This window comes from Balaenoptera musculus, chromosome 15, assembly GCF_009873245.2.
Source record: "Balaenoptera musculus isolate JJ_BM4_2016_0621 chromosome 15, mBalMus1.pri.v3, whole genome shotgun sequence".
NCBI classification, from domain to species: domain Eukaryota; kingdom Metazoa; phylum Chordata; class Mammalia; order Artiodactyla; family Balaenopteridae; genus Balaenoptera; species Balaenoptera musculus.
In genome coordinates this window covers 4581121-4649324 of record NC_045799.1, presented here as the reverse complement: position 1 = coordinate 4649324, position 68204 = coordinate 4581121, and the positions used below count along the sequence as shown (strand labels likewise).

The 68204-nt window shown below is 49.6% G+C and overlaps 1 protein-coding gene across 1 annotated transcript; it reads right to left on the bottom strand.

Annotated features, from left to right (window-relative positions):
- Nucleotides 1-11942: 11942 nt before the first annotated feature.
- APCDD1L (APC down-regulated 1 like) lies at nucleotides 11943-63520 on the bottom strand. The gene is made up of 4 exons (XM_036826360.1): nucleotides 63269-63520; nucleotides 21911-22049; nucleotides 18590-19142; nucleotides 11943-14153 (listed from the first exon to the last, which is right to left on the bottom strand). Exons 1-4 carry the CDS (start codon nucleotides 63501-63503, stop codon nucleotides 13398-13400), a joined length of 1683 nt encoding a protein of 560 aa, XP_036682255.1. The 5' UTR covers nucleotides 63504-63520; the 3' UTR covers nucleotides 11943-13397.
- Between the last annotated feature and the right edge of the window lie 4684 nt (nucleotides 63521-68204).

The following is a 68204-nucleotide window of genomic DNA, read 5'->3' as shown; positions in this document are numbered from 1 at the left end:
GTTGCAGAGCACGGGCTCTAGGCGTGTGGGCTTCAATAGTTAATGGCTCGTGGGCTCAGTAGTTGTGGCGCAGGGGTTTAGTTGCTCCGCGGCACGTGGGATCTTCCCGGACCAGGGCTCGAACCCGTGTCCCCTGCATTGGCAGGCAGATTCTTAACCACTGTGCCACCAGGGAAGTCCCAAGCATGCACATTTTGGGTGTCTTTTCTGGAAAATGAGAGTAAGGCAGGTAGATGGATGTGCGGTCCTGCCCCGTGGTCTGTTCTGTCCTGAGAGGGTGAGAGTCAAGTCACTGGAATAAACTGGCTTAGAGCGAGCCAGGCTGAAGCTGGTTAGGGTGCTGGCCGGGAAGGGGGCCTGGGCGGGCACAGTCAGGCTGCCCCGGTGCCTGCTGCCCTGGTGACTGGCTCACGGCACCTCGGAGAATGGTGCCCTTGTTTTAGAAATACCCGCCACCGGGCTCGCAGATACGGGAGAGATGCAAGCAGTAACAGAGTCCTGTAAATTTTTATTGATTGAATTTAAAAATTGATAATTTAAGCTCCCTCGGCAGCTTACAAAATACCTGAAAGACCAGCAGACTATGTTATTTGTAGGTATGAGGACCCGGCTTTAATTTTTTTTCTCCTCCTAGTTTGCATGTTTTCCTTCTCTAGTCTTCTAAACTGCTGGCTGGCACCAGGGCTAATAAATACTGATAAAATCAAAATTGATTTTTACCAGTGGACAGTTTATGCCTAGAGAGACGGCTTATACCTACATAACACAGAAGGGGGAGAAATGAAGAACCTCCAGTGATCCGTGAAAACCTAAAAGCTTTCAAACAAATCCCAGGAACAGAATTGCTATCGGAAGATATCAGCACTGGACTTGCAGGCTGTGTTGAGTCAGATGTAACTGAATGAGGTGATAGCTCTGAGCTAAATAGCCGTTCAAATTAATTTGAGAACAAGCTGTGTGTGTGTGTGTGTATATATAGCATATGTACCATATGTAAGTAGCTTAACATTTTTCAAATGGTGCCTATATTTTTTGCACACAAAAATCTTTATATTTGCAAACTCAGAATCCATGCCAAAATAGAATGCCTTTTGTCATTTTCAGTTCCTTCTCCAAAGAACTGGCCCAATTACAAGTTTCTAGTTGTGGGTTGTTTGTGAAATTCTTGATTAAAAGAAAAGAAAAAAAAAAAAAAGAGCGAGGTGGGACTTGGGCTTGGAAGCCACCTTGAACACTCGAGTGACATTTAACCTCCGAGACCTTGGCGGGTGGAGAGGCCGCTGCTCCCCTGCTGACGATGGCAGTTCACTGACTCGTGTCTCGCTGGGGCCCTGGGGCGGGAGCGGCCTCTTCCTGTTGAGACGGTCGGGCTAGAGGAGGAGGAGCTTTAAATAATACATGGGATTATCAGAGTTCCCACTCTGAGGAGGCCTGGCTCCGTGAAGCTTGGGCCGAGGCTGCTGCTGCCGACAGATGAGCGGGAATGGGGTTGTATTTAGAAGGTCCCCTGCGCGGTAGACGGAGGACTCCAGCTCAGGACACGTGGATCCGATGAGACCCGAAAGGGCAGCCTGGGACCACGTGTGCCCCACGAGAAGCGGGGTCCCTCAGGGTTCCTGGCCCGATTGGGTTTGGAGAAAACTTAGTAGTCTTTTTAAAAGCCTTCCTCAGCCAGAGCTGCTTTGACAGTAACCTCTCAGAGAAAGTCGCTGTTGTTAGGACGCCCTCCCACCCCGTGCCGAGCGTCCGATAGGTTCACTCACTGACTTAATGCTCACGACGACTGTGATGGGGGTGGGGGGCATGAGGGCTCTGGTTCTGCACATGAGGAAATGAAGCCTCCAGGAGGTTAAACTGGGCAGCTTTTTAGAACCTCTCATTTGGAATGAAGTCAGTCTCTGGGAAGCCTGCTGCGAGGGCCTAAATCGCCAAGACGCTGTTTCAACCACAAAAACCGCTCAGAGGAGCAGCGAGAAAGGCCTCGGTGAATTAACGGGGGCTGATCTCAGCAGCGCTGACCTTCGTACACCTTTCAGGTGTTTGCCTTCATCCCTTCTGCGGTTACTTTAAAGATAAAGTAGACAGAATCAGGACTCTCCTTCAGATGCTGTTTATTTTGCATTTTGAAACTGAACACACTTCAGACAGTGAAGCAATGTGTGTTTTCCATTTTCTCACTGCCTGAAGATCTCTGCGTGATGCTCCTGGGCAATGAATTTGGGAGCTTGAGAAAGAAAATTACTAGCTTGTCTCAGCGAGGTGATGATGAGAAGGCTTTCTAGGGAGGCTTTACAAAACTTGTATATTAAATGGGAAGCGAAGGCAGTTCATTAAAATTGGTATCACAGAAGTGGCCTGCTGAGGTTTACAGCAGCTGAGCCGCTGGTCTCAGACCTCTCCCCGAGTTAGCGCTGTGCTTCTCCGGGAAATCGCCGGAGGGAACCAGTAATAGCGGACCCCGGTGAGGAGCCATCAGCGGACAGGCAGGCTGGGCATGCTGTGAAAATGGATCTCCAGCGAGGTTCACGGACCCTTTTCCTCCCGCGCCCGAATCTCACCAGCCGCGTACCTAGCACACGAGGCTTGGCCTCCAGGAACAGGAGTTGGGGTGCACAAGGCCCTACACCCCCGTGCTGACGGACACGGACCCCACTCTGTTAGCTACGGCCCCGCCACTGAAAAGCGAGGTGTCCTTTTTTATTGTCATTACAGAGGTATTCTGAAAAATTTAGAAGGCGTGAGCACACACAAACAGTTGTGTGTAAGAGTTAAAAGTGAAACCAGTAGAGGTGGATGAGAGGTTGTCTCAATATAATTACTTCAGGTTTTCTTCTTAGTGGAAATAATTCATTAGAAAATGTCTGCATCCGATCAGTAGGAAAGGAAGAAAGAACTAGCAACAAAAACATAGCTGTTATCTAACATGCCATATACATTTGCAATTAGGATACCTTGGAATGTTGCCACAATACGGATCGCTGTGATTAAAAGATGTCAGTTGAATAAAACAGTACCGTGGGATAATAGTTTTCTGCTGCTAAGTAAGTGCTCATGTTTGTTTTTAAACCAGGAAACGTTGATCCTGCGACAATACCCTATTAGAGTTACTATCTTACACCGCAGGGTTGATGTGTATTTAACCATCTGGCTCAGGGAGGGTGGGTGCAGGACTGATGCTCGCTCCTTGTCCTGCTCACTTCTGCGTCCTGAGCGGCAGGAGATCCGCACAGCTCCCTCCGGGAGGTGCAGCTGCCGTCCCGCAGGGTTTCGTTTCGCTGGTACCCAGCGCCCAGTCTGGCCGAAACAGAACAGGTTACTTTTTGTTTGTTTGTTTCCTTCAGCAACTGCCAGCTAGGGGAGACAAATCAGATATCTTAACCCGATTTCATGAAGGCTTAGTGCTAACAAGAATGCATAGCTTTTTGTGATTTAGGATGATAAATTAGCGTGCATGTTTCTCACATCGACTCGACGGTTTTCCATGGAATACGAAGAGGTCTGGTTCTTTTTATGAACTGGCTTGCCTGCATTCCCATCTGTCTTTTGTATTTTAGAAGTAACTTAAATTCAGCTGTTAACCTCTAGTGCAGCATTCATTTAAAAATACTTTTTTCCCCTTGACAATTTTCTTTGGATTCAAAGGTCAGAGTTTACTGTCTGTCCTACTGAGACCATGTGTACAAGAACTGCTTCTTGCTTTTCAGCACTCGCTCATTCAGCAAACGTTGATCGATTTACCTTCTCTGTGTCTGATCCTGAATGAGATGCTGAGAAATTACTCAGTGGGAAAGATTGTGTTTTTGTGTTTTTCATTCGTAAGCAGCCTCAGTAAGGTGACTCACGCTGCTGCATAGAAAAACGCAAAATACATTTGGTTCTCTTTCTTTTGCTAGTGTTTCGTTTTTTTTAAAGACAATTTATAAACTGCTGCCATTTGGAACTTCTTATAGAGACTCAAAATGATCTATTTTTATTTAAATGTTCCCTTCACCTCCTCTCAACTTTTTTGAGTAAAGAAGTAGTTTCAGTCACACGTGCTGTTCTTTCCATGCTTTGTATCTCACTCTCTGTCCTGAAAAAAGATCTCTGTGGCTTGTGATCGGGGATTTTATTCTGACTTCAGTATATGTTAACATTTTGGGAATTGAGTATTTTAAGAGATGTCTTAGAATGCTTTCGTTTTCATAATTTTTCTTTTATATATTTTAAGTTGTATGCCCTGTTTTGACATGGAATTCATTTAAAAAGTTGGTGTAGGAAAGGACTCTTTACCATCGTACGTGTTGGTTATCTGATATGTAATAAATTCACGGTTTTATGGCTACCTTTCTGTTTCCCGGAGGGAAGGAGGTGTATTTCTGCAGTGTCCAGCTCGAAGGAGCCGTTCACAGCATGTTCTCACATGTTCCGTGTCAGCCTGACGAAACCTGCCCTGCTGAGGCATGAACTTTTGTACTAGCCATCTCCATATCATGTTCAATAAATTCTGTGCCCTGAATATGTTTAAAGGATGCTTCAGTGTACAATTATTTTGAATGGATGGCCTATGAGCAATTTAGCTGTGCTTTAGAGAAGACAGTACAGCCCTCTCTCACCACTTCTTAGGAACATGAAATTGGTTTAAGTGAACAATCAGGTATTTTGTGCCCAAAAACAGACTTATGGGATGACTTAGGTCAAGCTTCTCATTTTACTGATGAGGAAACTTTTGCCCAGAGAGCTTCAGCATGGGGGCCACGCCTGCATCCCCGTGTTTTCCTGTTGAGGGAGGCGTTTGTCATGGATTTACTGATTGCTCACTGGTGTTAAGTTGCCTCCAAGCCTGCAAGGTGGGGTGGTGCTGGTCTTTAAGCCGTGGCTGATAGGCTCCATCTTCTGATGTTATCTTGTTAAAACGTTACTGAAAACATTTTAACCTCTTTGGGGAAAGCTACACATGTAAACAGTAAGACTTCATACAAGACCAAAGGATAGACAGCTCCAAGTCAGTGCCCCCCAGGCCCAAGCCCGCTCCCCTCTCCAGGGGCTCCTGTGCCCCATTCTTGTTGGACTTTCTCCAGAGAGCCTCTCCCTGTGTGCCTGTGTACACAGAGCCCTCGTGTTTTCTTGCACACAAGCGGCAGCACACACGCCCTGCCCCATCCTGAGTGCTGCTTGTGGACTTTGTGATGCATCTTGGAGATCATTTCATGGCCACAACACATCTGAATGGTTCTGTAGTTCTCCTCTGGGTGATGTGCCCATCATTTCCTTAACCAGCCCTCTATGAGGTGCACTTAAGTCATTTCTAGTCTCGCTGCTGCAAACACAGCTACAGCAGACTCCCCTGTAAATGAGACAGTTCCTGGAAGAGAAACAGGAAAGGGCGCCTGCACGTAAAATTGGTCATGTGACTCCACCTCGTCTTCCGGAGGACGTGGCAGCACGTGGTCCCAGCACCGCCTCCTTCCCTGTTCCTTCACCAGCATGTTGCATCGTCCACCTTTTTGATCTTTGCTCATCTGAAAAGCGCACTTGGTTTCCCAGCTTTAATTTGTGGTTTCTTTACGTGAGGCTGAGCAGCTTCTCATACGGTAAAGGATCTGCAGGGACATTAAAAGGCCACACAAAGGGCTGATGACAGAACAGCAGAAATGAAGATTCTGAGGACACACATTTATGAATGTGCAAATAGGAATCTATACATGATTTTACTAATAGGAAAATCACATGCAGCAAAGGGTATAGAAGTGGATTGGGCAGGGGGAGGAAATCACCCTTTGTGGCCAACAAATTGAGCTTGGACTGTTGACCTGCATTAGCAGCCTCACTACTGCACCAGTCCAAACATCTCATGTCACATTCCTGGGGTCCTTTGACTATGGAGTCCACAGAGGATGCGAATGAGGTGGGATGTTTCAGCCTCCCAGTCCCTAGGGAGCTTCTGTAAGAGGGACTGAAAATGGTGGTAATCCTTAAAGGGTTAAAATCCAAGCTGTGAAATAGAGGCCTTTTTAACCACAAAAGGTGCCATTCTGAGGAAATAACCACACCAGTTTGCCATGAGCTTTCGTTAGTGCATTAGAAGACAAATCTCCCTGAGAATCTGCCAGGGTCCTGTAACGGGAGTGGCATGCCCCGTCAGAAACTGAGAATACCCTCGGAAATTGTACTCGGAGTCTAGACTTCCTTTTTTTTTTCAAGTAGAACTTCTGTTTCTTAGCAACGTTTAACTGCTAAGGTCACGTCAAAGAAGCAGAGAAATAGCAAAACTTTGGAGAAATACAAAATTAGTGTTATGGACTTTTGGAAAAATGTACTTTTATGCTATTTAAGAAAATGTTAGGAAAATGTGTATGCAAGGCAGGACTCTTTAAAGTCAAACCAAGACCTACTGTTATATTTTAAGCCCCTCCTTGCAGTCACGTTGGCAGTCCTAAACGTGATTCCAAAACATAGGAGTATCGTCCATTAGTAAAGATAAAACCATCAAAGAATAGCTATCCAGTCCCTGTGGCCCTGTCATACTTTGGGTATTTCCCTTCAGTATCAGACATTGAGGATAAGCCCACTTTGCAGACTGAAGATGTTATCTTCTCTCATCATCTGTCACTGCCTGCTCTACGGCACCCTCCCTCCCTACCCCACCACCCCTGCCCCCCCCAACTCTCTGTCCCTTTACTGGATTAAGAGCAATTTGAAGGGATGTTCTAGGTTTTGTCATTGGATTTGGTCGTGTGGTATTTTTAATTTTGTTTTTTAACCGAAGCATTTTGTGTACATGGTGTAAAAAGCCAAATCGTTGTAATAGGCTCATAATGAATACCAGCACACCCCCATCACTCCCAGCTTCCATCGCCTAGAGGCAGCCGTTTTAGCACTAATTTCTTCTGGGTATCAACCTCTATATTTCTGAATAATGTGCCTGTATTACTTTTTCTTGATTTTTCATGTCTAGATACTATCTATTGATTTCCTTCTCAGGAAGATAAGGATTTAGCTCCATTAACCTTTCTCTCCATCCCTGTCTGAAGCAGAGCCTCCTTCCCTGTCCCTCTCAGAGTGTTATGTCATCATTTCTGGCTGTGTCGGTATCCTTTTGCATGATTAAGACTACTTAAAATATTGTTCACAGCTCTGCCTTGTATGTTCTATGATTATATTTCCCTTTTATCCACAGTCCTTTCCCCCCTGGAGTAACTAAATCTCAGTGCTTTGTTTGCTTAGTTTCTATGATAACTTCAGCCCCAGACTCTGGCAGAAGTATAACTCTCTTTGGTACATTTGCACATCGGGTAGTCTGTGATGTTTTTCTTAGAAAGGTCCCTCCTTGGAGCTCTGCATTCTCTTGCTACTCTCTGGGCTGACGGCTTCCTAGGCTGGCTCCACAGCTCTCATCCCAGGAGGGCTCTTCCCTCTCTTTCATCTTGGGAACTCCCTTTGTTCTCTTCTGGCTTGGATTTCTTGTTTTCTGGATCTCTAGCTTTCTCTTCTTTTACTACCTCCTTTTGGTGGAGCACATCCTTTAGCAGGTTTCTGACGGAGAAGTACGTGGGAGATCATTTTTCTGAGAACTTTGCATTTCTGGAAGTGTTCCATTCTGCCCTCCCACTTGGTTGATAGCTGTACTGGGTATAAAAATCAAGGTTGGCAATCATGCAGAGGATTTTGAAGCATTGTTCACTGATTGCCAGTTTCCAGTGTTGCCCATAAGAAGTCTAAGGCCATTTTAATTCCTGATCCTTTTTCTATTTCTGGGGAAATTCTTCAACTTTAATTTCCAACTTTCTTTTGATTTTTTTTTTCTGCTAACGTATTTATCATTTTCAAGAATTCTTTCTTTTCCACTTACTATTATTTGTTTATAGCACCCTGCTCTTGCTAGATATATATATAATTTTCTTTTCACTGCGGATATTATCATTCTTTTGTTGTTCTAGAAGCTTTCATTTTGATGTTCTATATGAGGGACTAAAAAATGGTTGTGGTCTTTAAAAGGTTAACATTCTTTTCACCGAGGAAAGTATAGTTTTTGTTGTTCTGTCTCCTGCATTATCTACTACTTACTACTCACTTTGGACTATGTTTGTGTCTCTGTCATTTTGGAGGTTTTCTCAAATGCCTGGTTATCCTTGACCATCCTTAGGTATTTATTAGTGAAGCACTAAAAAGCTGATGGGAAGCTGCATGGGGGAAGGTGGGATTTGTTGAATGGTGGGTTTCTATGAAAGCTAACTGGGTAGGGACCTAACAGACACCTTTTTGGGGAATGTCTAGCTGTCAGTATCTGTAGTTGGTTTACCTTGGGCTCATTTCTCTAAAGAGGAATCTTACAGTCTCCTTCCTGGCAGCATTAGTCCGGCCATCATCTCTTAAGAAGGAAGAGACTGTACAACCTCACTGTTTCATGTGTAGAGTTGTCTTTACTACCTCTATTTTCAGCTTCATACCTGACCTTGCCCTGGGTGGTCTCCACGTACCAAGATCCCCTGATTAAACTGCTGGTTGTTAGAGGGGTTAGGGAGAGAATCTGGGGGCAAAACTCCTTTTATAGACTTGCAAGTGGTCCTCCTGTTTTCAGCCCCACTGCTCTCCCGCCTCTGAGGTGCCTTGGGCCACCAATTCCTAAGCCTTCAGAGCATGAGTAGACATGCTTCTGAGCTCTACCCCTCTGACCAACCTGCCAGCCCTTTTCTTTTGCTTTCTGTAGCCTGCTGTCCATGATAAGTGGCCCATCAGCTTTCCAGATGCCAGAATTTTGCTGACATCTCTTGTTGGCTGTTTCGTCTTTTCCTTTTTTTGTTTATCTGTGTGATTTTGTGACTTTTAATTCTTTTCCTGTAATTTATTGAGACTTCAGAAGGAATTGGAGTTTTGAAAAGCATGTGTTCTACCTGACCACTTTAGCCAGAAGTTTGGAAGACCGTCCTTCCAAGGCACCCAGTATAGTCTTTGGCTCATGGTAGGTGCTAAGTCAATATATGTAGGTCTTATTAAACTGACATGGCTGATTTTAACAGAAGCAATAACCACCTAAGTTTTGTGTTAACTTTTTTTCTCCTGAAGGATTAAAAAAATACCAAATGTAAGCGGAAGAGTAGTAAGTTGTTAATTAATAGCCCTTAGGAAATAAATATGACATCACTGAGAAAAAACCCATCCTCACTGAGAGTTTCCTGGTTTAAAGCCATTTCTCCTAGAATATATATCATTGATTCCTCTGGATTCACTTGCCAGCTATGGGCTTTCTGGGTGTTGAGGCTGGGTGGCTCCAGGAATTACCAGGTTTCAACTCATTTTGCTGGTGGGGAAACTGAAGCAGCGAGAAGGAGAGTCTTAGGTGTGTCTGTGAGGCTGAGGGGCCCCAGTCTCCCTGACCTCTGTTAAGTATGAGAAACCTGAGGTGGACTCTCGGGGGACCCCGTGTCAGGCCGTGTTTCCCCCTATGCTGGGACAGCAGCCCCTAATGTCCTTCCTAGAGAGAGCCTGGCTAGCAGAAAACAGGTATCCTCAAGATCACGGAGGTGTGCTCTGCCCATCTTATTAAAAAAAAAAAAAATCAAAATTCCAAGCTGCTATTTAAAGTATGTGGCTATCATCTTGATGCTTGAATTCAGAGTACTTCCAGCCAGGTCTCAGAGCATTTCTTCAAGTAATCGGTGTTTATTGAGCCCCTACTCTGTGCCAGGCTCCGTTCCACACACGGGGGCCCACCGGGGATCCAGGCAGACAAGGGCTGGCTGTCGAGGAACTCGTGCTGTAGATGAGGGAGGCTGACCGGAAAGAAGGAAACCAACAAATAGGGTATTAGACACCCTGAAAATTGCTGTGGCGGAATTAAAAGGGTGCCCTGGTGGGCAGAGCACTCCAGGGAGAGGAGGGAGCCGAGGCAACGAGCCTGAGGGGGACCGAGTTCCAGAGAGCAGGGAGGCCACCTGGTTGGGGCTGAGGGAGGATGGAGGTGGCAAAAGGGGGATCCGGGGAATCCGGGGGTCGCAGGAGGGTTGGCCTGGAAGCTGAGAAGGTGAGTCCTCAGGAGTATTGGCAGGTAATTGACTCCATGCTCACATCCGTCTGATGGGGGTTATGGGTGACAAGGAACTGGCTGGCTGTCACTTAAGGCCATCAGGGGCAGACTGGGGGTCACATGCTGCTGCCCAGGTCCACCCCCTCCCCCCCCTGGGCCACGGCCCCTCCTGCAGCAGGAAGCGCCGCCCCTCCCGGCTCCCGCCTGAGTCACTGGCCCCAGGGACCAGGGCAGTGTGGCATAGCCCGCGTCACCGTGAGCCGTCGATCAGGCCAGCAGCACCACTGGGAGATGAAACACATTCGCTTACAGAAAGCAAAGAAATAACTTCTTTTGATAACCAGCATCTGTTAATGGGCCTCTGAGAGCTGTATACAATTTAAACTTTTTATTAAAAAAAACAAAAACAACAAAAAATACTCATTTACCCTCCTGGGAGCCTGTGCTATGAAATTACAAACTGCATGGCTTTGTTTTTGTTTTTGTTTTCCTTTTAAACGTGACTGAACATACAATGGAGAACATTTGTTTTGTTTTGAACTAGAACTGTGGGTTTTACTTTCCCCTCTTCTGCTTAAAGCTATCTTGGGTTCTATGTGGAGGGTCCAGACTTAACAATAAGGTGGGTCCCCATCCCTGGGAGAGTCCCCTCAGCCCTCGGACCCCAAACCCACCCCTCCCTGGAGCCTAGAGTCTGGGAAGCATGGCTTCTTGCCCAGGAGAAAAGAGCCTGGGATTTTCTGTCAGCACCAAACGCTCCAGAACCGAGAAGCCGGGGATGGGAGGGTGCCTCAGTCCAGTCCGTGGGGCCAGGAACCTTCTCTCTTCCTGAGCACGGGCCTCCTAATTAGGGGAGGCTCAGCCAGTCCCACAAAGCAGCTCTGGACTGCTTTCCCCAAATACAGTCACGAATCCCACCCCTGCCAGGGACCAGAGCCCCAGAGGGACACCCCGAGATGGAGGCTCAGCTCTCAGGCTCTGGGGCCTGGCTTCGGAGGCCTCGGGCTGGTCCCTGTCTGCTCCGAGCCTGCATTCTCTCTGCAAGTTGCAGAGTCACACCCTGCGCTGGGGGGCATCCTGTGAGGGAGGTATGCCGGGCATGTGGCAGCGACTTCTTCGCCGGCAAGGGTTAACCAGGATCACCAACGACCTGGTTTAGCCAACTGTATTCACTGAAGTTCTGCCGTGGGCCAGGTACAGCTGAAGCTGCTGGAAAAGATCCCAGTGACTGACTCAGTCCTTCCCTTGAGGCAGAGAATAAGCATGAATAAATCAGACACTGATCAGTAAGCACTATAAAGAACATAAAGCAGAGTGATGGGATGGATAGATAGGACAGCCGGCAAAAGGAGGCTGCTTTTCGGGGTGGGGGTGCGGGGATGCTCATGGTGGCTTCCCTGAGGAGGTGACATGTGGTCTGAGACTTGAATGAGAGGAGCTGAGCCTCTGCAGATCTGGGGGGAGAGGTGCTGGGCAGCGGCCGTGGCACATGCAGAGGTCCTGAGGCAGGAAACAGCTTGGTGTGATCAAGAAACAGAAGGAACCCCAGTGCAGCCAGGGCGAGGGGAGGTTATCGCTAGACCTGGGATTTTATTCTGTGTGCACTGGAAGCCCCCAGAGAGCTTTAATTAGGACAGGGCAGTGGCGTGAAGTGAAGGTGCATAACAGAGAGAGCTGGGGTTTACCTCCACTTGTTTTATTCTCTTTCACACGTTCTCTCAAGACACTTCACTTCCTTTCTTTAGAACCATAATCCCCTTGGTTGACTTTAATAACCAGCAGGAACATTTTTCAGGCTGTTTAATTTTATTAAAAGATTCAAATTTGATGATAAATGGTGGTATGACTGCCTCAAGCCTTGGGTACAAGACTTGCTCAGCCGTGGACATGTTCCCACCACCCACCCGCATCCCCGCCAGGAACACTGCCACACCGCCCACCCCGATGCAGTCTGAGACTGTAAATAATCTAATTATTTCTTGTACTTTGGTAAATATGCCACGAACACTCATAGCTCTCTGAGACCTACAGAGAATATTAACTCGGTGGGTTCTTTGTTTTGTTTTGTTTTGTTTTAAGAAGGCTGTGTAGATAAGTTAGGGCAATTTCAGCGGGCTGATTGAACCCCACACAGCCGAACAGAGGACAAGGGCTTCCCTCTGAAAGCACCATTAGCTTCACAGACAATTGTTGTTCAACATCTGTGATAAGAGCCAGAGACAGGGTTCGGGCAGAGGAAGGAGGGCGTGAACCGTCGGCACAGCATCCCAGAAACCCTTGAGCCCACCAGGATGCCAGGTAATTTCACAGTGTACAGACAAGGCCCTGGGAACACAGGCAGGGTCCCTGGAGAGGCACAGCCTGTCCCCACCTTGGTGACAGCCCCCTCTGAGCAGGGAACGTCAGCACATCAGCACTGCAGCGAGCCGGCTGGGTGAGGTGTGGCCCTCTTCTCCCTCCTCCTCCACATGTGGCCGGGTAGCCCGCTGACCCTAGGATGGTCCCAAAGACGCGTCGGAGGTTTCTCTCCCTCCTTGTCAGCCAAGCACAGGGAATCTTGACAACAGAGGACGCCTGTGCAGGGCTAATTACAGAGCACATTAGTGTCACCGCTGTCATTAGTATTAATTACTTTCCAAAGGCTGGAAACGCTGCTTTCCTCCAAAGACCTGACCCCGGCCGCCAGCCCCACACGCTGGGGTTTGGTGTGGATGGGGCCGCCTTTATTTGCTTGCTGGCCCCGGGAGGGCTGGATTTACCCGCTCGCGGTGTTGACAGCTCGAGGCCTGACTCACAGGAGCATAGGCAGGCGCAGACAAAACGCCAGCAGTCACGACTCAAGAAAGCCGAGTTGCCCCCAAAGAGACGAGCCCCCTGCCAGCTAGCTGAGACGTGCTGAAAGCCCGAAGCAGCATCTTTAATTCATGGCTCGGGTTTCAGTTTGTATTGCTAAATCCGAATTAATAATCTTTAAACAACAACCCACAGACTCAGCAGAGCAGTGGCAGCCCGCGCGTGCAGAACCGTGTTTCCATTTCACTGAATCTCAGGGGCTCAGGGAGGGAACTGGGGTGCCGTCGGGCAGGGAGACGGGTGAGGTCCACTCCCCGGCGCCGGCCCGCGCGCTGCCCAGGAGAGTCGGGAGCGAGCACTTAGGAACTCGGAGCCGTTGACGTTGCTGCGATGCCCGAGTTTGTGGTCATGATTTGAGTTGCTGGCCACGGTGTAGACTCTGCAGGTGCTGTTGAAACTCAGGTGCTGAGCCACTTAGGACGCAGGCCGGGCTGTGTAACTGTCCAGGGCAGTCACGGGTGGAGGGGTCTGTGCCAGCAGGGAGTCCACGGGGTCGGACGGGTGTCCTGAGGCACTGTCTGGAAGTCAGAGACCAATTTCATAGCCACTGGAGGAAGTCCAGCCCAAGAACCAGGAGCAGGAAGGGGAGAGGGGCCGCTGGGGGACCCAGCCCCCCACCGCCGACGGGCGTCTGCAGCAGAGGCCTGGAGAAGCCCCAGGCCACCCTGTCACAGAGCACCAGGGGTGCTTGGTAGGACGTGGGCCTCTTCTCCGGGGTGTCGGGACTGGAGCCGTCAGTGGGCCTCTGTCCGATGAAGAGCAGGCTTTGCCCGAGGGGGTCCTGCTCCATCCTGAAGAGCTCGTACTCCACGTGGGGCAGCCTGATGCCCAGCGGCAGGCACCCATTGGTGGCCGTGACGTCCCGCTCGGCTCCCAGGTACCAGGCCCCCGGGCCGCCACAGCTGCTCGGCTCGGAGAAGTTGAGCATGGCCGTGGTGACCCGGTCCATGGGGGTGACGCGGGCTCGCGTGACCTGGAACACCAGCTCGGTGCCGCCACGAACCTTGGCCGACGGCGTGCCCTTGGTGTAGCGGCCGGCGGCGTAAACGGTGAAGGTGGGCTGCCGGCAGGTGGGGTCTGAGAAGTGGTGGTAATACCCTTCCCAGGAGCGGTTGTGCGCGTGGAAGGTGAAGAACCTGGTGAGGAAGAGCACGGCGGGGCGCACCTCGCACCCGGGGCTGACCCAGCGGCCGCCCAGGCGCAGGGGCAGGGCCGCCTGGCGGGGCAGCACGGGCGGGTGGTGCTCGTCGGAGCGGGCGATGAGGCTGCAGGCCGGGCAGGGGCGGGCGTGGTGCTGGCAGAGACAAAGGGAAGGCGGTGACGTCCGAGGCGGGGAAGCCGGGGTGCACCTGCGGCGGGCTGGCTCGGGGTCCCGCCCCCGGCCGCCCGTCACCCCTTCACTCCCCCCCTCCAGCCCGGACGGCCACTTCACTCTTCGTGGACCTCAGGCGGCTCCTCCATCCTCTGGGCCTTTGCACCTGCAGCTGCTTCTACCTGGAACTCCCCCCGGCACGTAACCGGGCTGTCTCCTTCCCGGCCTCTCAGTCTCAGCTCAGAGGCCTTAGAGAGACCTTTCCCGACCACCCCTTGTGCGGTTGGGCCTCAGCCCCTTCTAGTGCTCGGGGACGTGTCATTCCCTATTTCCTCTGCGCTCCACTCCTCCCCCTTCATTGGAGAGTAAGCTCCAGGAAGCCCAGGCTGTCTCTCTGTGACTGCACCATCCCCAGGGCCTAGCACAGTACCTGCTCGCAGCAGGTGTATTGGGCAAACGAAGGAAGGAGAGATGGAACTTGTGTCCTGGGATTTGAAAGAAGTTGTCCTTTCCCACACCCGGCCTGCTTGGTCCCAAAATTCGACCGTTAATGTTTACTGTCTTTCTCCTGCCTGTTGTTACTTCCCCCACCCCCAACTCATTCTTTTTTAGGTGCTTCGTAAGGGCCAGGAGCCGCGCTGAGCACTTTTCATGCACTGTTGCCTTACAGCCACTAAAATTCTCATGCCCTTGGCACCCCCTTGCTGAGCGTCTGTGCTGAGGCGTGGCTGAAAAGTTGCAAAGAGATTTGGCACAAAGATGTTCATGCTTGTGTTATTTATAATTGGAAACCCAGCCCCCTCTGCATTGTCAGGTGCGGGCACAGTCCTCAGTTGCCCGAGGCTGTTTTCCTCTCGCTTTGGCCTTATTTACAGTTGCCCCTGTCTTATAAATTCTCATGAGCTGGGTTTACAGTAAAACACGTCAACAGGAAGCAGATGCTAAACCAAACTGCGTGGGAGTAGTCAGTCTGCATTTTGGAGTGAAAAAGCTCAGTCCAGGCCAAAAAGAAACCAGATACAGACTTTTTTTTTTTTAAGGGAGCTGCTGCCCAGAATTTAGTTCAGAGCATCATTCTGAGAGGTAAATGTCCTGGAACAGCCACTTGTCAAAGCAGGCATCCCCAGCGTTTGCAGTTCCAGAAGGACACCCAGGGCCACAGGTGCACACAGGACAAGGAAGGGGAAAGGCATCTTGCTTGAAGCCCCAGCTGGGAAAACAGCTCCAACTTTTTTTGTTCAAAAAACAAAAGATTTCCACAGATTGCTGCTGGATGAGTTTCTTGCCAAACAAGGGGGCATTTGGGAGTTCTAGTTTAGAAAGAAAATATTGGACGATTCAGAACAGACTTTTTTTTTTTTTTTCTATTTTGGATTGCTACATTATAAGCTCTTCTTATTTATTTCTATGATGAACCTAAAGTTGCCTTTTTTTCCATAATACAGAAAACGATATTATTTTTGGTTGGGGGATTTTGACCCAGAGCACTAGAAGGCACTTGGAAATGCTAATAAATGGCTACAGAAAGGTTTGTGACGGAAAGAAGCAAGAAAGCTGGGTAGTTAGCTGGAGTGCAGGTAATTGGAATGTTGGCTGGTAAGAGTCTCCTCTAATTTAGGCATTTTAACCCACATTCCAACTGTTGTTACACTAATGTGTATTGACAGGACATAGTGCATTACATCACAGTAATCTCAGGGCTGCCTTTCTCCCTCAAAAGAGATGTCTTTTGCAGACAGGACATCTGGGGATGCTGGTTGGTAATTTGGGGCAAGCAGTTTTCTGCATGGCAGAAACAAATGGAGAACTAGCAAGACTTGAAGGTGAGAGAGGGAGAGAGAAAGCATTTCCTTCTCTGATGCTCTGGAAGGGGATGGAAGAAAGTATCTGTCTCTATCAAACACCTTCCAGGCATCGTTGTGCACAGGTCTGGAGTTGCACGTGTTAATAAACAAGGCCCCAGCCAGCAGAATTCACACTTGTGTGCAAGCCAAACTCTTACTGGTTTAAGCCTGTTATATAAAGTTATATCAACAGCACATACAGTTTCTAATGAACCCCCAGAGGTGACACCAGGCTTAGATGATTTTGGTCGAGCGTTGGCTGATTGATTAGGATTCTATATCCAGGCAATGAATTTGGGGATCAAATTGGTTTTAAATTAATTAACTTCTTAAAATGTTCATGTTTACCATCTGGTTTGGGTTGTGGGCAAGGCTTGGGCTCCGGAGAGCATAAGGTAATGACTAATTCGTTACTTGGGGGGTTTATCTGCAGCGTATCCTTCTGTGAAATTATCTTCCTTTTTCTTTTTTTCATGTGGAGGGGGGCAGTTGGTGAGTGAACATTTAATTTAACATCCGTACATCTGGCCCTGCTGGTCCTGTATGTTCTGCTTGGCAATTGCACTGCAGTTTGCATGGGCCACCCTGGCTGGTCAGGCAGCAGGAGGGCAGGAGTCTGCAGCCCCAGAGCCTGGCCTGGGGACACATGACATTTTCATCCTCCGTGCCCTGGGGTCCGTTCTCTCTGCATTCAGAGCAGTTTGCCCTCCTAATGAGGTGGTGGGTGCCGGTAATCACCCCACCACCAGTGCCTTCTCTGCTCTAAGAAGGATGGACGTCAGACCAGCCTAGAACATTGGCTGCCAAAAGGGGAATCGTTTCGAGGTCATGAAGAGAACTCAGGCTGATGTTCTGATCATGAGAGCTTCATGTTGTGCTTCTTCTCTGCTACCCAGATCTTGGGTTGGGAGGAGGGAGGTGGGAGAAGGAGAGAAAGCAGATGGGCTCAAACCTGGTGCCCCTTTCCCCCCCACACACACTGGGGATGCTTTGACAAGAAGCTGCTCTCAGGGGTGAGATGTTGCCCCATCTGGTTTAATTCCTTAAGTGTCTAGTATACAGCAGGCGCTCAGTACATGCTGAACATGTGAGGGTTGCCTGTGGGCTCAAAGAGCACTTGATAGGGATGCCTGAACTCATCCATTCCCCCATCCATCCATCCATTCTCACTTTTGAAAAATATCCCTTGGGTATTTCCTACAGACATTCTTAACCCAGAGTCCTAACCTCGACTTCATTTTTACAAACCTCAACCTAAAATCAAAAGTTTCTTCTCATTGTGAATGTGGGCAACAAACCCCTGTAGCTTCAGTGGAACCTTCTGCTTTGTGGCCGATCTCATATTAACAGTGTTGCAGATACTAGAAACACTGTTTACACTCATTGCTACTTTGAAATAGGGAGAATAAAGAATTCCCATTCATAGTATTCCCACCTCAGAGTGTTTTAAGACTTGGGTAACTCTTTTAATAGAATTGGTTTCTGTTTAAATCCCATGTCTTTTATTTTATGCTTTTACAAATATTTTTCTGAGGAGGGGTCCTGGGGTTTCACCAGACTCACTGGAGTGGTCACGAGGCCCTAGTCTTGCCCACCAGGCTCTGTGCTATGTGCCAGGAGAACTTTACACACATGAAGTTCAGTTTCTTTTTGCCTGTGTGCTCATCGGACAAAAAAGGGCTATTAGATCTTCCCCAAATCAGGACAGCATGTTTGTGATGTCTTTAAGTTAAAGTCTAGGTTAATTGACTTACGTGAAATTGACTCTGGGGTTGGCACATCTCAAAGAGAGGGCATCTCCCTTTAGACTGCAGCCTCCTGCCCAGAGGGTGGTCCATGGACCACCTGGGAGCTTGTTAGAAATGCAAAATCCCAGGCCAGACCGTGAACTTGACTGTGCTTTCTAAGAAGATGCCCAGGTGCCGGCATCTTGAGAACAGTCGGAGTCTGAGAAAGCGCTGCTCCGCCTGATGTTAGTATGATGGGGAGCACCCAGTGCCGCCGGCTCCAGGGTAACAGTGGGTCCACAGGGAGCTTTCGAGAGGGGCCTTCTGAGGGCTGTGCGGCCGCCTGGCAGAGCTCTGGAGGAGCTGCCCCCCTAGTTCATTCACCAACATTTATGGGCCCAGCCCATGTGCCAGCCCCTGGGCCAGGTGTGGGGACACGGAGGGGCACAGGGCCTCCCCCCACCACGGGTGCTATTGGGAGAAGGCGGTCAGCCAGTAAACAAACAGTGCAGCCCAGAGTGTGCCAAGTGCTGGAACCCGTGCAGAGTGGGGATGGGAGGGAACATCTGAGCTGGGAACTGAGGGAGGGGGGACCGGCCCGTGCATAGCAGGGGCAGGAAGGGACCCTGCCGGGTCCATGAGGAGGATGTCAGGAGGACCACACTCCAGAAGACTCCCCAGTAGTTCCTTCTGTCCAGACCTGAGAAAAGATGTCTCGAGTGGAGGGAAGAGCATGTGCAAAGGTCCTGAGGCAAGCAGACCAGTGCGGGTCAGGGCGGGGAGGGCCCTAGGCAGGGACAGATCCCACAGGCTCTCAGAGCTCGCCCTCCTGGGGCCCCAGACTCACCAGGGCGCTCTGCAGCGGGCGCTGGTAGCCGGTGGGCCGGTAGTGCCGCCGCTCGGCCCGGTCGGTGTGGATGTCCCCCAGGTAGAGCTCCTCCACCAGCCGGGGCGCGGCCTGGGGCTCGGGCTGCAGGCGGCGCTGCACGCGGACCAGGCTGAGCTCGTGCATGGTGAAGCCCAGGGCGGCCGCGCAGTCCCGCTCAGCCCCGGCGCCCAGCAGCTCGTACAGGGCCCCCGGCAGCCAGGCCCGGGCGGCGGGCAGGCGGCGCGCGCAGGCCCGGCCGGCCGGGCTCTGGTCCAGGCGCCCGGCCACGTCGAGCAGGGCGCGGCGGCTGTGGAAGACGACGCCCACCTTGTGCAGGTAGTAGTCGGCCTCGGTGGCGCCCCGGGTGACCCAGGAGGCGCGGCGCAGGCGCACCTTGCCCTTGATGAGCAGTGAGTGGGCGGGCTCCCGGCACGAGGGGTCCCTGTAGTAGAAGTGGTAGGCGCGGAAGAGGCGGTTGGGGTAGAAGGTGTAGGAGCGGGTGAGGAACTCGGGTCCCGGGCGCACCTCGCAGCTGCGGGGCAGAGGGGGGTTGGGCAGAGCAGTGAGTCCCCCAGCCTTGCCCCGGGATCCCCCTCCTATAGCCTCTGTTTCAGGCCTCAGCTCAGGGCTGGGAGCCTGCAGCCTCAGTTTCCCCAACTGATCTCAGCCCCACTTTGGGGGCTGGGGGCCTTCCACACTTGCCTTGTGGCCTCAGCAGAAGCTTTCCTTCCATGCCATCCCAAATGCCTTTTTCAGCGGACATCCCCCCTCCTGGCCCGGCTCCCCGTGGGTCCCATGGATCCCCCTTGGCCCAAGAAACACACAGGCTTTGCAGCCAGAGGACCCGGGTTCAAATCCCATTTCCGTCCCTCCTGAGGAATGTGAGCCTGGATAACGCCTGGCTCCTTCCTCTGGGACTCGGAGGCCCAGGATCCACAGTCAGGGTTTCCGGGAAGCAGCCAGCACAGTGGTGGCACCTGGGAGGAGCTTAAGAAACGGGGGCTCCTTCGCACCATTTGGGGGGCCCTGTGCTCTGAGCTCCCGGGGGCAGGGTCCTGCCTGTTCTCTCCCCGTTGGATTCCTGGCACCTGGTCCAGGGCCTGGCACACACTGGACCCCCCAACCCTGCTCCTCGCTGAGTGAATCGTGAATGATGGGTGCTTACATTGTCTCCCCCCTGGCAAAGCTGACGGGCCCCCTGCCACCACATTTCACCCACATCTGTGACAGGCTTGTTGATCTAAACCAGTGAACTTCTCCAGTGAAGGGTCAGATAATAAGTATTTCTGTCTTTGTGGCAGTTACTCAAGATCGTGGTTCTGGAGCTAAAGTAGCCAGAGACAGTATGTACCTGGTGGGCGTGGTTGTGTGCCAATAAAACTTTATTTGCAAAGCCAGGCGTCAGGCTGGCCCTGACCCCCCAGGCCCTATTCTGCTGGTGATGAAACCTTGACTCCTAGACCCCCAGTCACACCCTGGGCTGGGGGGCAGGAAGCCTCTGGGACTCTCCCATCGGGGCTCCGCTGGGGTGGGTGGTTGACAAGCTCCCGGGGAAGAAGAGCAGGCAGGCACCCCCTGCACAATGTTATGCTAACCAAGGAAATGTTTCATACCAGCGCTGCTGGAGCAGGAGAAATATGTTCTCGCTCACCCTTTTCTTTCAGTCTTTCTGGTTATATTAAGGAGACAGTCTCGGTTGGAGTTCATGTGTCTTTAACACCAATCTCCCTTTTCTCCCAAAGTGAACAGACTCAGGGCCTTAGGCAGGCAGCGAATCAGGTGAAAATTTAATGATGTTGTTTTGCTTTCATTGACTTTCTTTTTATGGTTACCTCCTATTTATGGCAAGTGGCTCAGCTCCCCATAGCCATAGTGATGTTACACTTCCTTTAAAAATAATCATAGTGCTGTAAATGTGTACCGTATGCCAATTATCCCCCAATAAAGCTGTAAAAATGCGTGAATATATTTACACCAACAAAAGCAAGTTGGTTTAAAGAAAAATCGTAAGGAAATACCAGTACAGACAGTAGTTAAAAATGGAGAGAGGTGACTCACATGCCCGAGGGCGGGAAGGTTTGCCCAAAGGAACGCAGCAGGTCACACCAGACAGCTCGGTGGTTCCCAGACTCTGGGTCTTTCCCTGCACTACTCCCAGAAAACAGCAAAGCCTGTCTGAAGGGTACAATGGGGGACTTTCTAGGAAGAAAATATTAGAAGTTTCTAGAACTATCTGGAATGCTGTTGTCTTGGGGCAGGAACAGCCTGCAGCCAGTCCCCATCCTCCCCATGTCTCAGTTCTGTCTCAGAGTGACCCCGGCCAGTGGTGCATGAACCCCACCTGGCCTGTGGAGTCGAGGAGGGGGCAGAGCCTGGGAATGTACCCAGAGCATCTTTGCAGAACTCAAGTCCCCTTCCTCCCCCAGTGCGCTAGCAGATGTTTGGCAGTTGGATTTCTCCCTGACCTCGGGAGGTGCGTGGAGGACATGGAAAGTCCAGCTCCTGACCCCAGAATGGGACTGGCCCAAGGGGCCGGCCGGGGAGGAGGGGATGTACTGGGTGTGGAGGAGGACACTGCCTTCCTTCTCCCTGACCCTGGGAGGGAGGACCCAGCTGGCTGCCCCGCAGATGAGGGCAGAGCACAACGCCTATCGCCCCAGAGCAGCACTGGGGCCTCTGAAACGTCAGGTGAGCCTGTCAGGTTAGAAGGAGAATTCGATGGGCAGGCAGGACCCCTGGGCCCTCTCTGGCCTACTCCTTCCGGCCTCAGGACCTTTGCGCCAGCTGCTGCCTCTGCCTGGCTCTGCCCCTGGCTCCCCGGATGGCTGACTCCTTCCTCCTTTCAGATCTCGACTGAATGTCACCACCTCCGAGAAGCCTTCTGTGACCGCCCTCGAAAGAGCCCTCCCAGGCCACTCACTCTCACATCCTCCATTTTATGTCTGTCACCATCTCAAGTTTATGTCACTTATTTCTGTGTTTAGGGCTTGTCTCCACCGCAGCTCCCCCTGCACCCAGCTCAGAGTAGCTCCTCAATAAGTGTTTGCACAGCAGGTGCTCAATGCGTGGAACAAGTACATTTCATCCAGTTGCTGTCTGTGGCTGGGGCAGGATGCCCGACACAGTCCCGACCCGCCAGGCTCACTCTGGGGAGGGCGACAAGCAAGCACGTGCTTGGCAGGCCTCTGGACAGTTGGACGAATTGTGCCCATTTCACAGATATGGGACACTGAGGCTCAGGGTGGGTGAAGCCTCCAAGCCCAGGGGCCTGTGGTCAGCGTGACCTCAGCAGGGTCTTACCCAGTGGAGATCCAGGGCCCGTCCAGGCGTGGGGGCAGCAGTGCGGTGACGGGCGCTCTGTTGGGCAGGAGCTGCTGGCAGTGTGGTCCCCAGCGCAGGCGGCTACCCCCTGCCATCCCGGCTGCCTCTGCAGAGTGGGCTGCAAAGCAGACGGACCCGGGTCAGCGATCCCAGCACACCCTGGTTCTTCACCTGCCCGGCCAGCAACGGGCTCCCCAGATCGGGGCGCCTCGAGTCAGCCTCGGGACTCATCTGCCTTCTGTGCGCCTGCCTGCCGTGGCCAAGTGCCGCCGGGCCCTGCACCCGGGACGGGAGGCAGCCTGGACTCAGAGGAGCCGGACGGTGGGACTTGCACCCCCTCCCAGCAGGAGCCCAGGCTCTGCTTGACCTCTGCCCCTGGAGCAGCCAGACCTGCACCCGCCGCTCGTGGCCACTCCCTTCATGGTCCCCCCGTGGTGCCAGGCCCGGGTGTCGTCCATCCCCACAAGTGGGACCTGGCCGGCGCCGGCTCACCGTGGTGCTCGCTCGGGAGGCGTGTGGTGGGGTCAGGCAGAGGCGTGAGGCCAGCAGCGGGGCCGGGGAGGGCTCGGAGGCCTCGGGGAGGAGGCTGTGAGCGGTGGGGCAGGCCCGGGGTCCCCGCCCCCACCAGCTGGGCTCGTCTCGTGGAGACAAGCCAGGCCTGGCCGTGGCATCTTCACTTCTAGGAGCGGCTCAGAGGTGAGACCACCAGGGCCTTCAGCTGCTAAAGAGCAGCGGTTCCCCTAGAAACTGTCATCCCCGCTCAGCGAGTCGGGCCTGATGCAGCCCAGATGGCGGGACGTATGGGAAGCTCGGTGAACGCGAGCAGCATCCAAATGTTACGGCAACAGGCTGCGCCCAGGGGCGGCCGCCTCGACCCGCCGGCCCCGCTCCTGCAACAGGCCTTCCCAGGGCGCTTCTTCCCACCACGCCTGTGGCTGACGTGGGTCGGGGGGCGCGGGGGCCTGGCGGAGATGGCGGGCAGCTGGAGAGGCCGGCCGGGCCGGTCCAGGAGGCCCAGGAGGGCGTGTGGGCTGAGTGAGGAGTGAACGAATAATGCCCCCTGCCGCCCCCCCCCAGCACACAGTCACGTGGTCCTGTCCGGGTCAGGAAGGGCAGTTCGGCCAGGGAGGCTGGGGTCCCCGCCCTGCCCCTTGGAAGCCGTCTGATGGGGCCCGTGGCCCCCAAACTCTCTGCCCACCTCGGCCTCTCACAGTGGATTCCTCACTTTCCTGGAGGTCTGGGGTCTCACCGGGAGACTCTCGGGGTCCCCAGGGCCCAGCTGCGAAAACTGGAGTGACACCGACGGGGACCACGATGCGGCATCAGTGGCTCCTGTTCACTCAGGACCGGCTCCGTGCACTTTTATTATATTATCTGAGATTTGTATACGTTAGCTCACCGTTGCAATGACCCCAGGAGATGGTGTTAGCATCCGCTGCCTCTGACGGGTAGAGCCACGGGCTGGGCGAGCCGGGCTTAGCTGGCCTGGGGCCCAGGCTGCCCCCGGTGACAGAGCCGGGCTTCCAGCCAGGCCATCGGCTCTGGCCTGACGGCTTAGCCACGGCTCCTTTTGCACTGCAGGCAGGGGAAGGGGCTGAATGAAGGAATGAGTAAAAATCCTGTGTAGCACTGGGTCCCTGTATATTCCTGCTGTATCCTACACCTGATTTATAGGCTTTAAATAGCCAAATAAGAGAGATGAAAATAAACAACCAATGTACCAGGGCTGTGGTGTCCCCACGGACAGCGGGCACTTGGGCTGCCCCAGGGGCTCTCAGGGCCATTCTGCAGTGAGACCACGCCAAGGGGAGGCTTGAAAGAGTGGTTCTGTGTTAACTCGGGCACATCTAGCCTTTTGGGGACCAGAACCAGGATGTTGGGGTGGACAAGTGGGCATCCACGTTGGGCCAAATGCCCAGCATGGCCCCGTCGGGAATCCTGAGCTGGGACATACATGCATCCGCGCCCACGGCTCCCGCCTTCTTGTGCTCCTGAGATCAACTTCACCCGGACCCTCTGGGTCCCCTGGGTCCAATTCTGCGGGTTAATTTGAACATCACTGGTTGTCAGTGAAGCTTGACAATGAAAGTGTTGATTTGGGGAATGGATGGGAGCAAAGGGAAGAAAAAGGTCAGAAGGGGGTGTGTGTTATTTGCCTGGTAGGAAAATCAAGCTTATGTCTCAGAGCAAAACCGTGAACAGGCCCCAAATATGACATTGGCGCTGTTTCCACAAAGCTTGGTTTCTTCTTTTTTTTTTTTTTATAAATTTACTTATTCATTTATTTAGTGTTGGCTGCGTTGGGTCTTCATTGCTGCATGCAGGCTTTTTCTAGTTGTAGCGAGCGGGGGCTACTCTTCGTTGTGGTGCGCGGGCTTCTCATTGCGGTGGCTTCTCTTGTTGCGGAGCACGGGCTCTAGGCGCGCAGCCTTCAGTAGTTGTGGCATGCGGGCTCAGTAGTTGTGGCTCGCCGGATCTAGAGTGCAGGCTCAGTAGTTGTGGCACACGGGCTTAGTTGCTCCGCGGCATGTGGGATCTTCCCAGACCAGGGCTCGAACCCGTGTCCCCTGCATTGGTAGGTGGATTCTTAACCACTGTGCCACCAGGGAAGTCCCAAAGCTTGGTTTCTTGAGGAAATGTTTTCTGTTCAAAAGGAAACGAGCCTTTCCCCCAGGTACTCCCTCTGAAGGCACCTCGAAGAGATGTCGCCTTCACGACGTTATATTTTGACACGAATCCTGAGATAGTATGTTCCCGCTAAGTGTGTTTTAGTTTGTCTTGCTTTTCTGCGAGAAATTGGGATTTAATTAAGTCAGGAGACAAAGAGATACGGTGAAATCTCACCATATTCAGAACATGTACATGCAAAACACAAAACACAACTGGAGCCCTTCTTTGTAAAAACCCGAGCGGAGCGTGCCACTGCCTCTCGGCTGCAGCTTCAACTTCAAGGTTGCAAAAATGAAGCCAACCGATTAGAAATGAACACATGAAATGTTTCCAGTCCCAGCTTTGGAGGTAGCTTATAGATTTTCTTTCCTTTCTCTCCCTCTTTTCTCCCCTAGAAAAGTCTGAGCTCAGGGAGCCACAGCTGAAAGCAGATGATGCCGTGGGCCGGCTTGCACAACTTTTCCTGGGGACCTGATAGACTGAGTTAAATGCGTGGGCCAAATTGATTTTTATCAACCATGGATTTTTAATTAACAGTGGTGTCCACTTACCGCCATCCATTATTTACTGTTTACCCACTAATTAAAAATTATGCTGCTTTGGCACTCATAAGAGCAGGACATTTGAAATTAGATCGCATCGTTCAAATTACCTGCAGAATTAAATCCAGAGCGTCGAATTGCTCAGACCAGGCTACTGGGGTTTAAAATATGATCTGCTCCAGCCTGTTGTATGATCATGAGTCAGAATGCCAGGAGCAGGCTACATGGCAAACATCGTGTGGAACCTGCCTGGGGTCTTAGTGGGGAGGGAGATCTTGGAGTCTGTCTTGAGCGGAGGTTGTCTCACCCAGGAATCCCAGGGAAGGCAGCCTGTCAGTGCACTGATGGAGTGCTTCCAGGTGCCGGCCATACCTATGGACCAGCAGGTGTCATCTGCACAACTGCCCATGGTCCAGGTTCAGTCAGTGCCCCCATTTTGCAGATGAAGAAACTGAGGTTCAGAGGGTGGAGAGACTTGGCCACCCTACCCCAGGCAGATGCTTCTTATCCAATTAACAAATAAAATATGGTAAAATACACCTAACATAAAAGTCACCATTTTAACCATTTTAAAGCATACAGTTAAAATTCGGTGGCATTTAAGATGTTCACCAGGCTATGCAAACATCAGCTCTGTCTAGTTCCAGAATTTTTCATCACCCCAAAAGGAAACTCCATACCCATTAGCAGTCACTCTCTACGCCTCTCTCCTCTCAAACCCTAGAAGCCAGTAATCTGATTTCTGTCTCTATGGATTTGCCTATCCTGGATATTTTGTATAAGTGGAATAAAAAATATCTGCCCTTTTCTTATCTACTTCCCTTTTCTTATCTACTTTTCTTATCTACTGTTCACAACACTTCTCTTAGATGGACGTGATTATCTTCATTTTCCAGATGAAAAATGGAGCCTTGGGAGAAGATTTACACCCAGGTCCACCATCCGTGTTTTCTTCAAAGAACATGAAAAGCATAGGTCTGAATCAATGGCAGGGGGGGTGGGAGGGGTGGAGAAAGGACATGGGGTTTGTAGCCAGAGCAGATGGAGAAATAATCAGGTCTTCAGATACCTTTCTTTTAGGGGCAAAAAGCAAAAGAAAAGCACTGTGTTTTGTTTTTTTTCCCCCCCCATCCTAATTGGCTTGTTCTGAGGTTCTGGGAGGCGTGCCAGGTGATTTTAGGTGCAGTGGTGAGCATTTCTTATTCCAGTGGTTATGCATCGATTTTAGAGGGTGTTAAAAAGCAGCTGCAGTTACCGTAGCAAAATTGTGCTTTCACAGCCCACATTGCCAAGGACAAGACTGAGTTTTAAAAGGGGCCTGGTCTGAACTGGATTTTAAAAAATTAAGTAATACTTTAAGTAAATAATATTTAATAAGTAACTATTTAATAAGTAAACGTGGTCAATAGCCTGAGGGGGGTGCACAGAACGAAGAGGGAGAGACGGAGGTTAACTCCTCACTTCCCCTCATGGCTGTGCGTTCTGGAGCCACCACCACAAAGGACAGCAAACTGGGGGACCGAAAACAGCAGGACATTATTCTCTCACAGTCTGGAGACCAGAAGTCTGAAATCAAGGGGTGGGCAGGGCCGCGTTCTGTCCTGAGACTCTGGGGGAGGGTCCTTCCTGCCTCTTCCAGGTTCTGGGGGTTCCAAGTATCCTTGGCTTATAGCTGCATCCCTTCAATCTCTGCCTCTGTCGTCACAGGGCCGTCTTTCTTCTCTGTGTGTCTGCAGCTCTGTATCCAAACCTCCCTCTCTTTCTCTTATAAAGATACCAGTCACTGGATTCAGGTCCACCCTGATCCAATATGACTGCATCTACATCTGTTAAAGACCTTATTTCCAAATACGGTCACATTCACAGGTACCAGGGGTTAGGATTTGAACATATCTTTTTGGGGACGCAATTCAATTCACAACCGATACCAAGGGCCACCCAGGTCTCCCAGCACCCTAACCTTTGTCCATCAACTCCTCCCCCACATGACCCTTGCATGGCTGTCACATGCCTTTGTAAAGCGGCACATGATGGCCGGAGTTCCTGTTCTCTCGGCGAGGCTGGCATTAATCAAGTAGTCCCACTATGGATTATAATTTCAAAGAATTGTAAGTGTCTCAAAGGAAATTTACACAATGGCCAAAAACTTCCTAACACACTTGGGGTAACATTCCACGCTTTTCCTTATGATCTCCAGGGCCCTTCAACATCGGTTGTCTTCCTGTCTTTCCAGAGCCATACATCAGATCTCCCCATAATTCTCTATTGTGTGTTCCTAGGGATGAATAGCAAACTCTTTCCTGCCTCAGGGCCGTTGCAATGCTGTTCCTCGGCCAGAGCACCTCTCCCTCTGCTTTGAGCTGGGTGCTTCCCACGCACTGGGGTCTCAGCATAATCGGCGTTTCCTGGCAGGCTGACATCAAACATTCCCTTCTGCTATTTTCCCCTTCCCATCTCACCTGTGCAGCACTCATCACCTCTCTCCATTACTTACCTGCTTGCTGTTTTTTATTTACTTTTATTTTTTGACTTTTCAAGTTGATATCATTTCAGACCTACAGAAATTTTGCCAAAGCAGTAGAAAGAGCTCTAGTATACCTGGTTTCCCCAAAGGTTAACATCTTGCAAAGATATATAGTACAATGATCAAAACCAGGAAATTAACACTGATCCCATGTTAGAATTAGTCTACAAATCCTATGCAGATTTCACCAGTTGTCCCAGTAACGTCTCCTTGCTGGTCCAGGATCCAATCCAGAATCACACATCACACTTAGTTGTCACGTCTCTTTAGCATCCTTCAATCAGAGATGCTTCTTTGGTTTATGTCTTTCACAACCTTGACACTTTTGAAGAGTACTGGCCAATTATTTTGAAGTGTGTTCTTCGGTTTGGGATTTTCCGATGTTTATTCATGGTTAAATTCAGCTTGGGCAGTTTTGGCAGGAACCCCAAGGAAGCAATGTTGTGCTCCTCTCAGTCATTGCTTCAGGAGGTACTGAGATGTCAATTTGTCCCAACGCTGGTGATGTTAACTTCGACCACTTGCTTAAGGAGGTGTCTGCCAGGTTTCTCCACTATTACTCCTTTCCTCTTTGTAATTAATAATTATCTTATGGGGATATACTTAGAGCTCATGCAAATATCTTGTTTTCCATTATACTCCCCCCACTAATTTTAGCATCTATTGACGGACATTGACGATTCTTACTTACAACAGTTATTACTGTGGTGTTTTCCAAATGGTCATTTTCTAGTTCCATCATTCTTTCTGGATTATTTATTTTTTATTGTTTTATCTATAACTTTCTGGATTTATTGATTGGAATTGTGCTGTAAGGAAGCACCATCCCTTCTCCCTGTTTATCTCTTTATTCAATTATTCAATTATTATTTGTCTTAGTATGAACTCAGGGATATTTTATATGTTACAATCCATTGCTGTCATTATTTACTTTGTGGCTCAAATTGTCCCTGATTTGGCCATTGGGAGCTCCATCGACTTAGCTCCTGGGTCCTTTTTACATGCACTTGTCATTTTGTTTTTTGTTTTTTTTGGAGCATGTCCTCATTTTCTGGCACTAGAAGATCTTCCAAGCTCATTTTGTACTTTTCCTGACCCAGCCCTGGAATCAGCCATTTCTCCAAGGAGTCCTGGTTCCTTTTATTGGAGAATAGTATTTAGAAACCAAGATGTAGGTGCTGGGTGCTCACTGCTACTGAGGTGTCACCCTAGGTGCCTCAACTTCTTTCTTCCTTCCGCTCTTCCTTCTTTCCTTCCTTCCCTCTTTTCTTTCTCTCTCTCTCTTCCTTCCTTCCTTCATTTCCCCTTTTCTTCTTCCTTTCCTTTTCCTTTCTTTCCTTTCCTTTCCTTTCCACGAGGACAGGCCCTTATCTCTCTTGCTCCCTGCTGATTCCCAGCCCCTAGCACAGTGCCCGATGGATGCTAAATAAATATTTGTTGTGTCAATACATGGAGAGCGCTTAGAACAACGCCTTCACATAGTAGACACTCAATAAGTGCTAGTTGTGATTGCTACTTTTAGTTGAATGGATGAATGAATGACTTGTGCTCCATAAGACCAATGCACATGAATTCCTTGTTGACATTTCTCCCACCCCCTTGAGGTTTCTCCTCCTAAAAATTGGCTGGTGATTTCCATCATGTGTGTGGCTATTAGGGTCAGGCTTGAAATGGAAGTGGAGAAAGAGAAGGCTTGTAGCTGTTGGGATCTCTAAGAATCTGGCTGAGGGTGAAAAGGTATTCAGTAAGGGAGTTCCCAGCAGGCTGGGGACCCTGATTGATCCAAGCAGGTAGAGAGGAAAGAGAAGTAGGCAAAGGGAGATTTAAGTCTGAGCATCAAGTCCTGCCGAGAGTTTTGAGGATGGGCCGGATCTGGCATAAGAACCTGATGCTGGGTCCTTGGCCTTACAGCCTTTTTGACCCTTGGGACCTGCCCCAGCCAAACCAGGACCCTGATATGGTTCTACACCCCCAAGGAAGTCTCCATCTAGCTCCACGGCACTGTTCAATAAACAGAGACTGTGAGTCACACATTAAAAAGGCTAAAAAGTAGCAGGTGAAATTAATTTTAACGATATTTTTATCCAGCCCCCAATAGTATATGTAATACATTCAACATGTATAAATTCAACATGTAATAGATATGAAAACTAGTAATGAGATATTTTATATGCCTTTTCAAATACAAGTCTTCGAAATCGGGCATATATTTACACTCACAGCACATCTCAGTTTAGATGGGTCACATTTCAGGGCCTCAGGGGCCATATGTGGCTGGCGGCTGCTGTATTGGAAGCATAGCTCCAGCTCAAGAATGGGACGTGTGTGTGTCAAGTTTCGCTGCATCAGAGGTTTCAAGCTGTTTTCTGAAGCCCACAGGTGTTTTTTTCAGGAGACAAGGGGAGACCCAGTGAGTGGGACTCTGGCCTCCCGCCTTCTGCTTTAGCCCCCGCAGCCTCCGCCATTTGCTCTGGTTTATGTACTGGGGGGCTAATTAGGATCTGCTTTGAAAAAAGGGTTCTCTTGCTTCAAAAACAAAAAAAAGTCTGAAACCCTCTGGTTTGTTTCAAAATCCTTAGCTTGAGGTAATTCACCTAGAATGTTTGTACTTGGAAGCTTATGCACATTTAAATAAAAATCCCCACCCAAAAACATAACCTCTCTTGATTAGAGGCGGCCGCCTTTTACAAATCAAGATGGGCTGGCGTGCAACAGCGCACAGAAAATGTTTCGCCAACAAGCTTCAGAAACCGGCTGTTGAAATGGCAGCTGTCACTGTGTTGCTACAGCAAAAGATGTGCTTTCCAACGAAGCCATTGCACAAAAGGCACGCAGAGTCTCTGTTTAAACTCCCCGGAGAGGGTTACAGATTGGCACGCTATGACAGTACCAGCAAATTACAGAAATATGAAGACAAACTTTGAATTCTAAGGAGCCTAAACGTCCCCTCTGGTGTGGATGGCTGGCCTTCACATTCCTCATATGTCCCTCATTTGGCCATAATTGAATCTCATTATCCATCTAATCTGAGGGTCTTTGCCTTCAAGGCTGGGGCGTGGGCCTGAGGCAGGATGGACTTTGCATTCTTGGGAAACTCAGAAATGGTGTGCTCTAGAAAAAAGTGCACACCACCTCCCAGCCCTGCAGCATCCCAGGACTGTGACACGTGCCCTCTTTTGCTTGGTGAGCTCAGAGTTTAAAGTTGCCCTAAGGAATTCTGGAGGGACCACGTGCCCGGAAAAACAGATTCTGAGCCGTTGAGGTGCAGGAGGGCCTCAGACTCGGATGTCAGTGTGTTGAAAGGCTACTGAAGGGACATAGCTTGGTTTGTCACTGTTTCCCCCGTTCTGGGTTAAAAGTCCCAGCTTGGGCTGGACCAGGGGGGTCGGTGGAAAAGGTGGACCTAATTGGTGCCACTTGGAGAAGGGGACTGTTTTATGTTTGTGTTTCCAAAATTGAAAACATTTTGTCAAGGGGAGTGGCTGACCGCGTAGCTATCTCCCCGCGGCCTGTGTTGAGCATTTCCTGCTAATGGAAGTGGAAACGCACAGCTCACGGGATGGGAAAGGAATGGGGGATTTGGAAGACAAAAAGTCTAGCCCACCAGGCCTGGCTCATAAGCCAGTTTTTGTTTGTTTGTTTGTTTGTTTAGGATTGTTCCAGTACAAAAACCGTTCACATCAAAACTCCCTCAGCCCCATGATAATGCTAATTATTCCTCGCTCTGGCTGGGGCTTCCACCCAGATGAAAACTGGAAAATTCCAGCCAAAGCCCAGCTGTTTCCAAATAGCCAAGGCATCAGGGTGATTGATGGAAGTGTTTCCCTTTTCACCCAGATGTTCTGGTGTCTTGGAGACAAGGCCTCCTTCGCTCAGCTTTAGCGCCTGTGTTCCCAGATCTGCATGTTGGCCCCTTAGATGTTCCTAATTTATACCAAATTTGGTCAGTGCTCTCCATGGATACCAACGTTCAGCCCTGTGCTTCGAGGGGTGCGGTGAGGGGGACTTGGGGCCTGGAGAGATAGAGTGTGAGATCTCTCCGGGCTTCTGAACCTGGCTGGGTCTCGCGGAACATTCTGGTGCCTGCCCTGAGGGATGTAGTTACAAGTCAGTGTTTGCTAAACAGAAAGTGTGTCTAGAAGTCTCCCGTTGGACTGAATCCTTCTTCGCTCTCTTGGCAGAAGACTGAAGCTCCCATTGTTCTACAGAGCAGGAATTTGGCAGAGGTAATCCCAAGGTTTTGACACATTCAAGAAGAACAAGACGTTTGTGTAATCGCGGTGAAGACTCCCGGAAAAGGGCGCAGGAGTAGGGATCTTGGGGCGCCAGCTTGAGGAGCTTAACTCTTCATGGGGCCTTAGGAACTGGTTCTCCACCACGTCTTCCCCGGAGGGGCCAAGAGCCTTCTTGTCTCACAGAAGTATTTAGGCTTCGAGGAGAGCAGGATGGAGTCTGTCGGTCTCCATTGAGGGCCTTTGGGTCTGAGAGCTGCGCAGAGATGTGTGTGTGGGGGCGGGGGTCCGGGGAGCAGCCCCAGCGCTGGGGTAAGTGCATCAGTTACGGGGCTGTTCTCGGGAGTTTCCACAAGGGGGCCCTCTTGAGCTTTGGCTGGGGCGGTTGGGCGGCCCCGGGTGAAACCCGGCACCACCTCCTCCAGACCCGGCCTCCAGCCGAGGGCCTCCCGGCTCCCTCCGTTCACCTTGGCTTTGGCGAAGAGGGAGCCCCTGGAAGGCCAGCGCCGGGGCGCATGCTTCCTTCCACGTGGGCGGTCTTGGGTTCCGCTTGCACAGAGGACGTATTTGGAGACCGAAGGGCGAGGGTCACGGGCTCACCTAGCCTCGCCTCCTTTCCTTCTTCTTTCGAAGAAGTTTGCAACGCAGAACAAACACTCCGGTTGGAACCACGAGAAAGGGCATCTGGGAAGCTTCATCAACAGCGAAACCAACCACCTTGGCTCCTCGGGGCCTTTCCCCAAACACGCATACGGGGGGGCCTTTGGGTCAGCCATGACAGGAGGCACGGAGGTTTTAAATGCGAGGAAATTATTGTAATTTAACAAGTCAATTTTTCTTACACTGTGTTGAGATTAAGTTCGTGGTCTCTTCCATACATTCGAAATAAGGAATTTCCCTAGAGTGCGATTTTGAGGCAAAACCTACATCATGTTTCCAAAAACCCATTTTGTTGGGAGTTACCGGATTTTATTTTAAAAGAAATGGTAATATTTAATTACGGCATTATTTTACTGTCTAGAAAATTAATGTGCTTTTGGAGTTTCGGGAGAAAGGCCGGCTGTAAGTCCGAACCCTATTTTTAAATTACCATACAAATAGAATTCCCAAAGACGCAAATATTGGCTTAAGTGTCGAAGACAAGGTACAGGAAAATGCGCCGGCTTCCTAAATGGTAAATAAACAGGCTTGTAATTCTTGCCCTCCCTTGCGACCCTGGATGGCTGCGTTCTTATCCTGGGGAGAAAGCACGCCGCTCACCGAGGGGACGGCAGCAGTGCTAATTGGATGAGCACAGGGGATTAGTCATCGGGCATCTTGTCACCATCCTAATAATAAGGCGCACGTTTCTGTGAAGCTCTAGAGTCTGCAAAGCCCACGATTACTTATCCACTGGGTCCTCACATCGAGCCTTTGGGGTTGGTATTGAGAGTGTCCCCCCATTTTACGGATGAGCAAACAGAGGCTCTGAAAAGGAGTCTCTCAGAGAGTCTAGCTTCCATCGCGCACATCGGTCGGTGGAAAGGCCCAACCTGCAAACCAGCTCTGTTACCTGGAAACTCCACTCTCCTTCCAAAGGCACACACAGCCCCTGGTCTCTGCACGACAGAGCACCTACCGTGTGCCTGACCACGGGGGTGGCAAAGATGCTTCTACAAGGGCTCAGGGCCTGATGCTCTGAGCCAGGGCAACCCCGAAGGCTCGGTGTGAGGACCCAGTGGATAAGTGGAGGTGTTCTGGTCCGGTTTGCTGAAGGGAGGGACAAGGAGGGGGCCGCCAGGAGGAGCCCCGCCACCCTCGGGCTCCTTGAGAGTCATAGGAACTAGGAGCTGCTTGACAGGTGGAGAGAGCCGTAATGGGCGCTCGGGCGGAGGCTGAGGAGGTAGCAGGGAGGTGTGAACCAGCAGCCGGGCTGAGCCAGACGTCATTAGCGTTAGGAGCTGCACGGGAGGCCTGCTGGCACCGGGGGAGCTGGGAGTGTGCTTCAAGCAGAGGGAGCGCCGCGGTGCGGGGGCGGAGAGCAGGTGGACGTTCTGAAAGGCAGTGCTTTCCCAGGGGCCCCGTGCTTACCTGGGTGGCACTGCCGGTGATTGCAGGCGTAGGTGATGGACAGTTTACATCTGAGTAGTTACATGTCTATTTCGACTCAGCTGGATAACTGACACATCCAGCCTGGGATTTTGTTAGCATGAGGCTAAAGCATACAAGGATAGGTTATCTTTAAAAATAAGTGAAAATGAGTTCGTTGATTTGGAGAGAAACGTTGACCCAGTTATAGGACAGTAGCAATCAGATGTGGCCAAATTGCTGTCGGTGGCACACAGTGACGGGCGGCTGGGGACCAAGGCGCTAAGGCCCTGCTGGCTTGTGTTAAGGATGACCTAGTGGATGTCGTGGAGGGGAAGGAGGGGTTAAGGTGACCCGTGGGAGACCACCTCAAATCCCAGGTGTGGAGGCGAGGCTGGGGAAGTGGGGTGCTGAGCAGTAGCTGCTGGAGGTGGGAAAGCCAGCCTGGGGCTGCTGAGACGTGGGGTGAAGGCAGGGAGGGAGGTGTCGTGGCTATGCGGGTTCTCAGCCAGGAAACTGGGGGGGCTGGTGGTGCTATTCCTGAGATGGAGACCTGGGGAGAGTTGCGTTTTGGGGCTGTGCGATTTGAGGAGCTGACAGGCCATCCAGGAAGAGCCAGTCATGAGGAGCTGGCTGGGGCCACACATCTGTCTACAAGGCGCACGCGGGGCGAGGACAGAGGGTAAAGTCAGCCAGAGGCAGAATCCCAAGGAAAGCAGCCCCACGAGAAGGGCCAGGCAGGGGCCAAGGAGGACCACCCCGGGAGATGCAGAAGTGCCAGGGGGCAGGTTGTATATAAGTAGGGTGGCAGATACAACACAGGATGCCCACTTAAATTTGATATCCAGACACACAATGAAAAATGTTTTAGTATCGGTGTCTCAACGATTGCACAGATGAGTGTAGGGGTTTGGAGAAGAGAGACAAGACCAAAGCGATAGAGAGATTGTGTTCTATGGCTTAATTATTATTTTTGTATAAGTTCTTTCATGCCATACAGAGGGCCAAAAAATGAATCAGAAGATATAGAAAAGCATGAAGGTGATATAAAAGCTCACGCCCATTGCCTCATGCAAAGTGCCTTGCCATTAACCTGCTGGTACATGTTACCCTCTGGATTCTAGAGTCTGGGTTGTCAAGAGAGCCCGAGCACAGGGACCATGGTCCCCTTTGAACCTCCATCTCCACAACAGTATCTGGCCCATGGCAGGTACACAGTAAATTTTTGCTGAATGAATGAATAAATCTTTCTAGACTTCTTTTCTTTTCACACACACATACCTGCATTTATTCAATTTTTTTAAACAAAAATGGGACTGTTCTATGTATATTATAGGAAATCTATGTTTTTAACTTAATAATGGATTTTGGACATCTTTGAGGAAGGTTGGCCTTTTAGGAGTGGAGGGACTAAGACATATTCATGGTCTTTGAAGGAAGAACCCGAGGAAATGATGAAGTGGCACAAACAGGAGATGTAATAACCAGGGAAAGCAGGTGCTCTAATCAAGAAGAGTCCAATAAAAACAGGCTAATCTCTTCAAACAAAAGCAATATGTGGCTTGCAGTGGAATTTTCAAAATGTATAAAAAAGTTGTAAAATGAAAAGCAAAAGTTGCTTTTTACCCTGAAGCCCTGGTTGCTCCCTCCAAAGTGAATCATTTTAAGTTTCTTCTGCATCCTCCCAGAAAATGCATTCATGCCGATCTCTGCATATAAATGTATATGTTTTTTATTTGGCTATTAAAATTTTTTTATGAATGCAATCTTTCTATACACATCGTTCTGCATTTTGCTTTTCACACTTAAATTATCACGGATATCTTTCCATCTCAGACTTATCCCTTTGTGGAAAAGACAAAATAGTATTCCATTATACAGATGAATCTTGATTTAGTTAACCAATCCTCTGTAGATGATCATTTAGATTGTGGTCAATTTTTAAACATACAACAATATGTTGGACATCCTTTTAATGTAGCTTGGTATAAGTTTTGTGGGTGTCATACAAAGAAATTGTATGTGCATTTAACATCTTGATGGATTTGACCTAATTGCCCTCCAAAAATGCTGTTTCAATTTACCGTCCACCAATGGTATAGGAAAGTATCTATGTCCTTACACATTTGACCACACTGGATATTATCAAACTTTTCACTTTTTGCAAATCTAACATATGAACAATGGAAGAGAAATTACAAGCTGATGAAAGTTTGTGGCCAAACACACATTTTTGTGTGTGATTGTGAAATACCTATAAATAAAGAGGCACAAGTTATTAAGCAGATACTCCACTTGGATTCATACCCTTTTGCTCATTTTCACTGCCACCACTCTGGGTAAAGCCATCATTTCTCACCTGAAAGACTGACCTTGGTCCCTCTCTGTTTCTCCAGAATCCACTCTGCCCCCTGTAATCCATTCTCCATGGAGCAGCAAGTGTGATCTTTAGATAATGTAAACTAGCATCCTGATTCTGCAGTGTGAGTCTGAATATTCTGAGGGACACCCTCCCTATGCACAACTAGCTTTGATGTAAAGCATAATTTTCCAGAAAGTAGGGAAGCCTCTGAGTTCCCTGGTCCCCAAAATGAGCTGAAGTGGGACCTGTGGAGACTCTCCTGAGAGCAAAAGTCAGTGTCAGCATTGAGGCTGTGGGGAACCAGGATTTAGGGGGTTGCTAGTGCCCATTGACTCCTGGGAGAAGCAAATATGAATGTTCTCTTGAGAAAAGCATGATCATTTTAGGTTCCAAAGTTTTCCATGAGTTTCCAATTAAAGATCACCAAATACACAAGTAAATAACCCACTATGGAGTAAGAGTTCGCAGAAATAAAAAGCTTACATCCCAAGAGCATCAGATATTGCAGTTACTATCACAAAATAAAGAAAAGTATGTATGAAATGTTTAATGAAATAAAATATGGAATTTAAAAAAAATGAACAACAGACATGAACCTATAAAAATGACCAAACAGATTTGAAAAAAGAATCAATGGAACTTTAAGAAATAAAAAAAATAATTGTTTATATAAAAACTTAGTGCTTAGATCATGGGGTAGATTAGATACTGTTGAAAAGGGAATTAGTGGACTGGAAAATAGATGTAAAGAAATTACCCAAAATTCAGGAAAGAGAGGGGGCTGAAAACTAAAAAAGGGGTTAAGAGACATAGCAGCTACAGTGAGAAAGCCTAAGGAATGTCTTCTGGAAGGAGAGAAAATAAAGTTATAGGAGAAGCAATAGGTGAAGAAAAATTGTCTGATAATTTTCCAGAAGTGATAAAAGACACCAAATATTGGTACCAGCAAGGACAGTGAGTACCAAGCAGGATTAGTAAAAATAAATCAACACTTGAATCTTCAGAACACCAAAGAGAAAAAGAAGAGAAAAGAGCCATCAAGCTAGAATTTTTGTACCCAGCCAAACAACCTTTCAAGATCAAGGATGAAACAAAGACATTTTCAGATAAGCGATACTGAGAGTGTTTACCACTATATGAAATGATATTTTATGCAAAGGAATTTGTGATGAAGGAAGGTCTGATTTTTAAGAAGGCATAATGAGCAAAGAACTTGAAAATTTAATCAAAAAAAGTGAATAAACTGATGATCTATAATTTTGTGGAGTTTAAAAAAAAGGACATCAACTAAAATACTGGAAAACGGTAGCATGTAATTTGGAAGAGGAATGATTAGGTTAATGTTCTAAACTCCTTGCACTATCAGGAAAAGGATTAAGATATTAAGATGGTATAATTTCAGAAGTAGCCACTAAAATAATAGAAGTATCATATAACTTCTAAATCCGAAGAAAGAAAGAAAAAAAAAGTAATAGGAATAAGTACAACCCAACCTTATTTAAAAAAAAAAAAACACCTTATTTTAAAAAAAGACAAGAAAGTAGGAAAAAAGCATAAAAAGCACAATTTGTAGAAAACAAAAATATGATAAAAACAATCTCATTTACTTGCCAGTTAACAGACATTATCAAATTGGATTTTTAAAACTCCTCCTAGATGTTACTTTTATACTTGAAGCTTAAAGACACAGAAAGGTCAGAGTAAAAGGACTGAAAATCCTTACCAAATACAAAATAAAAGAAAACTGAAACCAGATAAAATAGGATTTACTATAAAAAGCATTATTAAGGATAGAGGTCTCTCCATAAAAGCTCCAATCTGCCAGGAAGACGTGACCATCACATAGCATCAAAATATACAAAGCAAAAATTGCTATATAGGGAGATATTGAAAAATCCATCATCATAATGAGAGATTTTAGCACAACCCTTTCAATTATTTATAGGTCAAGCAGACAAAAGATTAGCAATGATACAGAAGATTTAAAAAATAGTGAATAGACGTAATTCATTTTATACATATGTGTGCACATATACCTGTATGTGTGTGCATCTGTATGTGTGTTGTGTAAGTATATACACAATTATATATAAATAGATTACTGTGCCCAACAATTAGAGAATGCACATTTTTTTGAGCACACATGCAACATTTACAAAAACTGACTCTATATGAGGCCATAGAATAAATCTCAACAAATTCAAAGAATTGGTATCATACAGGTGATACTTCTGCAACTAAATTAAAAGTCAGAAATAAAAAACAATTTAAAAAATCCTGTGTTTGGAAATTTAAAATACTTCTGAACCACTCAATGAAGAAATCAAAATAAAATAAAATAAAAAACAGAAATTAGAGCTAAGCCAAAGTGAAAATAGTACCTATGAAAACACGTGACATGTGAAGAAAGCAAGACTTTGAGGAACACTTATAGGCTTACATTTAAAAGAATAAAGTCTGAACATTCAAGATACTTATCCAACTTAAAAAGTTAGAGCAAGAGAAACAGCATAAGCCTAAAGAAAGTAAAAGGAAAGAGATAATAAGAAAAAAAAAAAAGCAGACATTAATAAAGTAGAAAACAAAGCTTCGAAAGACAGAATCAACAAGGCCCAAGTTCATCCAATAAATTGGATCCACCTCTGGTAAGACTGATCAGAAAAAGAAAGAAAGAACGGAGCGGCACAGTGGGTGGATGGGGAGAGAAGAGAAGAGAGGGAGAGTAATAATATTGGGAATGAAAAGGGGACATAACTACAGATCCTGCATACATACAAGAATAGTTCTATAACTGAGAAATCAAACAGCAATTTACCACTGTCACTCCCCCAAATAAACAAAAAACAAACAAATAAAAACCCCAGGCCGGGGTGTTTTTACAGAGGAGTTCCACTAAAGTCTAAAGAAACAGATCATTCCAATTTTACATAAATTCCTCCAAAGAGCAAGAGGAGAGGGCCCACCCCCCCTCCAGCTCCTCTGTGAGTCCTTTGTCACCCAGGGCAGATCCAGGTTTTGTGGAGCCTGAAGGTTATTCAACTTGTGAGACCCTCTGAAGAAAAAGGGTGCAAATTTATACAAAAATTCAAAATTAGCATAAAAGTACATATTGATTGAGAATGGGAAAAAATCATATGAAATTACAAATTTTATACAGTCGACAAATATTACACACATTACAAAATCCAGAACATACTATTTTTATTAATCAACAGCTTGAATCTTCTACAGCAGTTTCTTCCTGCATCTTTTGGGTTGTATAGGCTTCAATGGCCTCTTTATAAGACAAAGACTTTGTATTTTCTTTTTCTATGGCAAGAACGGAAAGGCCATTCAGTCTTTCTTTCGCCTTTGTTGATTGAATGTATTTTTGGCTTTTGATAATTTAGAAATGTTTCTTTTTAGCTCCACAGCCCCTTATAATGTCACACATTTTTCGGGTTGTAATCAAGCTTTGGAAAACCTCTGTTAAGTTTCTTTCACCTATAAGCTATGAGATGTGAAACAACATTTCCTGCATTAGCTCCAGCTCTGGGCAGCTCATGTCTTGTCTCTTCTCTACCCTTGTGGATCTGGTGACTGGTGCCAGAGGACAAATTCATGTACCTTCAGGACATGTGCCTTCATGTCCTGACAGTGGGAAGGGAGTCCAGTGAGAGGCTAGAGTCTTCCTGGAAGCCAGCCACCCACCTGCTCAGCCAGTGATAACTTAACAACACAGGGAAGTGGCTTCGAGACACAAGAACACATCTCACTAAATAAAAGAATTCCCAGCTCACCTTCTCCTTAAGCTGGATCCCTGAATGCCCGTGGTCATTCCAACACTTCACAGCAAGAGGCAGTGATAGAAGGTAGTCAGAGGGAAAAGGACCAGCGAAAGAATGGGAAGAGACTGTCTCCTAAATGACTAATGTTAACATAGCTTACATTTCCAATGTTTACAAAAATGGATGTCCACGTGAAGACCTTGCTAGGGTCCTGCCCCTCCTCCCGGTTTTGGAAAGGACCCTCACAAGAGAGAGACCCTGAAGCCTCTTGAGGACAGTGTGAGGAAGGGAAATTACAGGACAACCTCATTTTATGGACATGGTTGCAAAAATCCTAAATAAAATATTAGCAAATATATAAAATAGATAACTAGTAAGAACCTGCCGTATAGCACAGGGAACTCTACTCAATACTCTGTATGAGTACATGGGAAAAGAATCTGAAAAAAGAAAAGAGTGGATATAAGTATATGTATATACATATATGTATATATATAACTGATTCACTTTGCTGTACACCTGAAACTTACACAACATTGTAAATCAACTATACTCCAATAAAAAAAATTTTTTTTAAATATTGCAAATGGAATACATAGTATATAAGAAGGTCATGCATTATGTCCACATTGGGTCTATCACAATAATGCGAACGTGTTTAATATTAGAAAAATCTATAAATGTCATTCACCACGTTCACATATGGTGAGAAACACCATGTAATGTATGACTCATAGATGCAGAAAAAACTTTTGATAAAATCCACACCCGTTCACAATTTTTTAAAAATCTTATCAAAAGAGAAATAGTTTTAAATATCCTTATGCTGCTTAAGGGCATTACCAAAATCCCTACATTAAATGATATTTCTTAATAGTGAAATACTAAACTGTTGGGATCAGAAATAAGAGATGCTTATCACAGTGGATGCCAATTACTCTCAACATTTACTGAAGGTCCTAGCGGTAAGATAAGAAAAAGAAATAAAAGGCTTAAGGATTAGAAAAGAAATAACATGGTCACTATTTGTAGATGATATGATTACCTTCAAAGAGAAGTCAAAATCTACAGAAAAGTTATTGGAAACAATAAGAGTGTTTAGCAAGATGTCTGGATAAAATAAATCAATGTAAGAAAGTAGATTACATTCTGTAACAGCAACAAACAGATGGAGGGGAAAAGATACCATTTACAGTAGTAGTAAAACGTATAAGGTACCTAGGACTACATCTCGTAAAAATAAGCAAGACATATTTGGAGAACATTATAAAAATGTATGGAAAGACATTCCAGAAGATAGAAATAAATGAAGTGATATATTCATGGGTAGGAAATATCAAGAGATGTCTTTTCTCTACAAACTGATCCATAGATACAGTGGATTCTGGTCAGAATCCCAACAGGTTATTTTATTTTACTTTTTATTTTATTTTATTCTTTTAGGATCTTGACAAGATGGTTATAAAATTTATATGAAAGAGCATAGGTGTCAGAAAGTGAAGAAAAATAAGGGATGGGGGAGTGTTGTATCAGAGATCAAGATTTATGGAAAACTAGAGTAATTGTAACATTGTATATTCTGTGAAGAGATAAACAAATTGACCAAAGAATAGAGTAGAGAGCTCAGATACTGACCGCGAAATTTGTAAGCTTGATATATGACAGGACTGCTTGGTTATCCACAGGGAAAACAAAAAGAAACTCTACCCCTTCCTCACACCAACCCCCCCAAATCAATTTCCAATGGATAAAAGACTTAAATGTAAATTTCAAAGTGCTAAAACTTTTAGAAGAGAATGTGGAAGAATATCTTTTTGACCTCAGGATAGGGAAGGATTTCTCAAACAAGATGCAAAAAGTGTTACCACTGGGAGACAAGCTAATAAATACATTAAAATTAGGAACTTCTGTTACTGGAAAGACACCACAAAGGGAATGAAAGGAAAACCACAAACCAGGAGGAGATACCTACTACACACAGAACAAACAAATGATTAATGTACAGACTATGTAAAGAAGTCCCAAACATCTTAAAGACAACACAATAGAAAAATAGGCACAAGACACAAGCCAGTATCTTACAGAAGAGGAAACAGAATGGTAAATAAAGCTAGGTAGAGACATTCAAGACCATTAATTGTCAGGGCCATGGAAATTAAGGCCCAGTGAAGTAACATTTTACACTCATGAGATTAGCAAAAATTATGAATTCCAAAAATAGCAAGTGTAGGTGAAGATTAGTGGGAAGGCTGCTGCTTTGTAAAACCACTCTTGTAAATGAACATTATAAAAGTTTATAGGGACTTCCCTGGTCATGCAGTGGTTAAGAATCCGCCTGACAATGCAGGGGACACGGGTTTGAGCCCTGGTCGGGGAAGATCCCACATGTCACGGAGCAACTAAGCCCTGTGCGCCATAACTACTGAGCCTGTGCTCTAGAGCCCGCGAGCCACAACTACTGAGCCCGCATGCCACAACTACTGAAGCCCGTGTGCCTAGAGCCCGTGCTCCACCACAAGAGAAGCCACCGCAATGAGAAGCCCGCACACCACAACGAAGTGTAGCCCCCGCTCGCCGCAACTAGAGAAAGCCCACGCACAGCAACGAAGACCCAACGCAGCCAAAAAATAAAGTTAAAATGATACTTAAAAAAAAAAAAGTTTACAACATGAGATCAGTGGCTTACATTTTCTGTGACTCACAGTCAGAAATCTGTTTTACATCAACACCCAGTATGTATGCATGCACGAGCATGCACACGTGTGCACTTGCACATGCAAATTATGGAAATGGAGGATTCGGGAAACAGTATTGGTTCTCACTATGAGACATCCACGCCCTTCTTACTGGTGCTATTTTGTAGAATAAGTAACAAGGTTGACAGGTTTTGTGGCAGTTGTTTTATACACTTAAAAAAAAATCTCAGGCTTCTCTTTTCATGTTTTAACATTTTCTTAATTTTTCTTTTGGTAACTAGAGCCATGTAACAAGTATGGGAAAAAATCGTGCCTTGTTTCAATAGCTTTGCTAATTTTTAGGCTGAAAGATGATGGATGGATGCCTAGAGTTTGCCTTATTACCTTGAATTAAAATCAATATTTCTCTAACAATAACAAAAGAAAGCATTTAGGAAAACACACAGATTGGGGTCCTCTAGTGTGATTTCCTAACCCATTAATAGATCATTACTCAGCTTTTATAACTCTTGCACATGTGTACCCGCAACAAGTACAAGAATGTTTGTAACAGCCTTGCTTATAATAGCCCCAAATTGAAAACAGATGGAATAGACCAAAGAACAGAAAGATAACCTGCAGCATTCTACATATTGGAATATTACACAGCAGTGAAAAATGCATGACATGCAGCCACACAGAACAACACACACACACAACTTAGAAACCTAATATGGAGTGACAAAAGTGCAGAAAAACACATACAGCACATAATAACTTATATAGCTCAAGAGCAAGGATCGAAAAATACATTCAGGGTGCACACACCCTGAAAAAAGCAAGGAACAGATAACCACAGAATTTAGGAATATAGGTGGATAAAGACACTGGCAGTGTTCTGGTTCTTGGTGGAAGAGATGGGTTCACAGGGGTCCATTTTATGTTGTACTTCAGAGTACATATATTTTCGTAGTTATCAAATATTATGTAATAAGAAGGTACATGGGAGCAAGTCACCCTCCTGTTTAAAACCCTTCCCATTTCCAAGTCCTACAAATCCAGTCTTTGCCTACGATAGCTCTCTCTTCTTTTCTGCCAGCATATGGCACACCACACACACTGACTTACTGTCAACTTTTTGTCACACCCAGTGCTACGACTGAATGTTTGTGCCTGCCCCAAATTCAAACATTGAAGCCCTGCTCCCCAGTGCAATGGCTTTTGGAGGTGGGGCCTTTGGAGACATTAGTTTTAGATGAAGTCATGAGGGTGGAGCCCTCAGGATGGGATTAGTGATCTTATAAGAAGAGGAAGTCTTGAGCCCCCTCTCTCTTGGTAATGTGAGGACACAGCAAGAAGGCACACCAGGAAAAGGGCCCTCAGCAGACACGGAATTTGCTGGCACCTTGATCTTGGGCCTCCCAGGCTCCAGAACTGTGAGAAAGACATGTCTGTGGTTTAAGCCACCCAGGCTGTGGTGTTCGTTACAGCAGCCTGAAATGACTAAGATGCGCAGCTTGTACTCACCCCGGGGCCTTTGCACTGGCAGTTCCCTGGCCCAGGAATGCTCTTTTGGGACCTTCCAGCTCATTCTCATCCTTCAGCTCAAGTGTCACCTCTTTAGTGAGAACTTCCCTGTGACCCTGTTGCAAGTTGGGCCCTCCAGTGCCCCCCAGGGCCTGCTGCCCCCCTTCACTGCCTCCACAGGGAACAGTGGGGGTCTGGTCACTACCTTCCCAGCACTGACCGCTGTTAGTGCAGATCAGGGCACTTGGGGATCACAGGCCTCCTCAGCTGACTGTGAGCTCAGGGAGGGCTGGGACACCTCTGCTGGGCCTGGTGCCACACCTGCCAGACTCATGCACAAACACTGACCACCAGGACCAGCTCCATAAACTGCGGGGCCCAGTGCTATGGAAAAAGCAGGGCCCTTGTTCAGAAAGCATTAAGAATTTAAAGACAGCAAGAGCAGAGCACTACAGCCCGCATGGGGCTCTGTGTGAATGCCCACAGCCGCGCCCTCTTGCAGATCAGTGTGTTAAAGGGCCGTGGCCTTAGGAAGGCAACGCAGGGCCTTGGAGTCACATTGTGTGACCTAACCACGCACGTGTGTCACTTTCCTGCTGAAGGCCTCTGCCGGGGGAGCTTCTCCACCCCCAGCACACACCTGTTCTTCAGCCCCCTGTGCCGAGGCTCCTTAAAGGCAGGGACCGTGGCCGGTGTGCCCCGTGGCTGGAGCCCAGGCTGGACCAGACAGATCCAGGCTGGAATCCAGGTTAGGTGGCTTTGGGTGAGAGGCTGGTGCTTCACCTCCAGACGCTCGGTTTCCTCATCTGTTCAGAGGCTTGCCATGCAGAAAGAGGTAACACAGGTGAAGTGTTTACTTCAGGTGTCTGACACGTAGGAAAGTCTCAGTCCACGTGTGTGATTCTTGTTGCAACGCAGAACGCGAAACGCCGGGCTGTGACGCGACGCCCTGGCTAAGGGTCCCCCAGTCTCCTCGGCACGGATGGGGCCACCTGCAGAGCAGGGCGCTGCCTCCTTGTTTTCCACCAGCCCCCGCAGGAGCCAGGACCCCCAGTCCTGGGGTCCCTGCTTGCGTGTTCGTGGGCACCTCTGTTTCCTCTTCCCCAGCCTGGGGCTAATGCAGCCGCATCAGTCATTCCCGGCGCGGGGAGTGAGCACAGAGGACAGGATGGCGGAGAGCTGAGCGCCGGGCCTGCCGCGGTGGGCTGTAGCCACGCTCACGCTCTATGAATATTTTTATGAGCAGAGGAGGGCAAGGGGCATTTCTATTCAGTCCTGCTCTCCCTGAGGTTAATGAGTTCAGGTTGATTTTCTGAATCCTGAAAAGAAATTTTAGTGTATGCAATTAGCAAGAATCTACACCAAACCCCGGGTCAGGTGTGGGAGAGAATAAAACCGATTGTGCCCCGGAGGGGTTCACTGCCTGGCCTGGGAGTGGAGGTGGGTGCCCAGGACGGGGGCGGGTGCTGTGCTGGGTGGGTGGGTGGGTACAGACGGTGTTCACATCATTTCAGGGATGAAATGTCACAAAAAACCCCGACACGACGGTGCGGGGGATGAAGAGGAAAACCAGCGAGGAGGGGTCCCCCAGCCTGCGGGTCCAGGGAAGTTTTGGGAAGTGACACGTGGGTAATAAGTTGAGGCTAAGGGAGCGGCACGTGCAAAGGCCCTGAGGACAGGCAAGGAGAAGACAGAGAGCAGCTCTGCCTGCAGAGCGGGTGGGGTCCACAGGCGGGGGACTCTGCCTGGGCGGAGCAGGCCCTGGGGCTCGGGCAGGGGCGGCCATATCCTGAGGCACAGAAGCCCTGGAGTTGCTCCGAGCAGGTGCAACTGAGGGAACACAGGGCTTGCAGGGGAGAGAGGGGTGGAGGAGCAGGAGACCCCTCCGGGCAAGGATGGGCAAGGCTGTGCACGGGGTGGGGGGCCGGGGGGGGGGGAAGGGGCTTCTTATGAGCGGCACTGAGGAGGCGTCGTTAATAAGACTCGGATCTACTGTTGCGTGAAACAAGTGGGCTCTCCAAACCGTGTGAAAAACAAAAGTCACTGTGAACTTGCGTGTGTGTATTACTAGGTCTGAACTCACAGATCTGGTCACAGGGGCCCTCTGAGGAGTGGGACTGCAGGAGAGAGTTTGAGGAGAGTTGAGGAGAGTTTCAGATTTACAGAAAAGTTGGGAAGATAGTACAGAGAGTCTCCGTCTACACCAGCCCCATTCCCGTTATTAGCATTTTACATGACTGCGGTACACTTATAACATTAAGCAACCAGTCTTAGTACATCATTATTAACTAAAGTCCATACTTGATTCGGATTTTCTTCGTTTTTACCTAATGTCCCTTTTCTGAGAAACATGATTTTAAATTAAATTTAAAAACTAAAATTCAGTTCAGTTATTAGAACACTTTTAGGTTTTGGAACAACTTGGGTAAGTGCGTGCATGTCTTTTTCAACTGTAAATTTTATAAAACCTAAATACATAGCGAGTATTTTTTTTTTATACTTTAAAAAAATTTTTGGCTGCGTTGGGTCTGTGTTGTGGTGCGCGGGCTTCTCACTGCGGTGGCTTCTCTTGTTGTGAAGCATGGGCCCTAGGCGCACGGGCTTCACTAGTTGCGGTGCGTGGACTCAGTAGTTGTGGCGCAGGGGCTTAGTTGCTCCACGGCATGTGGGATCTTCCTGGACCAGGGATCGAACCCGTGTCCCCTGCATTGGCAGGTAGATTCTTAACCACTGTGCCACCAGGGAAGGCCGTATCGAGTATTTCTGATGGAAATTTTGTGTCCAAAATGGGATGTGCTGTCACACCAGATTTCGAGTATTATTGCACATTATTTCAAAAATAATGTGAACTCGCTCAGTAATTTTAAAATATTGATTGTGTGTGGCCATATTTTGGATCTCTTGGGTTAAATAAGTTTACCATTAAATATGAATCAAAATGTATAATTATATAATTTCACTTCATTCTTTTTACCTTTTAAAAGTGTGGCTACTAGAAAATTGAAAATTACCTATGTGGCTGGTGCTGATTTGAGGGGCAGAAGCCTGTGAAAAGACAGAGGAGGGGTATTTGGAGAGGAAGGAGGGGCGTCAGAGCGGGAAGGCTGGGTGGGCCAGGCCTGGGGGCTGGGTTCACTGGGCCTCCAGGAAGCTGGCAGGGGGGAGGGGGGAAGAGGGGAGGAGGAGAGGGGGGAGGGGGGGCGGGGGAGATGGGGAGGGGAGGGGGAGGGGGAGGAGGGGAGGGGGGTAGGAGGGTAGGGGGGTAGGAGGGTAGGAGGGGAGGGGGGAAGAGGGGAGGGGGAGGGGGTTAGGAGAGGGGCGGGGAGGAGGGTAGGAAGGGAGGGGGAGGAGGGGAGGAGGGTAGGAGGGGAGGGGGTAGGGGGAGGAGGCGAGGGGGGAGGGGGAGGAGGGAAGGAGGGAGAGGGGAGGGGGAAGGAGGGGAGGAGGGGAGCGGCGAGGGGGGAGGAGGGGAGGGGGGTGGGCCCTGGGGCAGGGCACGCCCAGGAGGAGCCCCGCGGAGGCCTGGATGCCCTGGAGAAGGAGGGGGGCGGGGGCCAGTGTGGGGACGCCCCTGAGGGGGGTTGTAGGATCTCGGTGGGGACACCGGAGGGCTGGCCAGCAGTGCCGAGGTCTAGGGGGCCTTTTGAGGACAGAACAGGGGAACTGGGGTACGGTGCTGGGCCAGCGTGAGATCCGATGGTCACAGTCCCTCCAAAACCGCCTGGCGTGGCGTGCAGACAGCGGGACTGATTCCGGGCTGCGGGGTGGGGCCGGCGTGAGAGCGGCTTGGGTGGAGGCTGGTGGAGGCAGCTGGGGCGCCGAGGCTCCGTGTCCAGCTCAGGGCAACCTGGACGCCCCACTTCACGGGGGAGGACGCTGGACCCGCCGTGCCTCACTGTGTTAGGTCCCGGGGGTGTCACGCGGCCCCCCACTCTGGGGGCTTAAGCGACAGAAATGGATTCTCTCACGCTCTGGAGGCTGGACGTCCCAGATGGAGGGACAGCAGATGTTGCAGGGTCGGTTCCTTCTGAGGCCCCTCTCCTTGGCTTGCGGACGGCGGTCTTCCCCTGTGTCCTCACATCGTTTCCCTGTAAGTGAGCCTTCATCCACGTTTCCCCTTTTTACGAGGACACCGGTCATATTGGATCAGAGTCCCCCCTAATGACCTCATTTTAACTCCATCACTCTGTAAAGGTCCTTTCCGCAAAGAAGGTAACCTTCCGAGGTACTGGGAGTTAGGACTTCATTATACGAATCCTGGGGCGGGGATACAGTTCAACCCATAACACTTGCCCCGGCTCACCCCGCATTACTAAGAAGTGTGGCAGAGAAGCAGAATTCCCTTAGTCCCCCTCAACATCCTTCCCTCTTCCCAGCTGCAACGATTATTATTAGTATCTTTCCAGACCTTTTTTATGGAGGAATATACATAAATATGCGTTGTAGGTGGGTGGGTGGCAGACTGTTTTTAGAATAAAATTTAAATCCCCTTTACAGTGAAAAACTTAGCTAATGAAAATTATGTTTCAAAATAGATGGAGGCGTTCTTTGTGCTAAATATGGTGTTCTTTGTCTCATTTGCAATGGAAAAGTCCCTCGTTTCAAAAAAAAAAAAAATTATTAAGAGGCCTTACAATACAAACCACATTTTCCAACTCAATAGCGTACAAGGTCAGCCAAGCAAAGACAATGTAAACTAGCTTCGAAAGTGTGTTGCTCAATAATGAAATTTGTTCAGGGGGCAGCACGATAATCAGGCCTGGTGTAGGCTGGCTGTGATGCGGCTGAAATTTCAGCCTCCGCAACGCACCCCTTCAGTAACTGGGGACCTGTTAAAGGATGCTTAAGTGAAGCTTCAGATATTGCGTTCCTGACTAACAGGGATGTAATTTCTTGAAGGGAAAAAGGATTCCGTTCACATCCTTGGTTATCCTGAATTGGCCCTTGGGCAAAAGGAAAGGTCATTGGTCAGGTGGAAGCTGATGGGACACACTTGACCAGGAAGAGGGCTTTAAGGGGCCGGCAGGGGTGAAGGAGGAAGTTTAAGGGTGTCCGTTTAAACTGGCCACCCAAGTCCTGTTTGGACATGGAGACCAGCCAAACCCTTTCCTCCCGTCCCTGATAACCTTGGTCTCCACCTGAATGTCAGCCTTCCTGGTGGCAGGTCCTAAGCCCATGCTGCTTCTAGATCATGGTTCCTCCTTCCTCAGGGGCAAAGCCGCTTGTCCGTGGGGGCTCCCCTGACACTCATCACCTCCTGGTGGATGTCATCTCCAGCCACCGGCCACTGCTCTTTCCTCACTGAGGCCCTGGGTCCCACTCTCACACCTCTGTCCCCTTTCTGGAGTCGCACATCCGTCCCGTGTCCACCTGGGAGGCCTGCGTTTCTACCAGGGTGAAGAGAGAAGGGGCGGGCGTGCCCTTCCTATTACTCACACATCACTTCTCCTCCCAAGACGTGGCCACACCAGCTGCCAGGGAGGCTGGAGACGGCTGCGCCATCTGCACGACCAAGCGCCCAGTGGAAATAAGGGTTCTAGAGCAGAGAGGAGGGAGGATGGGTATCGGGAGAGACCCCCCCCCCGACAGACCACAGCCCTGGCCATGCCTGCCGTCGCCAAGAGAGATTTTCTCCCACATCAGACAGCGCCTTCTGCTTTCCCCAGCTCCTGTGCTGCCTGCCTTCTGGCAGCCGTGACCTCGGCCATTTGGTTTCTTAAGGCTCAGTTGCTGGACCCACCTTCACTGACCCCAAGAGCTGCTGGAGAAAAGACCCAGACGTGCGCGGGGACTAGCGCTGCCCCTGGACACACCCGTGGCTCCTTCTTAATCAGCTCTGTTCCCTCCCCCTGGCGGCCCTGCCGAGCCTTCGCTGGCCTGGCCCCTACCTCGCCGGCTCCGGGGGTGACAGCCCTGCTCCCACCCCCATCCCCGAGACAGCGAGCTCCCACGTCCTCAGAGCGTGTGACCTGGGAGTGTGGGGTCCTCCTGTGCTCCAGAGCCCCCCTTCCCCTGGCCCAGACCCCCCTCTCTAGCTCCTCTTCCAAGCTCCGTCCCCTCTCTCCTCTGGGATCTTCGACCTCCTTTCTCTGGCCTCAGACAGAGTTAAGCCTTCTCGACTCCCTCTCACCCCCTTGGCTTCACATCACCAGCAGGCTCTGTTCTCCCATTCATTCTTTCAACAAATATTCTGTGTGTGCGCCTACTTTGGACCAGGCATTTCCATCTCACACGAAGATTTTTTTTTAAAAATCTAATATTTTAGCTTTTTATTTTTTTGAAGTATTTGTTTATTTATTTATTTATGGCTGTGTTGGCTCTTTGTTTCTGTGCGAGGGCTTTCTCTAGTTGTGGCGAGCGGGGGCCACTCTTCATCGTGGTGCGCGGGCCTCTCACTGTCGCGGCCTCTCTTGTTGCGGAGCACAGGCTCCAGACGCGCAGGCTCAGTAACTGTGGCTCACGGGCCCAGTTGCTCCGCGGCATGTGGGATCTTCCCAGACCAGGGCTCGAACCCGTGTCCCCTGCATTGGCAGGCAGACTCTCAACCACTGCACCACCAGGGAAGCCCTATTTTAGCTTTTAAATAAAAGGATAGGATAGATAGGCTAGGACACGTTACACGTAACATCTTTTAAATAAAGATGGCTGTCAAAGGGAGATTGGTATCACGTGGATCCGAGTGTGTCCTTCCTGGGCTGGACTCCAAGCTCCCCACTGGCCTCAGGATGGAGCCCGAGCTCTGGGCCAGGCTGCAGGCCACCTCTACGTGCCCTTGTCCGGCTGTCCACCTCCTACCCAGCCTTGTGGGACACAGACAGCACTTCCTTCTTGTAGAGTGAACAACCCCGCAACAGTACATGGCACCCCGACCACCACAGTCTCCATCCCCCCTCCCCAGGTCCCTTCATCCCCCTCATATCAGACCACACATCCGGGAGTCATCTCTTTATCCCCTGTTTTGGGTTGAATTGTGTCCCCCTCGAAAGATACAATCAAGTCCTAACTAACTCCCGGTACCTGTGAATGTGGTATTGGAAATCGGGTTTTCCCAGAGGCGATCAATGAGGTCATCCTGGCTGAGGGTGGGCCCAGATCCAGTGACTGGTGTCCTTAGAAGAAGAGAGAAATTTGGACACAGACACAGAAGACACAGGGAAGAATGCTGTACAGATGGGGCAGAGACCGGAGGGAGACGGCCACAAGCCAAGGACACCGGGAGCCGCCAGAAGCTGGAAAGGGCAGGGAGGAGGCTCCCCTAAGCCTTCAGAGGGAGCGTGGCTCTGCCGATATACTGACCTTGGACTTCTGGCCTCCAGAACTATGAAAGGATAGATTTCTGTTGTTTTAAGCCCCTAGTTTGTGGTGTTTTGTGTGGCAGCCCCAGGAAGCCCCTGCGGTGCCCACGTCCAGTCCACGGACAGGTCCTGACCCTCCTGCCTCCATGCATACCTGGAAATAGTCCCACCTCTCCCCATCTCCACCAGTGCACCCCAGCTTTCACCACTGCCTCCCGTCCTCCACTCAGCAGCCAGAGAGCCTTTTGAACCCCCAGACCTGCCCCTGGCTTCCCAAAGCCCTTCAGCTTGACCACAGCCTCCCCCGAGGTCTTCAGGCGCCCCGTGAGCCGGGCTGCCCACCTCTCTGGCTCTCCATCGCTCTCTCCTGCCCCAGACATTCTGATTTTCCTTCAGTTTCTTACACGGGCCAAAGCGCCTTCTGTCTTAGGGTCTCTGCACCTGCTGAGCCCCTACTCAGGTTCCTTTCGTCCCGATCGTCACGCGGCTGCTCCTTTTCATCCTTTAGGAGCGAGCTTCAGTGTCACCTCCTTGGAGGGGCCTTCCAGGGACACCTCATCTGGCAACCCCACCTTCCCAGTCACTATCTTTTCTTCTTTTCATAGAGCTATCGCCCTGAGTCGTTTTCTCGTTTGTTTGCTTTCTTATTTATTGTCTGTGCTCCCCCAACCCCCCCACCCAATTAGATGCCAGCCCCACGAGGGCCATGCCAGGCCCCTTTTGATCCTTACTGTGTCCCCAGGATGGGGAACAGTGCCTGGCACATTGTTGGCACCCACTGAACACCCCTTGAAGAACACTGGAATGAACAAGTATTTCCATCATTGAGTTGAAATGATAGGAAGTTATGTAAAAACATAGTAAATGCACGCTCATTCATTTAGTTCTTCTAAATCAGAATTTGGAGGAGAGAGAAGTTTGTCTTTGTATTAATACTTAAGTGGGATAAAAAAAAGAGGAAAAGAGCTTTCTGAGCAAATTATCTGTGTAGACAGGGAATATGTTTCACCCTCTTAATAATGAACTCCAGAAGCTCTCTGGCGACGAATACGCAAATTCCAAGTGATTCCATGTTCCGCTGAAGCCCTTACAGGATTCTGGAAGCTCAGGGTCCTAATCTCTGTTCCCCGGGCCCCTGTCCACGGCAATAATGCATGCCCGGAATGGGACTGGGCTTAGTTCTTTACACGTAACCTGGAACTCTGACTTTTCAGGAAGTCAGGCTGCCCCTAATCACCATCAATGGCAGAAATGGATACATCTCGGAATTGCCCCAAACAGGCATCTTACAGTCCCTGGAAGCTTGGGGTGGGGTTTACAGGAAAATGCAGCGAGTCGCTCAATCACAAGGTTATTCCCTTTTCTGAGATTTCAGTGGTTACTTTAAGTTGACCTCCCCTGCAAAAGGCAGATGAAATGCAAAAGTATTGTAAGACTGTGGAAGAAAAAGTAAGTCCAAACATCAGTTGTAAAAGCCCAGGCACTCTCACCCCCTGGCAAGTTGGTTTTCATTTCAGTACCTGTGGTTTGCTGTTAAGGAAAGTGGAGGGCTTCCCTGGTGGCGCAGTGGTTGAGAATCTGCCTGCCAATGCAGGGGACACGGGTTCGAGCCCTGGTCTGGGAAGATCCCACATGCCGCGGAGCAACTAGGCCAACTAGGCCCGTGAGCTACGATTACTGAGCCTGCGCGTCTGGAGCCTGTGCTCCGCAACAAGAGAGGCTGCGATAGTGAGAGGCCCGCGCGCCGCGATGAAGAGTGGCCCCCACTTGCCGCAACTAGAGAAAGCCCTCGCACAGAAACGAAGACCCAACACAGCCATAAATAAATAAAATTAAAAAAAAAAAAAAAAAAGGAAAGTGGAGCCCATCAGAACTAGGTTAAAGCTGACGGGCCAAACAGTAGACTTCAGTTTCAAACTATCTAGAAACCACACCCAGCCACCAAAAACACATGTTAAAACAACTCTAATTGTACATTTCAAAGAACAAATAATTTCATTTTGCTGTGGTCACTGGTAATTCCAAACTAAACACATCTATGTCTTGTGCTTTGTTTTTATGCATATTTTGGGGAAAGATTGGTTGGGTGTGAGCTATTGCTTTGCTTCCCTGTTTGTGTATAATTTAATATTGAGCCTTGAGGAGGGCAGCTCAAATATTGTAATGCACATTAAGCTCTGGGGATAGCTATTTGCCCGGCCTGAGACTCATGCCCCAGGTGGAGAAGAGGCACTTTGATTGACAATTCCTCCAGGATTAGAGCCAGTAAGGGAAGCTTTGCTGTTGGCAGAAAAAGGGAGCATGGAACCTAGGCAGGCAAACCCAGCACTTGTCCACTGCAGTTTGGCTTCAAGCAGAAGAGGACTTGAGAAGCAGTTGGGGGGCAAAGGCTCCACTTTGGTCCCACTTCATGGGACCAACAGGTAGCACAATGAATCTCCCTGGCATTGGACTCCACCTTCCCTGCTTCCTCTGTGTGATGGGTGGTGGGTCTCCTGGCCCTGGGCTCACTGTGTGGAGAGACTGTCAGTACCTTAGGGCCACCAGGGAGCCGTGAGTTCTGCGCTAACTGGGGCTGGGATCTCACATGCTGTGGATGGTTCCTGAGCAACCAAGAGCCCCCCGGGCTGCAGTCTTTCCAGGCTTCTGCCCCTTCAGAAGCATCCTAGTCCAGTGGCCTCCATCTCCTCAGGTGTGAAATGGTGATAACAGCGGTACCCAAATCGCAAGGCAATCGTGAAGAAATAATACAATGCTCCCACAGTGCTGAACAAGAGCAGGTGCCCAGTGGATGTTGGCTATCGATGATATTGATCCATCCATAGCTATGGTCTGGCCTCAGCCACCCTAGTAGGACTCCAGTTCCCTCTTCTGAAGTCCTGTCTATTTGACTGGACACAGGGCACCTTGGCAACCCCCTCTCCTTGCAGCAAGGAGGGTACAAGTTCCTGTCTAAATATCTGAATGGTTAGGACACTGCTGTTCCTCACATCAGCACCCAGGACACCAGCCTGCCTAAGAGCATCTCTACTGCCCGGGAGAGATGGTGCCATTGGGGCTGATCCCACTTCTGATACCAGGACCCAGCCCTGCAGCCGGGTCAGGTTTCACAGGCCCCAGCCTCCATCATTTCTCTAACCAACCTCTCCTGCTGAGATCCTAGCAAACGTGCGGGAGTGCAAATCTGGGAGATTTGGGGCAAACTCAGCCCCTTTCCTTGGACTCCCCAGCCCCAGATGGAATGGATCCTATAGGAAGTACAGAAAAAAACATAAAAAGACAAAGGGAGAAATCACCCATAATCCCACCTCTCAGAAATAACCACCCATTTCATATGATTTTGTCTGTATTTTAAAAGATAAGGATGCCCCCCTCCACCATGAAAACATAACTGAGATCAAATGCACATACACTGGGTTTCTGTTCTAACATAATGCCCAAACTATCTTCCCATCATTCAATGTTTTTTAGATATATAATTTTTTTGTGGGTTCATAATTCCCTCAAATTTTATTTAAGTCACTGCCTAATGGTGAGTATTTAGGTTCTGGTCTCCTGGCCTCCCTTCCCTCCCAGGTCCCTGGGTATGGCTTGGTCCTGTCCCATTCACCTCTCAATTACAGGCTGATCCCATAACTTCTCGAATCTCCTCTTCCCAGAAACACCTGGTGCCACCCCACCCAGCAGGGTGGGCCCTTCAGATACAACAGTAGGTGTTATGGGTTCAATTGCATCCTCCAAAAAGATATGTTCAAGTCCTAACCCCCAGTACCTTAGAATGTGACCTTTTTTTTTTTTCTTTTTTTTTTTAGAAATAGGAATGTTACAGATATAAATAGTTAAGATGAGATCATATTGGGGTAGAACGGGCCCTAACCCAAGATGCCTGGTCTCCTTATAAGAAGAGGAGAAAATAGCCGTGGGACAACAGGGGCAGAGACTGCAGTGATGCATTTAAAGTCAAGGAAAGCCGAGGACTGTCAGCAAACCCTAGAAGCTACGAGAGGCAAGGAAGGATCCTCCTCTACGGGTTTCAGAGAAAGCATGGCCCTGTTGACACCTGGATTTCAGACTTCCGGAACTGTGAGACAATAAGTTTCTGTTGTTTTAAGGCACCTAGTTTGTGGTACCTTGTACAGTAGTAGCCTTGGGACACAAATACAGACTTCCTGAAATGCATGACACTGACCCACCCACCAGATGGGCACTTTGGATACATTACCAGACAAAGGCAACCCAAGCTCCCGCACGCCTTTGGAAGCAGGGACTTGGGCTTCTGACTCCCTTTTCTTACTCTGCGCCCCCATCCTCCTCTGACTGTGTCACCACCCTTTCTGACCCTTCCTCTCCGGCCACACTCCTGATGTCCCAGAATGCCTTGCAGCCACCCCTAAGAAGGGTAGTATAGGATAATCCCAAAATTGGACCCTGCAAGGCAGTGTCCTGTCACCTTAATAATGATGTGAGTGGGACTTCCCTGGTGGCGCAATGGTTAAGAGTCCGCCTGCCAATGCAGGGGACACGGGTTCGAGCCCTGGTCCTGGAAGTTCCCACGTGCCGCAGAGCAACTAGGCCCATGAGCCACAACTGCTGAGCCCATGTGCCGCAACTACTGAAGCCCGTGTGCCTAGAGCCCACGCTCCGCAACAAGAGAAGCCGCCGCAATGAGAAGCCCGCCCACTGCAACGAAGAGTAGCCCCCGCTCGCCGCAACTAGAGAAAGCTCGCTCACAGCAACGAAGACCCAACGCAGCCATAAATAAATAAATAAATAAATTGATTAATTAAAAAAACATAGAAGAAAATAACGACGTGAGTGACATCACCAAGCCCTTGTTGTGTGCCTAGCACTGTGTTAGACTTTTCACGTGGACAGTAACACCTATTTCTCAGAGCAACCCCTTGGGGTAGATGTCGTTTCACAAAGGAGGAAACTGAGGCACGGAAGGATTAAGTAATTTGCAGTCAGTGGAGCAGCTGGAATTTGAAGGTGGGAAGTTGAATTCCAGAGCCCAGCCAGCTCTGCGGTCTCTGCAGATGGACCATTAGGATCCTTCCCTCTTCAACAACTCTCAGATTAACGTTTAATTGGGGATTTAAAACGCTGCTCTTGTTAGCATGCCTGTGGTCTCTGCGCTGCAATCTTCCCCATTAAGTCGTGTTATGTAAACCACCAGCCCAGATGCCTCCCAGCGCGTGTATCTCCTGGTGCCCAGACTTGGCTCTAAACCCTGGTTCTTTCAAACCGGCAGCAGGGCAGGGAGGTCCTTGCCTGAACTTCGAGCTGAACTGCCCCAGGAGGGGCCCACAAATCTCAGCCCCTGGGCTTGCCGTCTGGATGACCTTGGGTGTGTGGTCTTGCTTTCGTCTTCTGTAAAATGGTGCCCATGGCATGGGAGGTTGCAAGAATCAAACGGGGTATCACTGATGCTGTGCTTAGCACAGCGCTTGGGCTGTGTCTCTCCCTCTGAGGAAAGTCAGTTTCTCTCTCACACACAGACCCCATATATGGTCATTTATGGTAAGCATATCTGGCCATCTATTCTCCTCCTGGGTAAAAAAATGCACATTTAGCTTAAAACCCATGTGCCTCTGCACGTTTCAATGGAGTAAACATGAAAGAAATGAGGAACAATGAGTAAATTCTCTTTTAGGAAGCTTCGGTGGACAAACAGCAAGCTGGGAAAAACTGCAACATATACAGGAGACAGCTACTCCTCTCTACATAAAGAGCACTGACAAATCAATAAGAAGAAAAGATTTTTTTAAAGTCTGATATAAAAATGGGCAAAGGATACGACCAGACATCTCACAGGAAAATCAATGAAAGGGGTAAGACAGATAAGACGTTCCTCTTTGCTCATAATTAAAGGAATGCGAGTCTAAACAACCAAGCATTGCCACTGGTGAGATTTTTAAAGAACGATCATGACCAGGGTTGGCAAGGATGTGGGAAATGGGCGCTCTCATAGGCCATCCATGGGGGGTGTTGACTGTGCAACCCGTTCGGAAGGAAGGCTGGTAGAAGAATTTGACACACACATTTTGCTGCAGCAATTCCATGGCTAGGAATTTATACCCAAATCTGCAGGGGAAGGGGAGGCTAGGGGAGGCTAGGGGCAGGGAACAGTGTTTTAAGCCGAAGGAACAGCATGTGTGTGTGTGGAGACTGTGGTGGAAAGGGGTGTGGCTGGATGGACAGGCGGACACAGTGTGACTGTGTCCTGGTCACAGAAGGTGGCTGGTGACATCTTCTCTGAGGAGGAAGAAAGCTTGTCTGTGAAGTGTGTGGGGATGGGGGTTACACGGGGACCAAGGAGCGCTGGCAGGGGCTCAGAGGAGGAGGCCGGGGTGTGAACACCGCTGAGCTGGACGGAGGCTCTGGCTGGGACTGAGTCCCATAAAACATAAGTGACTCTAGTTGGTGGACTTTCTTACCTCCTACATCTTGATAGAATATAAGTGTTTTAAATCGCAAAATGCCCCTGAGGCTGGCTGACCGCCTCGATTAGATGCTAATGGTGGTGGTGAGGAGAAGAGACCAGGAAAAATGAGCCAGAGTAATGACCTAGAGGAGGTGTCTGGGGAGAGGCTGTGCGTCCCACCCTGCTCCTCCTCCCGGGGATGCTGTAAGATGGGGACCAGGGCAGAGCCTGCCTCAAGTGCTGAAGCAGGGGCGGCACTGAGCCCGGGATGGTTGGACACCTTGAATGCTGGTGAGTGTAGCCTATCACCATTACCAGTATCCTTACTGGGCACTCAGTTTTGAGGGGGGGTCTATGGGGGCCCAAAATGACAGTTGAAAGCCCATGTCCTGTACTAGGAGGTTGGTGGGACTCCTTAGAATCAGAGGCTTTCGGGGCTAGAAGCAAATCCAGGCAACTCCCTAGCCAGTGCTACCCACCATCATCCCGTTCGATTCCAGTGGTGAGGAACTCACTACTTCTCAGTGAGGCATCCCCTGCCCCTCCGCACCCTGCGGGAAGCCCTTCAGGGGACCCTCCATCGCCCTTGACATAATGTCCGACTCCTTCCGAGGCCCCATGGCCCTCGACGATTGAGCCCCTGCTAACCTCTGACCTCGTCCACACTCTGCACCTTCACTCCCTCCTCACCAGCCTCAGTGGCCTTCTCTCTGGTCCCTGAACATGTGGCTGTTTTCTTTCGCATCCAGGCACATGCTAGTTCCTCTCCCTGGATGTTCCTCCTCTTCCTCCTTCTCCTCTAGTTAAACCGCCCTCTTTTTTTCAAGTTTCAGCTCTTTCGCCTTTTCAGGGAGGCCTTCCGTAACCTCCCAGCCCAGGCTAGATGCCCCGGACCTGCTCTGTACAGTGCTCGTCACTCTCGTATTGTTATTACTTGCTCGCTGGAGATTTCATTGTCTGTTTGACTCCGACTTCGACAAGGGCAGGAGCTGCCCCATTTGTTCCTCGGTCCTCAGCATCTCCCCCCAGTGAGTGGCGCATACACAGCAAGGCCCCCAAAACGCATTCTCTGATCGGAAGCTCACCTGGGCCCCCTCTCTGCTAGACAGGTCCGACCCCAGCAGTGAGGGCGGCCACCCTTCCCATTTCACAGGTCAGGAAACTGAGGCTGACGGCTGGGGCTGGAGGAGGGTTATAGAAGATGGTGTACAAGGAGGGCTGACCCTGGTTCGCTGAATAGGAACAGTTGCTAATTTTGCTGCTGTTGTCGGTATCATTAGACTAGGCATGGTGTTCTTGAGGACACACGGAACATCAGAGCGGGAAGAAAATACAGCACCCACCAAAAGGAGATGGCCAGGAAGTGACGCGCCCAAGCTCAAGTTGAACTGGCGCCTGGCTGAGAGCCCTGACCTGCCTCTTTCTTGTCCGGGTCTGGAGAGTCGAGTGCAGGGTCCAGCTCTCAGCACTAACAGCAGGGAGGGGTCACAAGGTTCTTGGTGTCCAGTGCTGACCACACGACACCTCATTTAACCCTTCGATCATCCCTTGAGGGTGGAGCTATCACCATTCTCAACTCACTGATGGGGACATAGGTGACAAAGCTAAAATGGGACCCAGGTCTGTTCAGTTCCCAAGATGCTGCTCGCAAGCTCTCCGTAGCACACAAGACATGCGTTAGATTCAGCCGAGACCAGGCAACCTCCCGTTGCACAGGTGGAGGTCCTGGGCGGGCACCAGCCCTGCCCCCCCGGTGTCCCAATGCCCAGTGGACTGGTTGCCCTTCCCGCTGGGAGGCCTGACATTCTCTGGGACATCCCATTCACCATGACACCTGCACTCCCGGCTCCAGGGTCGGGGGCGGGCTCTGCACAAAGGGCTTCTGAAAGCCATTCTGGTTTGAGGGACAATCACACCAACACCCCTGGCCACAACTCATGGCCACCTCCGGCGCCAACTTCAGAATTCAGTTCCTTCCCTACAGTCCCCCCAGCTCAGCTCAGATGCCCTCAAGTTCAGAGGCTGACTTTGGCAGTGAAGCACTGTATCTTGGAAGTCTTACCAGGGGCTCATTCTGGCTTACAGTTTTCATGAACATAGTGAACTTCCAATACATTTCCCAAGTACTTCTTCACATGTAGCTTCTTACTAGTTTGCCATCCAGATGGTTTGGAAATCAAGGAAGCTGCTCTATTAGCCTTGAGTTGGTTGTTTTGAATTTGGAGATTCCAGCCTCAGTCAGAACATAAGTGAAACAGCTGGCCATGATGATCTGTCTACAATGCAAGCCTCACAAAGCAGCAAGGGGCAGATTCTGTTCAAAATTCTTCTTTGTTTTAAATAACGAATACAATTACTGACCTCTTGTCACCTTTGATTTTTCAGACGAGTGTACTTAAGTTAACTTTCTCCCCAGTTTTTACTCTTGGTTTTGAAACAGAGCCCCCATATCAACAACTAATTTATTATGGAATGGCCCGTGATTTTGTTCTAGTTAATCTGTCTCTAAATGGTAACTTGCCATTGCAAAGTATATGGCTAGAGATAAAAGCAGGACTGAAATTAGAAAAAAAAGATACAAATGAGAGAAAAAAAAGAAGCTGTGGTTTTTCATTTTCTCCCTCAAGCATAAATTGTTGAGTAAGGAGATTTTTAAAAGCCAGAAATTGCTGAGGAGTGAACCAAAGCTGGAAGCCACTGCACTGGCACAAGACACATCTGGCGTTGCAGGGTTTTGAGGAGGGTTTGCTCCAGCGGGTAACTAACCACGCTTACCCACAGTCTAGCTCCTCTTATCCCCAGGGAGGACATTTTCAGAGACAAGAGGGAGAGAGGACAAATGGGAAAAATCAACATCCAAATTAGAAACTACCTAGATTGTGTTGTTTTTCTTGGGCCAACTGTGCCTTTGATTTCCTGATTGCTCAGAGCAAGAATAACAAAATCCATCCGACCCGGTGATTTTGACAGATTCATCTCAAAAGCTACCAGTTGAATTTGATCTGCCCATACCAGTGAGTCTCAACCGGGGACAACTGTGGCCCCCAGGGGACATCTGGCAGTGTTTGGGGACATTTTTGGTTGTCCTAACTGGGAGGTGTGGCTACTGGCATGTGGTAGGTGGACCCAGGGATACTGCCACACCTCCTGCAGTGCACAGGACGGCGCCCAGCAGAGAAGGATCTGGACCACAACATCAGCAGCGCCGAGGCTGAGAAACCCTGGGGTGCGTGTGTGTGTGTGTGTGTGTGTGTGTGTGTGTGTGTCAAGGTGAGTTCCCGCGCTGGGGCCGTTGGTGTGCCTACACTAAAGTTTTTGAACCTGGAGACGTGAAGTTCAGGCTTCCCTCAGCTCAGGTACCCAAATTATCTAAGTATCTGAAGGATTAACGGGGTTCTGTTTCCTTTCGCTAAAGCACAAAGATCCTCTTGCCTGGTGATACAGCCAGTGGTGAAAAGGACTTTTGAAAAAGGGTTCAGTGGAAAATGGTTCCTGGCTTAGAGCAGGGAACTTTGAAGGCAGCCCACATGGGACCGGCGCCCTTCCTAGCGTCTGGGTCTGAATCACGGGCTCCACAGCGGCCTCCTGCGCTCGCCTGGGCCCGCCGGGCACTCTTGGCTTCTCTCCTGTGGAATCTGTCTGACTTGCGGTGGTGAAAGGTCGCCAAGGAGCAAAGCAGCAGGACTCCAGAGAACTGAGCCGCCAGGCTACACTTGCAGTGATTTTATTGGCATGACAGAAGCTCGGGGCTTGCCAAGGACAACAGCGCTGCGTGGTGACCAAGACTGCAGGTTTCTGGGGTAATCTATCCTACTGCGCTGGACTGTCCCATTCCCACGGGATGGAACAGCCGGGGAGGAGGTGGAGGAGAGATGAAGACACAGCATCCCCCTTCTCCCCTTCCCAGCTCCGTGCCCAAAAGGAAAGTACACAGACTCTTTTCTCAGCCACCCCCTCCTCGCCCCCTTCCTTCCACTCTTACTGTCCTGGCACAGAGCTGCCGTGGCCTATTTTTCCTCTGAGGGAGGACTCCATGACGGTGGACGGCTGTGTGACCTCTCACCACAGCCCTGAGATAAATGTCCCCTTTTGGTGGATGTATCTGCAGCTCTTCAAACTGCTAACACACCTTCCCTCCACTTTCCTTCAGACCCCGTTCATCTCTTCTTCAAATATCTTGCTTAGAAATTCGGGGCTGATTGCAGAGCTCCTGCAGGGAGACCTGACTTTGCTCCTTGCCTGTAAGTGGAGTAAAGCGTGCTTGGCTGTACCTGCGCAGCGTGTCTTCCTGCAGGACCTGACGCCTCAGGGCCAGGAAGCAGGTGCTAGGTGCTTCTCCTGCTCTCCTTGAAATCCTCACAGTAATCCCAGACAGAGGTGAGGATCTGGTGAGCCCACTTGACAGATGAGAAAGTTGAGTCTAAGAGAGCTGATGGACATGCCTGCCCAAGGCCACACAGGTTGATATGAAGCTGATCTGGGCTTTGGAACCAGGTGGTCTGACTCCAGGGCCAGAATTCTTAACCCGTCACAAGGTGGGGGTGCTTGGGGGTGAGCCTGGCACACTGTGGTCATCATTGTCATTTTTGCCAATGGTGGCGCACCAGGGGCAGCTGGCATTTGCAGACTTTTGTTCATTCCTACGCCCTAAGAAGAGGCAGCGGGACAGCAGTTAGTCCTGGAGATGGCACTTGTCTCCTCTACCAGGGGTCCTGTGGTCCCTTGCCTCCCCAGCCCAGGCCTGCTGGGCACCAGAAGTTAGGGGAGGGCCCAGGGTCACTGTACCCTCCCCTAACTTCTTCCCCAGCTCTGCTGCAGGACATAGCTCTGAGTCCCAGCAGGTCTAGGATTCAGTGGGCAAGACCAGATTCTGTAGCCTTGGTCTGAGTGACGTGGAGCTTGTACCTTGCCGAGGGAGTCTCAGTGGGCCTGGGATCCTCCTGAATGTTTTTGGAGGTCCCAGCCACCCCAGGGCCCGGCACCAGGAGCTGCTCCGAGTGCCTGGAGGTCAGCCTGCGGCGGGAGTGCATGTGGTGCCGGAACCGGCTTACCTCACACAGGGCCCAGGAAGAGCCTGGAGGTGAGGCAGGTGCTGGCCGGGTGAGGCTGGAGAAGAGAGCGGAAAGCGCAAAATCGCCGGCCGGTTCACAGGCGCGTACAGCAGTCCCCAGGAAGCCCCAAGGAACTTCAGACGGCAGCTCCCTCCCTTCTGACCTTAGGCGGCGAGCCGGTGGGGGGAGGGTGGCACCTACCTCCCAAAAGCACCAGGACGCAAGCGTAGGGAAGCATGGCTGCGGGCATCCCGTCGGGGTGGCAGGACGGCCCCCAGGGAGAGGAGGCGTGGGCGCGCGGCCGTCCGGTGGCAGCGGACTCCGGCAGCCCGCTGGGGTCCTGCGAGGAAGTGGCGAGGGTCCTGCGCCCCCCTCGGCGCTCGCACGCGCTCACCTCCCGGGCTGTTGATGGTTGTAAGTCGAGCTGCGCACTCATAGGTCCAAGCTGCCAGAAGAGGTGGAGACAGCCTCGGGCGTTGCGCGCACCGCAGCGCCTTGCGCCCAGCCCTCTGGCGCAGCTCCTCCTGCCATTCAGAACCCCGAGTCGACCCCCCTCCGTGCCCGGGTTCTTGCCTCCCCGCCAGGTCTTTGCAGCGAGCAGGGGGGCCTCCCTCAAACTCTTGTCCGGGACAAGTCAGACGGTGCGGTGCGCGCTCCTCCAGCCAAAGCGCACCCCTATCCAGGCTGTTTCCTAGAAGGGCGAGGGGGTCAGGGGAAGCTCCTGTACGCCCTCTGGGCCCTCAGACCCCCAAGGCTTCTACTCAGGCCTTACAGATACTCTTGGAAAAGCTGCGTCAACTTGGAGGCCGGCGAGGGCAGGAGCGCAGTGAATGTGGCCGACCTGGGGCGCCCCGCAGCCCACAGCTGCTCCCTGTGATTAGCTCGTCTCGGCTCCAAAGAGCATCTGGGCAAACAGTGTGGAGTAGACCAGGGCGGTTCCCCCCCCCCACTCCTCCCCCCCCATTTCCCATCTGAGTGAGTCAGCTGAGGGTGGCAGCTCAGAGGCAAGGCAGCTGGGAGCAGGAGGAGGGGGATGGACGGGACGCCCCCAAACCAGTCACCTCCTCCCCCCCCACCCCCGACCCCAGGCCCTGGGCCTCCCCAGGCAGCTCCCCTGTGGCAGGCAAGCCTTGAAGAACAGGACTAGCATCTGGGATGGAGGACTTCCCAAGTTCTTGGATTTATGAATGAAGAAGAGACAGAGAATCACGTGGATTAGAGAAATGTAACTGGATTGTTCCTACGTGCACAGATCATCGGGAGAACGGAAGTAAAGCTGTGTGGGGATGGGGGTGGAGGCCTGAGATGCATAGATCAAGGTGTCTGTTTTCATTGTGTTGTCCTTAACTGGGAGAGGGAGAGGGAGAGAGAGAGAGAGAGAGAGAAGGTAGAACCAAGAAAGGAGAGAGAAAGTAAAAAGGGAGAGGGGGAAGAGAGAAAAGGGCAGAGAGAGAGAGACAAAGAGAGAAAGGCGGGGACAAAGGATTAAGGCTGAGAGGAGAGAGAGATGGACAGAAAGGAGAATGGAAAAGGGAGAAAGAATAAGAGAATGAGAAAGAGGGAGGAAGAGAGGGAGAGAATAAGACAGGAGAGATGGAGATTGTCCCCTTGGGGAGGACTTGGGCACGTAGGGACAGGTCCGTGTCCAGGGTGCACGTCCAGGTGGTTGACCTGCCCTCTAAAGGGCTCATAGACCCACCCGCCCACATCAGTGGGCTGCTTGGCCCTGGGGGTTGGTAGACAGCACCCCATCTTTTGATTCCTTAGCAGAAGCTTGGGTGAGGCTCCCAGGGGCCTCTGGAGCCTTTCAATTTCAACTTCAATCCAAGGACCCCCGACTGGGGACCCCTGGGCTGTCCTTAGCTTTCCTCTTCTCCGGAGGCAACAGAATAGCAAAGTGAAGAATGAGGCCACAGCGTGACCTTACACAAATGGAAATGTGAGAGAAACGATCAATTCCCTTCCTGAAAATGACATTTTTTTCTGGTCTCTGTGAATTGCTGAGAACAGCATGAGACTCGAGGTGGCCTTCCTGAAACCGTGATGGCACCAGCTCCCCAGCAGACAGTGGCCGCACGCGCGCCACATGTTAAGTTTCCGTGAAAGGGGTAACTTATGGGCGGGAGGAGAGTTGTGAGGGGTGATTATTTATAATTGCATAATTGTGATTATTTGTGGCAATTATGTGCCTTTAAATTTTCAAAATGTACAATTATGGATAGTTTTAAACACTGCATGCTATTCTGTCCGTGAGTGTTTGAGGCTGTACTCTCTGGACTTCCTGAATGCGGGCATTTTGCTGTCCCAGGTCGCTGACGGGGCTTTGAGTATTAATGGTTTGGCTCGGGGAGGAGGCGTGACATTGATGTCTCAGGTGGGGTTATGATTCAGTACTTTCAGAACCTATTGTGCTGCTATTAGAAATGGGAACTTCCCTGCAAAGCCTGGTGCTCATGTAGTAATTGTTGTATTGGCTTATTTATAAGTAAGAGGAATTTCTGATAATTATTTCGACCTTGGTGTGGGCCAGGTGCTTTAGATGCATATACTTTATATCCGGACAACCTGACGAGAAGTAGAAAGTCTTGTTGGCCCCATTTCACAGAACGAGGAACCTGAGTTCAGAGAGGTTGGGCCACTGTCCCAAGGCCAGACAGCTGGAAGGTGGCAGAACTCCTGAGTCCCTGCTTGTGTCTGGGACGCTCTTGTGTCTGCACAGGATGCCCTGTCTGACCGTGCTCTTGGCTTCATTCTGAACCTGGAGATCCTAAACGAGAAAGCCCATTCTATAATAAATAACCGCCATTCTTCGAAGAGGCTTAGGAATGACAGGGAAACACTATTGCAAAGTGATGCCTAAGTCTTAGCCAAACTCATCTGTTGAGATTGAGAGTTCCAGGTGGTCCCCGCGCCTGCCCAGCCCCACACTACCGGTGGGTGGTGCTTGGAAGGATGGGGGAAGCTGGAAAGGGCCTTCGAGGGCAACTGGAGCTGCTCTCCTGGTTTTACAGGTGAGAAAACAGAAGCACAAGGGCAGATAAGCTCCCTGTTCAGCGCAGATTTTATTCCAAAAAGAAAAAAAAAAAAAAAAAGAAAGAAAAGCAAAGAAAATGAACAAATAGCAAAGGAGCTGTTACAGTGGAGGATTACTGGACTGAATGTCGATATTATGACATAGAAAAAATATATATATATATGTGTGTCATCTTGGGCATGTTACTTAACTTCTTGTCTCATATGTAAAATGGGATAGTAGTAGTATTGTTGGGAAATTATGTGAGATAGTATAGGTAATGTAGAGCACTTAGAATGGTATATGGTTCAACCAAAGACTATATATGTGTTTGCTTTCTTCATGGTATTTTATTGTGTATATGCAATATAATTAATTTAGCTAGCTTTGATCAGACACCCTTGATAACAAGCAGAGGAAACAGACCATTTTATAGCAAGATTTCGTGGGGTGATCTTATCTTCCCATGGTGTTTTTAACAGGGACAAGGACGAGGGGGTAGGTGCTTGGCGGAACTTGCAATGGGAACATTGATCAATGTATAGCATTTTCAATTCCTCTGCTATCCCAATGTTGTTGTCAATATCCTTACATATCCATTACCATTGGCAAAAAAAAAAGAAAGAAACATTAAAAAAAAAAGAAAAAGAAAATGAACAAATAGTGTTTGAACGAGACTCCCCTCTGGTCACAAGGAGATCAAACAAAAGAGAGAGAAGGAACTGAAGCTAAACTTATTTGGCTTCAAACATAGATATTTATTTTTAACCAAAAAAGTTATATTGTCCAGACCTCGCATTTTGCTGAAGAAAGGATGGTTTTCGCTCGATTCCTGACCGCTTTCTTACCTACAGGACCATCACCCGAGAACACTGGAAATGGTAGTAATTATAAGGTTGTTTGGGGGAGAAGCCAATTATTTCGTGAGCCCGGACTCTGCTGGCCATGAGTCATGTCCGTGGGCATTATCGCGTTTTGGCCTCCAGAGGTGCGCTTTTCTGAGTTGTCAACCGCAGGGCCCCCCCCCAAGTGGTCAGAGCGGCAGGGGGTATGTGGGGGACACAGGGCGGGCTTTGCTGGAGCCAAACACAACCCGTGTGAGGGAGGGCCATGAGCCAGATGTCCAGGGTGGGCGGGAGGCCGGCCCTCTGTGCTCTGTGTTTATCTCCCACCCCACCCTCCCCCCAGATCAAAGTCCGGGGCCGGGCCGATAGGAGAGCTTTGCAGAATGGGCCTCCTTCTTCCCTCTCCGCCAAGCACCTACCCCCTCGTCCTTGTCCCTCGTCCTTGTCCCTTGTCCCTGTTAAAAACACCACGGGAAGATAAGATCACCCCACGAAATCTTGCTATAAAATGGTCTGTTTCCTCTGCTTGTTATCAAGGGTGTCTGATCAAAGAAGCGGTGCCCGGGCCTGGTTATTTAATAACCAAATAAACATCCAGGCCGGCTTCCCTGGCTGGGAAAGGCAGGCGGGGGCTGCTCTGGATGAAGTGAGGGGCAGATCAGAGTAGGCTGGACCCCCCCTTGGTGACCATTCCTGCCTACAGAGCATCACATTTGCTGGCCCTGGAGTCAACCAGCCCCTCACTACCACCCCTGTGTCTCAGATGGGGAAACTGTTCTTGTCCTCTGGGAAAGCCCATGGTCCCAGGGTAACGGACATTCATTTGTCGCCTCTGGTAGTTGCCGTGGTGTCGGTCTTGCCCCCATTGCACTGGTGCATCTCCCTGCCTGCACCCTCCCCCATGCCTCGCACAGGCCTTGTGTGTGATGGGGGCTCACTACGTTTTGTTGAATGAATGAATGAATGAATGATCAAATAAACTATCACAGAGTGAGCACTGGGTCATGTCAGAAGACTTGACTGCAAACCTTAATGCTACCACTTAGCAACTCACGAGGGTTACGGCCAGGGTGAGGGGACCAGGGCTCGAAAGCTGAAGGGGTGCTCGCTGTCAGGCTCTGCAGGTGCAGGGTGAGTGCCTGAAGCCGAGCACCTCCTTACGTTCTGAGCCCTGGGGGCTTCCCTGGCCTCATCTGGTCCCAGCCCTGCAACTCACCCTGTCTCAGTTTCCTCCTCTGTAAAATGGGGATAATGCCCACACGACCCTGTAGGATTAAGA

What these genes read in the sequence shown, in the direction of transcription:
- APCDD1L (XM_036826360.1), bottom strand. Translation starts at nt 63,503, where the DNA reads ATGAGTGCGCAGCTCGACTTACAACCATCAACAGCCCGGGAGGTGAGC. An exon ending in CGTCCTGGTGCTTTTGGGAG is followed by an intron (nt 22,050 to 63,268) that starts GTAGGTGCCACC and finishes TCTGCTTTGCAG; the next exon opens with CCCACTCTGCAGAGGCAGCC. An exon ending in GGGCCCTGGATCTCCACTGG is followed by an intron (nt 19,143 to 21,910) that starts GTAAGACCCTGC and finishes TCTGCCCCGCAG; the next exon opens with CTGCGAGGTGCGCCCGGGAC.